The 52,810-nt window shown below is 30.9% G+C and overlaps 2 protein-coding genes and 1 long non-coding RNA gene across 4 annotated transcripts; 2 read left to right on the top strand and 1 right to left on the bottom strand.

Annotated features, from left to right (window-relative positions):
- Nucleotides 1–10,287: 10,287 nt before the first annotated feature.
- Nucleotides 10,288–12,778, bottom strand: LOC121131505 (intraflagellar transport protein 22 homolog). Of its 2 annotated transcripts, none has more exons than XM_040726932.2 (4): nt 12,660–12,778; nt 11,142–11,348; nt 10,694–11,093; nt 10,288–10,607 (listed from the first exon to the last, which is right to left on the bottom strand). In XM_040726932.2, the coding sequence occupies exons 2-4, from the start codon at nt 11,178–11,180 to the stop codon at nt 10,450–10,452; spliced, it is 597 nt and encodes a 198-aa protein (XP_040582866.1). In that variant the 5' UTR covers nt 11,181–11,348; nt 12,660–12,778; the 3' UTR covers nt 10,288–10,449. The 2 variants fall into 2 exon arrangements, with proteins under 2 accessions (XP_040582866.1, XP_040582865.1); XM_040726931.2 differs by lacking the exon at nt 12,660–12,778 and adding an exon at nt 11,493–12,442.
- Nucleotides 12,779–14,590: 1,812 nt separating this feature from the next.
- Nucleotides 14,591–15,322, top strand: LOC139907550 (uncharacterized). The gene is made up of 3 exons (XR_011784234.1): nt 14,591–14,784; nt 14,857–14,910; nt 14,970–15,322. It is a non-coding gene; the product is annotated as an uncharacterized lncRNA (long non-coding RNA).
- Nucleotides 15,323–19,670: 4,348 nt separating this feature from the next.
- LOC121131503 (72 kDa type IV collagenase) lies at nt 19,671–22,565 on the top strand. Its single transcript, XM_040726929.2, has 6 exons — nt 19,671–19,861; nt 19,935–20,105; nt 20,166–20,207; nt 22,191–22,361; nt 22,423–22,452; nt 22,511–22,565. The coding sequence occupies exons 1-6, from the start codon at nt 19,792–19,794 to the stop codon at nt 22,534–22,536; spliced, it is 510 nt and encodes a 169-aa protein (XP_040582863.1). The 5' UTR covers nt 19,671–19,791; the 3' UTR covers nt 22,537–22,565.
- Nucleotides 22,566–52,810: the final 30,245 nt, after the last annotated feature.

Raw genomic sequence — 52,810 nt, 5'->3', positions numbered from 1 at the left:
AATTATCATATATGTGTGACTCTTTCTATGTGATGTATCACATACGTTATTTTGACCCTAAAGTGGAATATATTTAACAATACTATTCAATTTATTCTAGATTTTGGCTCGAAAGGACGTACTATGGGAAGTTTATTTAAAAATCAAGAATAATAAATCAGATGAAATGGATGATGATGACTCTGATGACAATTAGAACTAATGAAAAACTGCTAAAAAATTACTTGTATATAGAAAATTTAATATTTGTACTCTCTTATAAATATATATATAATTATAAACATTGGATATTTCAGTTTATAGTATTGTTATCACGATACCAATACTTTCGTACCGGTTTTGATGTCATTTAAGTATCTGTATTTATTTACTTTCTAGTAGAGTTGTACCAGTCCTTATTTATTTGGCTCGATCCAGTCTTAGGACTGATTCTATGAGTCCTGGGGGTTGTTCACTACTTGAACTAATTTAAAATATTGAGAAATAAGGTTGAAGGGTACTATCAAGAACAACACTTTATAAGTTTTTAGGAGTGATATGCAAGAATTAACTGAACCTCAGCGAGACTGAATTGGACAGGACTGTAGTTTTTAGTCTTGATTGGCACAACACTACTTTTCGACACTTTTTTGACTAAAAATATATTACAAAATTGTTGTCAATAGCAATTGACAATGCCCTAACAAAAGGTTTCCAGTTTGCTCAGAAATTAGATGACTTTTTTTTTAAAGAAAAACTATTTTTATTGTACAATGGACAATTTTGTTTGGTGTGGAGTGTCTGAAACTTATGGAGAAACTTTATCGACCGATCAAATTTTAAATGAAGTTGTGTAGCAGCAATTACAAGTTATAATATCAATTTAGAATAGTACTGTGTTAAACGCGTCAGCGCTGCAGTATTACTATAGAAGTGGAATACCGGAAAAAAATAGTTTACAGAAATGAAAATAAATGAATATCTCTCGAACTCGACTTCACAACAACCAACAATTTTCACAAAAATGGTTGAACTCGATCTAAATATTTTAGGAAAAAATTAAGGATTGGGATATTTCTTTATTTTAACGAAAAAAAAAAAATTTACTTCTTTTTAAATCACCATTAATTTATTTTGGCATTCAAATAATATCAATATACCTTATATGTTATAATGGCTGGTGAGTAATATTTATAAGCCAATATGAAGTGCATTGTTTTTTTGTCATATAGATGTCCAAATTACATTTAAAAAATGTAGGCACAGATTTGTGCTGGAGACATATTTGTCGACATAGCCAAGATCTTTGGAATTTATGTGAACACTATCACCAACATTAAAAATAAATTTCAAGCTACTGGAACCTTTGAAATAGGCAGGCTCAATGGAAAATTCCTCATAGTCTAGGCCAGGATCAAGGAGATACACTTTATTATGACTCTGATTGAAAAGTTTTCCCTCACATATTTATTGGAGACGCAGTAAATACATTTACATTCAAAAATCTCTTCATCCAAAATATGATCCAACTCCTTTAGGCTTCCTATGGTGTAGGCCACTTTGTTCGGAAGCAAGATGCTGCTACTATAAAAACCAGCAACATAGTTGTTGCAACTTGATGAAGAGACTGAAGTCAATTGGATTTTGGTCGAAAGAGTTTTAGCCATCATCAAGCCAAAATCTGAATTCATTGACTTCAGTAAATAACAGAATATGGAGGCTAGCGCCTATCGAACTTATCATCATAAAGTCAACAGCCTACTATTCTGATATACTGAACAATATGTAAAAAGAGTACATCCAAAAAGTGTGCAAGTTCTTTAAGCTTTAATTGAATGCTTCTATTGCTGGAAAAGGATAACTTTTTTATAAATAATTTTAGATGTCAAACAAATAAATAAAAACGTTAAAAAAGCACTGAATTAATTAGTCAAATCTTTTTGCAAGAACTTTGAATTTGAATTCTATATATCATTCACAAGACATTATGAACCATTTATAAAGAATATAAAATGATTATAAAACTAAATTTTCTAGCTTATTAAAATTCATCAAATTTTGTAATTAATTTATGTATTGATAAAATAAATGCACCGATTTCCACTTTCTGGATTGTATTGAAACAATATCTGTAATTTTACAACCACAACAATCGAAACTTGAACAATACTGAGTACAAGTTTAATAGATTTTGTGATCGTGTCGAGTCACAGATCTTCAAAGGATGGCAAGGAATACATCAGCTTAAGCCTGATCCAAGTCTAACTTCTGGGTAGATATGGTGGAGATAAAACGACCCAAAACTGAAACTTTTTCTGCTTCTTTGTAGGAGGTGGATTCCCAGAAGAAACATTTAGAGGAACTATTTGTTCCTTATCAACAGAAGCAGCTGTTGAACCTGGTTCCTACATATCTACTTTTGGTACCGGCCTATTTTGAGGATCTACAGACAAATTACCACAACACCTCACTCGGTGAGCTGTATGGCGCTCCACTATGGTAAAGTAATTTTCTTGAGAAACTGAAGCTTAGCTTCATATGCTTCACTACAACGTTAAAGATCGTCAATGGATTTAAATCCCTTTAATAGAACAAAAATCTTGTTAAATTATAGTATCGAGAACGTAAATTACTATTTATGTAGAGTAGTTTTTTGACATATTATTTCATTGTGACAAATAAATGATAAGTTGAACATCTGTATTAAAATACATATACTGTAATTATTTACCACTTTTTGAAAATAAAATGATTTTCGTAATTGACAAAAATAGGACATGAATTGTGATGTTATTTGTTCTTTAATGCGTTGATTAACTATTTACGTTTCATCAGGTCAAAGTTTTCCATAGCAAACAAAAACGAATTAAACTGCTTTTTACATTAAGAAAATCATTTGTAGCTTGATTATAATGTTTCCTCAGTAAGATTAAAGTGGTTTGAATCTATGACTTTATATTCATAATATTAATTTCTTCTTGAACTATCTTGTCGGTTATGTTGTTTAAAAGTTTTAAAAGATAAAAATGAATTGAATTCAGTTCTGAACTTGATCCCTTCTTCATGTAAATCGAGATCAATTTGAGAAATTTGATTAAATTGTGATGCTAACAGGGAAGAAAATACGAACGTAATTAACTATTCAAATACATTATTGAAAAGTAAACTTTTAAGTGACTTACTACGCCTGAAACCCCAATTTTGTATAGATAAATTATCATTTTTGTTAAAGAAAGTGGGAACTAAACATTGTAAATCCGTTTGAATAATTTTAAACTGTTTGTGAAACAGCTCCAACATCTTTATTTTGTTGCTTTCTTTATTTGGATAATAAACAAATACAATGCCATGGACGTCTTGTCATAGGGCAGTCCAAGATGACTCATAGTCAGCATTTCTGGAAATATCCCAGAGTTCGATATCCGTTTTGACAAACCTTCCAGTGTTGGGATTATTATTGTTGAGGATTTGCAATTTTTTACATTCAAATTCCAAGACAACTTGTGTTCGTCGAAATTCACCCTGGTATGATTTAGTTGTATCAGATATAAAAATTGCAATCAACGACTTCCCACTCTGTTTAATTTTAAGAATGAATTAGGTGTTTAGAACATTTTATTAGACCAATTTTGGTCCGACGAATATCATATTCAACTTTTATATAGCTTCTAAAATATAGACAGAATTGAGAGTTGATGATACTCAATTACTTTTTTACAGAGTAATATATAATAAATAACTTATAGAGCATTTTCATGTGACGTTAGCATTGTTAATGTTGGCCATTTGTGTGGTCTAAAATTACAAGTTATTTAAGTAATTTTTTTAATTACTTTTTTGGGAATTTTGAATCTCTGTAATTTCCCTAAAATGTCATTTTTGTAATGGAAAAAAAACCACTAGGAGAAAGCAGGGGCGATTTTTAAAGTATTTCTGAATTAAACCCCTTCTTACTATCAGTCAGCTAATATATGCTATAAAGAAGAGAAACTTCTACATATTAAATAGCATTAGTGCATGTAAAATATAATCATTATATTTATTTTATTATATATTTTTAAAACAATTTAAAGCAAAGATAAGTAAGATTGCTTACTTCAGAGGGAGAAGTTAACATTAAGACGACTTATTCGCTATTAAATTAAATAAAAGATCGAACACACCCAACAATTGTTTTTCCTTCTTTTTAATTCCAAAACTTAGTTTTGTTCATTACAAAAATGACATCCTTAACTATAATTATCTACCATTTGATGAATACAGTAGGATAAATCATTAAAATAGAGTAGCAAACCACGCTTGATAGCTTGAGGTGATAAATAGTTGTAAATATATCTTTTTCCAACGAAAGATGTCGCGTTTGATCATATCACATATGTCGAAATCACTACATAATTTTTTGCTCATTTTCCTTCTACCAAATGCTACACTTTATTTTCGTGGCAGAATTTACCTTATTATTTTAGGTGAGTTCATAGAGGTTGCGTCGTTAGTTATAGAATTCAATCCCTTTACTTTAGAAAAAGAATTGTCATCACGATCATTACATTGTCCAAATATTAATCACGTGGTGCTTCGTTTCGCAACTTTGTTTAGTACCTTAATGTTTTAAGTTATTCTGTGGTTAATGAAATGGTAAATTGAGGAGTCGATTTGTAGTTTTGTTATACATATATAAGAGATGTGTACGTGTGACAACTAATTCATAATATATTTGCGTGTAATAGAAACAATAATAAATAGAAGGCCCCATCTATTCCCAGGGCGTTACCTTGCTAAAATAAAAATAGCCTATTTATTTTGTTGTTAACAGTCAATTCCCTACTCCGCCTTGATATGTCATGGCTATTTCAAAATTTATTATATTTCATAAATACACAAAATAATAAATTATTCTATGCTTATGTCTGTTTAACCTTCGTCGGACGGTATGGGTACAATTGTACCCATTCTAATACTAAAGTATTTTAACTTTTTTCTAGACATCTGAGAGCTCTTAGATTTCTTAACATCTATATATTTTTTTTACTAAATTATCTAGACTAATTTCCGGGCGGAAATATTTGCAGATATCAAGACAGGGTAGAAAAGTTTTTTTCTCACCCTTAAGAGGCAGCATGTGTACAATTGCACCCTTGTGTTTATTAGCTGAATAGCTTCTGAATAAACCCAATGATTTTTTTAATATCTAGTAAAGTGTTTTATGAAAATAAAATTTTATTACGGAAAAAAAGTATATTATAGCATTTTCGACGTAAATTTAGACACTTTTACAATTCACACATAGTTTTTTCTTACGGCGATTTTGTTTATGGTCTCAGCAAGTATAACAAGTGCCAAAAATTGGGGTAGCTCTACGACTTCCATCTAGTACTTTTAGATCATATGCTACCCTAAGACCATTTCCACTTCAGCTTGAAGATAACGATGTCTCATAACCATCCTTTTACTAGAACGAGATTCAATTGCATGCACTTATAGTTGTCTTGCAAGATCTTTTACTAACTTTCTCCTGTGCTCTTTTTTCCTTAGCCCTGGGTTGTTTTCCCTGTAGATGATATACGACGCTAAAGCAGTGACACCGATTATGTTATAGAAAAATGCCAAAGGTCAGTGCATTCTTCTTCGTTTTACGGGGTACTCGCCCAGCATTTTGTCCAATGTGTCTACACCACCGCCTTTGGTTTTGTTATAATATATGATAATCTCTGGTTTGTTGGATTGTATGGCATCAACTTCTCCCATATGCATCGATGACAGATGTTCAACTGTTTTGTTTTTCTTTGGTACATATGAACAAACATGTGACCTTAATGTAAGGCAAAATTGGTCGATTAAACTGCCCTTTCCTTTCTTGATTGTGTATTACTGGGCAGGAATCTTTTGTTTTTCTGACTGTTCCAACTAATGTCATATCCCAACTGTTCAATACTTTATCCACCTCCATTGTTGTAAAGAAATTGTCGATGGTGATGTTTCTTCCGGAGCCTTTACACATATATACTAGATCTGAAACAGTTTTTTATTAACATTCACCTGTCGGGCCCATCTACTGGTTTTCCAGTATAGAGTTTACCATGTAGAGGGTAAACGTTGGATTCATCACAAGCCCCAAAAATCTTAATGCCCTATCTAGATGGTTTAGATTGTATATATTGAGTTAATTTTGTATACCCTCGAAATGGAAATAATTGTTCATCAATGGTGATACATTCATGTAGTTTGTAGGTTCTCTGCAAATTATTATTTAGTATAAGCCAAAGATGTCGTATTGGTGCAGCTTTATCCGTTTGAGCACGTTTTGCACGTGTGTTTTCGTAGTCAAATCTAATAAATCGGAGCATCATCTTGAAGCATTTACGAGGTATAGCTGCACGTATAAAAGGTAGAGTATCCCTTTTCCACATATCTTCAAGATTTTCTGTATTATTTCGATGTACACTAGCAGCAATAAGAATTCTAAAAAATATATGGAGCTCAATATTAGTAAAGGGCTAGATTGATATATAAGTGTTGGCCGATCAGTAATATTTATATATCTTAGGATGAGGCTATTCTTAAAAGCTTCACCAACTCTTCTAACTTTTAGATTTGTTTCTCTCAATATGATGTTACACATCTCTGGACTGATGATATACATGAATAGCTCTTTTTCTGTAAATATGTTGGTGTTAACTGCAGGTTCACTTCTTTGTCGAAGAATGTTACGCAATCTTGTTTACACCTTAGGGACTGGATTTTTATGACATTCAGTTTCATCCTTCGCGATTCAAATTGTACTTGAGATACAACTCTGCCAAGTACAACGCTTTCGTCCGAGTCATATTCTTGTTCATGCTTATCACAATTTCTTCTTCAATGTCAGAAGCTTCTTGAATGACACCTTCAACTTCTGGTATATAGTTGTCAACGTCAGATGTAACGTATATGTCATCCTCATCTTCAGAATCAAATTCGTCCATAACATGTTTCATTTTATAGGACACATATCTGGGAGTCAGCAATGAAAAATCAAATAGATATGTACATTGTACAATAGAACAAAAATAGAGACTGGACACAAAATGATACTTACCTCAATCGTTGGGGTCTTTTGCTATTATTAATAGATTTTGCATAACTGTCACTAATATTTGATCCACTTTTATTCTACAGCACACCTTATTTTCAATTCAAAACTTAAAAAAGACAATATAATGAAATAAGAAACAAATACATTTGAAAATTAAACAACCTTTGTGAACAAACATCCTTGTTTGTTAAGGAGATTATAAATGATGAATTTTTTTATTTACAAATTCAATAATTCATAATTGTCTCGGGCCAATTACTGAGGCCGTTAGCACTTCAGAAGGGTAACTGCCTTTACTTGTAAGCTTGACTATTGTTAAAAATCTAAGCCTAGCTAATGTTTTTTATTTTCAATTGCAAATCAAATATAGTTTTAAATAAAAATCTATGTTCAAATATGTTGGGAAAATATCAAGTATTGAATTCTTATGAGTAATACATATTTTCTAAACCCAAATGTAATTATGTAAACTTCAAATCTGAAGTCAAAAATACAAAAAAAAAAAAAAAATGGTTTTTAGATATACTCATTTTTGTAAAAGTATGTCTAATTTGAAGGAAATAAAAATATCTCTTCAGCATTTTCCAATTCTACAAATGAACCAATTAGTCAAATGTCTGTGGTTTGTAGTTGTTCTGTGACAAATTGTACCTTGGTTAATATAATATAATAATTGGTCAATATCAAATAGCTTCTGGTCATATGATTGCGCAATATTTTGCGTCTCGGAATATGGATATTTTGGTCAAAAATCGAGTTTCCGTTATTTTATAAAATAAAAATTCCAGAAGTATTAAGTAGTTTGACTCAAATTGGGTATTATTTTCATAAAGATGTTGGTTATAATCTATTAAATTTTCACGAACATTGCTCATTCTGTATTTTGGTTGAGGCCCCTTGTAATGCAAAATTTTGCATTAAATTTTTAAATGCGTAAATCATAAAAAAAATCCGAAAAATTATAGCTGATAGGATAAAAATAAACTCATCAGCCTAAAATATACTATTTCAGGTACAAACAATCAAATTTTCAAGTATCTAGCTCCAAACGTTTTTATGTACCATCTACTTTAATCACTGATGGTATTTTTTTTCACATGTCAATAAAATTAGGGAGTAGGCGTAGTATTTTTTTTCTTCTAATTTTCCTATACTAGAAATAGTATAAATTAGGTATCAATTAAAGCTTATTAAATTTTTAATAAAATTATATATAAATCAAGCCTATAGTCCTGTCACGCAAAAACTGTCATTTTTAAGGAAAATTGGTCACAAATTCAAATTTTTTATATAAACAACACAAAATACTGTATTGAAACTTAAAAAATCATAATCTAAAGACATTTCTACCGTAGAAAAGACTAAATTAACGATTCTCAATGTTTATTTTCTACCCTAAATTTTTTTCTCACTTTTGGGAGTGAAACCGGTGTCAAATCTTCAACCATGACATATGTATAATTTTTTGTTGAATCCATATAATATAATAAATATTAATAACTTTTTTATCGTCCCATTTGTCGTTATTTCTTTGTTTGATCTTCTGTATATAACCTATATTATGAGTATTTTTAAGGAATATTTTAAAAGATCACTTAAGGTTTGTTTTCCTTAAATTATACATATTTACTTAACCTACTGTGTTTTGGTGTATCATTATATTATATACCATATTTGCGAATTTAAATGAAGAAATTTATAAGAGATCTAAATGTAAATAGAAATATGGATGTTGCTTAATGAGTTTCACGAATTAAATGAAGTAAATTACAAGAATATAGCACCCCAGTTTGTAACGAGGGATCTGATATTGTATAATTAATAATTAATCATAAAAAAAATCAAAAAGACCTATAAAGAAAATATCAAGGGTTGCGTGATTATAAGCTAGACATTTTTGCGTTATATAAAATAATATAATTACATTGAAGTATAATCTCTTTTAGATCCATGGACTTTTTAATATTTGCAAGTCTATCAATTGTTAAATAGTTTAATTGTTATTATTTCATTTCACATTCATTATACAGCAAAATACTTGTTGGTTATTTTTTTGATGATTTTTATTTACCCGTCTCTGGCCTAAATAATAGGCCTCACACCTTTTCAAATTAGGCATGTCCCTGACCATGGATTTCTTAAAGCACATGTAGTTGAAAAATTCATGCCCCGACATACAGTATAACCACACATTTTTATAACCTAGTTTAGGAAAAATTAAGGGATTTTTTTTCTTTTTGTATTTTTCGTTTCCAGCTTGTAGGTTGCAATAGGTGTGACTAATTTAAAGCTTAAAGTGCAATGTTAGAAAACACATGATACATCTAGCGTACTTCATTAAGCTATCGCTCCAGGGTATATTTATTATTATACTGTGTACATATAATGAAATAAGATTGCGTGGAAAATATCGAATAATATTTATTAAATTATAAAAAGATACGAGTTTCATTTTTCATTTTTATTGCTCTATTAAGTAAGATTAAATTGTTTTATTGTTAGTGCAAATACATAATCACAGGATTTTCGTTCATGAGACATTAAAAAAATATATTTAGCATAAATTTATCTCTCAATAAATTTTCTGTGTCATGTAAAATGGAAATTCCCAAGGTAATAATTTTATATAAAAGATATCAGCATAGCATGACGAACTTTCAAAAGTATTCATATAGATAATACCATGGTTAAAACATATGTATTTTTTTTGCATTCTTATTTGGGCCATCCTTTGCCTTGTCAATAGCTCTAAAGTCGAGGTAAGTATCATCTAAACTAGGTTTATATACATAATAATCATACATTATTTAACGATCACATTTCTTACTCAGATTAAAAGACAACAATAATCTTCAAATCTAGGGCAACGGTATTTAACAAATTATATATATTATTTCAATCCTTATTAATAAGATCATACTTTTCAGACTGGAATCATAACGAAAGAAATTAATAGCAAAAGGCTAAAATGCGAAAAATTTAAATACATTAGACTTATTAGAAAACATACTTGCGTGAATTATAGCTCTAATTAAGAAAAGCACAAGACCGATATCAATGCTAGACTGAAACCACTGCATCGTTTGTTGGTTTATTTTTCTTTTTTACATGTTTGTTTATTGTGACAAATGAATGATAAGTTGAATTTATGTATTCCAATAAATACATTTATGTACTGTAATTATATACCAAATAATAATATAAAATGATTTTTCGTATTTGATAAAAAAAAGTCACAAATTTTGATATTGTTTATTCTTCAATGATTTACTATTTACATTTCACAAGGTCAAAATTTCCATAACAGTTAATTAAGTAAAATGTTTTTTACATTAGGAAAATCATCTATAGCTTGATTATAATTTTTTATCAAGCATAGATTAAACTATGTTTTGAATCTATGACTTTATATTCATGATATTAATTTCTTCTTGATCTCTCTTGTCGGTGATGTTATTTAAAAGCTCAGATAAAAATGAATTGAATTCAGTTCTGAACTTGTTCCCTTCTTCATTTAAATTGACATCAATTTGTGTAATTCGATTAAATTGTGAGGCTAACAGGGAAGAAAATACGAAAGTAAATTAGTTAAGTATTTAAATATAATATGGAAACAAAAAAATAAACTTTTAAGTCACTTACGAAGCTTGAAACCTCGATTCTTCATCGATAAATTATCATTTTTGTTAGATAAAGTGAGAACTAAACATTGTGAATCCGTTTGAATAGTTTTAAACTGTTTGTGAAACAGCTCCAACATCTTTATTTGGTTGCTTCCTTTATTTGGATTATAAACAAATACAATACCATGGACGTCTTGACATAGGGCAGGCCATGATGACTCATAGTCTGTATTTCCAGAAATATCCCAGAGTTCGATATCCGTTTTGACAAACCTTCCAGAGTTGGCATTGTTATTGTTGAGGATTTGCAATTTTTGACATTCAAATTCCAAGATTCTTACAACTTTTGTTGGTCGATATTCACCTTGGGAAGATTCAGTCGTATCGGATAAAAAATTGGCAATGACAGACTTCCCACCCTGTTGAATTTTAAGAAGGAATTAAGTGATTAGAATGTTTTATTTTACCTCTTCCGGTCCGACGAATATGATTTTCAACTTGTACATAGCTTGTAGAATGTAGACAGAGTTAAAAGTTGATAATAATCAAAACATAATAAAGGTAAAATATATTTAGCTACTGGTAGAAAGCAGGTAATTCCAATTACTTCCAAAATAAAACATTCTCCTATGTTTATTTGTTCTTATAAAGGACTTATCATATATGTATTTTTGCTAAAAAAAGAAATAAATATCATTAGATGAAAAGTTCAGGATGTTTATTAATAATTTAAACGATTTTGAATATTAGTTTCTTTCAATTAATAATATTAGTAGACTGTTTTTTTACTACTTTTTGACTCTCTTTCTTTGGTTTACCGTCAATGTTTTATGGAAATCATCTCGCGACCCCTATATTGTGTTCCGTGACCCCACAGTGGTCGCAACCATCACTTTGGGAACCACTGCACTAGGGAACTTGGCTAAAAGCAGTTGATTACTTTGAAGTAATCATGTAATATTTAAACTGCCTTTCTTTTTTTCTTTTTACTTATTTCATATACATACATTTACATTAAACATATCTAATTGTGATATTTTGTAATAAAAAAGAGGTCCTGGCGAAACCTTCTTTTTCGAGGAAAACCCCGAATCCTCAAAGTTTTTTAGTACGTCTATCTGCTGGGACACGAGAGCCTCTAGTCAAGATGGAATTCTTCTTTCACCAACTTTCACTGCCTATATAATTCCTTGGACTTTTGCAATTATAAACTCAATTTCAAAAGCCTTGTGGTGTTCGGGGGAGGCTGCAATACGCCAGTCAGAAGGACTCGGGACCACATTATAAGCTCCAAGAATTATACACTCTGCCTTACGGATAAGAGGGAGTATTTATTGGCAGGAAAAGAGAAGATAGAAAAACGACTCTAGCTCCGATTTACACCTATGACACTAACATTTAATTTGTTTGCATATAAACAGGACGTGGTAATTCTATACCGCAACTATTTTTTGTATTTAAATAGCCTTTATGAACTAAAGTCCTTGTTTTTTTAGGAGATTATAAATGATAAAAAAATCAATGGTTCATAACAATTTCAGCCCAATTGTCAGGCCATTATCGTTTTAGAAGGGTAACTGATTTTACTTGTAATCTTGACCATGGTTAAAAATCTACGCCCAGTTAAAGTAATTCAAACCCAAATTGAATATACTATTCTATTAGATAAAACAACTGCATTAAATGAATTACTGGGCTGAGCAAATTATGAGGGTACAATTTAAAGGAACACAGCTGTTGTAAATTGTGACACAAAGAGGATTTTCAGGATGCTAAGAAGTATGTGTAAAGAAAGAAAGTCATATTTGGCGGTAACTAGTGTGAAGGAGATGCTAATAATAAAATGCAATACTGAAATAACTGATTTTTAAGAGTAAGTATTTATCAAACAACATTGTTCCCACCCAAAAATTGCAATTATTATTAAATTAGGTTTAAGTATCAAAAAGTTTTAAATTTAAAAATAGTTTTTTTATCATCATTACCTTCGTGTAATGACTTGGGTTGGTAATTGATATATCTAAATATTAATAAAATTAGCTTTACAAATACTTTTCAAATTTAGATTAGAGTAATGTTAATTGTTATACGAAAAATGTTGTTCGAAAAATACATCAAATAGACAAGAAAAACTGTTTTAATGGTTTTAAAGGGGATTTAGCTTGAAATGCTGCATAAGTAGTTTGTTTAAAATCAGTTTAGTTATGTAAAATAGAAAAACTTGGGTATTTTTCATGGATTCAAACATTTTGTTTTGCAATCTATTTAAAATATGTTTTTGTAATTTTAAATATTGAATATTAATTTACTAATTTCATTAATTAATTTACCGATTTAAAAACTATATATGTTTTTGAACATCTGTATTGTGTTCATGAAAAAATTTAATTATATAAACAGCTGAATAAATAAAAAATCCATAATTATTTATTTATATTTTTGTGCAGTTAATAATTATTTCATGAGTTTTTACTTACAAACCGACTTCATAATAAAGTCAAAAAAATTACAAACAAGTTCAAAAAATTTATAAAATGAGTTTTTCTTTTTGTTATGCCTTAACTGTAATAAGATTTTTTTTTTAATTTGATCTCATTTGGAAGTACTTCCGGAACGCTGGAACTTTGACCGGAAGGAGGGTAACGGTTTTTCGTGGCACAGAAAATAAAAAAATAGGAAGTCATTACCAACACCTAAACACATCTCATGATCCATGATAATTTTGAAATATCAAGGGTTGCGTGATAATAAGCTATAAATGTTGCGAAATGCAAAGTATCATGCTTTAAATTATAATTACATAATAATGTAATCTCTTATATCCATGAAATTTTTTACATTCGCAAATTTATTACTTTTTAATTAGTTTAATTGTTATTATATCATTTTATATTTATTATACAGTAAAATACATACTGTAAATAACAATAAAAAGTCAAGTTTAGTGCATAGGTACTTGTGCTTTGTTCGTGTTAACTTATTTGGTATAATCAACAACATATTTGGATTTCATACTCATCGAGCAGGAATGAACTAAAGCATTTAAATTGGAAAAAGGTGGGGATTGCTTTAAAATATAATAATATTTGCCCCAAACCTTAAGATCTAAATATATTCGAAGATAACAGAAGGGGGCTTTACTGCACAAATTGAGGTTTTGATATGGCCAACCTAGGTAAATCGGGTGTGAATCTGCTTTACATCCTTATAAGTTATAAGTAACTTAGTCCCATTCCAGCTTTTCCATTTTCAGACTCAGTTTTTTTCTGAATAATAATAAATATTTTTTAAGGTTTATTATTTCAAATGCCTCATTCATAATACAGTTTTCTAACCCCATCTTGTCAACATTTAATATTTTACTTAAACGGTCAGTGGGCATTATATATAATACCTAAGTATAACATAGAATACCTAGGAAGAGTATGAAAAAAATATTTTATTATATAGTTTGCCTGAGACCATCAGGCATTATATACATTACCTAGGTATTTTATATAATTCCTAAATATACATACTGCCTGTAATATAACCACACATTTTTATAACTTAGTGTAGGGTAAATTACGGGATTTTTTCTCTTTTGATTTTTTTCGTTTCCAGCTAGTAAGTCGCAATATGTATAATAACTTAAAGCTTTAAATGCAAATTTAGAAAACGCATGACGCATCCAGTATATATTTTATTAAGCTATTGCTGCTAGGTACATAAATAATTATAGAAATGATGAAATAAGATTGCGGTGCCAATATGGAATAATATATTTTAAATCATAAAAGGTTACGAGCATATTGAGAATAATTAATACATGTGTATAGCTTCATTACGTAAAATTGAATTATTTTATTGTTAATGCTAATACATAGTATTGGGGTTTTCTTGCATGAGGCTCTAAAACAAAATATTTACTATGAATTTACCTCTGAAATAAATTTTCGGTTTCTTGGAAAATGGAAATCCCCAAGGTAATACTTTTCTATAAAAGATATCAGCTTAGCATGACACACATTTAAAGGTATTCATATAGATACTGTCATGGTTAAAGCATATATATTTTTTGTCATCCTTATTTGTGCCATCCTTAGCCTTGTCATCAGCTCTCCCATTGATGTAAGTATCAATTTAACTAGATTTACATACGTTATAATCATGCATTATTTAACGATCACATTTCTTAACCAGTTTGACGTCACAGGACAAGCTAATGGACAAATAACACTAGGTTCAAGTCCAACGGTATTTAAAAAATTATTTAACGTTATTTCAATCCCTATAAATAAGTTCCTACTTTTCAGACTGGGATCATAAAGAAAGAAATTAATACCGGAAAACCAAAATGCGAAAAATTTAAATACATCAGATTTATTAGAAGACATATTTGTGTGAAATATAGCACTAGTGAAGAAAAACCCAAGACCAATACCAGTGCTAGACTGAAACCACTGCAAAGTTTATTAGCCTAGTTTTTTTACATGTTTGTTCGTTATGAAAAATTGATGATAAGTTGAATGTATGTATTCAAATATTTACATTTTTGTACCAACCTTAATTATTTACCACATGACGAAAAAAAAAAATGATTTTTCGTATTTAACAAAAATAGAACATTAACTCTGATAAAAATAAATCATCATTTTAATCCCCACTATTCCATTTTTGAATCCTTTTTTACTTTTTAGTTTTCATATAATACAAGTTATTTTGATATATTTTTGAATATTATCATTTACTTCGGAAACTAATTCTTTTGCCATGCACTTGAAAATTTGACCGAAATATAAAACGATCCAAATGATGCTCTTCATCACATTCAACGTCAAGATTTTCGAGGGAGTATAGGTCTTTTGCTATTAATTTAAATTATTATAATGAGTGAAAATGGATTTTTTTTGTAGAAGATACAATTTTCTCGAATATATGTAGGTCTGTTGTTTTTATTTTATGAAAATATTGAGTAACAAAACGTACAAACTAAGAAAAGTAAGCACTACTGCAACTTTTTATCAAGGTGGTGGATGATAAATAAGTGACACTCACGACTTTTATAAGTTGACAAAAGTAAGAAGGCCCATTTAATGACGTAACAAGTATATTAAAATGCTGGCCCGTACTTGTATTTTACTCTAAGATTACAAGGAACCTAAGTCAAAATCTAAGATTTGCTACATGTAAACTAGGCATAAATAATTTGTATGAAGACAACTTTATAATTTAAAATGTTCATATCTCTAATAATATATCTAGGACATCATTTTATACAAGGGTCAAGTTCGGTAGAAGTAGGAGTTTAAAATCATATCTAATAACAAATTCAAATAAATAATGGTACAACAGGTTTGTGTGAGAAATATTTTAGCATATATTTTTGACATACTGCAACGACATATAGACACATTTGACGTATAAGTACTTTATGTTTTCTTAAGGTTTTTTATCGGAGTTTTTAATTAATTTGATCAATGTCCAAGCTATTTTAATAATAATAACAGTTTTGTATAATATAAAAATAAAGCGTAGATTACCAACTTAGAAAAAAATCTCTCACACGTTTAGGGTATATTTTATCCAACCCTACTCAAAATGTGTCTAATGACTATTGGCGTAAGGGAATTGGATTTTTAGGGGGAAACATTTAATTTTTGGCAGAATATTTGATATTAGTATTTTTTTCCATCATTTTCTTGATATTTAAAAAAAAAACATTACTTGATCCTGTTCTTTTTACAAAAATATATTTTTTGGATCGCCTTTTTTTAATAATATTTTTTAAATAATACTAAACGAACGATGTTTGTCTTTTTAAATAAAAGAATGGTTCTTCATATTTTTAAATTGCATTTTTTTGATGAAAAATGTTAAGCATTTGTTACTTTTACATGGACTTTTGATAAGATTTTTATGTTACTACAGCGATTCATATCTTGACGAAGATTTTCAGAATAGTAGTTTATCTCATGGGTACTCTCCTAGGAAAGTCTTAAGGCGCACTATCTAAAGGATTTTGCGAAAACTCTCATTGAAGATTTGATTATAGTTAATATTATAGTAATTTTTTGATTCATTCTTAAAATGGAAATAGGTCATATGCAGTGTTCTGGAATCCCCATATCCAGAGACTTGGCCTTAAACAGTTTCGCCTTGAACGTGTCCGCCTTGTACGTATTCGCCTTGTTACCCTTTTGTCTTGTGATATTTTCGCCTTTTCCCGTTTTTGACTTGTATTCTTTTACCTTGCTTATTGACATAAATCAAACTTTCTTTTTCATATGTTGCTTTCAATATTTCACTCTCTTTCCCTTTCTTCTACCTTCATTCTTTGTTTATATTTCACTCTATTCATTCCTGCAACGTGGGTACCCTCTGCTAGGACTATATAATAGAAACCTATCTATATAAGTAATTATATAACGGTCCCGATAATTTTTGTGGTTAGCTCCTCCAAATGAAGAAAGATGGCAACGCCCCAGGTTCTTCATGTTGAACTTAAATCGGTCCTGTCATCCCCCGTTCTACCTGTTCTTTGTTAATCATCTGTTTTGTGTCCTATACAATTAATCATTTTTACTATTAATATAGTCAGAGTCTTTAATGAACGTGAATATTTTGAAATTATTCTTAATTTAAATTTACATAATATGAATTTTTGATGACGTTTCTGGCAGGTGTCTATGATAACAATATCCTTTAAAGATTGTTTAATCTGTTCTGATTTAAACTTAGCCGGTAATGTCTATAGCAAATTTATTAACTGGAGTGTTACTTGGAGAATGCCCATAAATGTTAAATATCTGTGCTGCTTCCTTTCTCTCAAAAAGGGTTCATCTTCCCAAGTTTTAAAGTAGTAGATGATTACTTAGACTTAGGAATTTACATCTCTCGTAATCTAAGATTTAAGGGGCATATACACTACATTATAAGGACGGGCAATATAAACTTGGGAATAAGTAAAAAAGGTTTCAAAACTTGTGACCCTTTGTTCATTGTAAAACTTTTTAAATTTTATGTCCTTCAGATTTTAATGTTGCAAATGAATGATTGAGTTCAATAATTTTCGTTTTTATAGTTCTACTATTAAATTGAATAATAGATAAACCTTGCTGGCCAAGAGAAAAAAATAAAATTGACGAATCTGAGATCTGGAATCCTTCAAGAAACTACCTTATTATGTCCTTAGAAAAGATGCAGGCTAGTTTTGTGGCATCTTTCCCTTCATTGGTAGGTAACGACAACTGTCAATGCAAAATCAAAAGAATTAGCCTCATCACTTTGTATCATAGACGTGTTATTAAGGATATAATTACTCTCCACTGAATTTTAAACAAAAATATAAGCCTGGATACTAAATAAAGACTACCTCTTCCTCGAAATGAGACTCTCTCCTTACAACACAAGCTACCTTCCCAAACCAAATATTGATATTTTAAGCATAGCTTTTATTACAAATCGACTATTGTATTGAATTCAATATCTTTATCTTTCCACCAGAGAAGCGATTTTTAGTTAATTTTTTTTTTTTTGTGTGACACATATACAAGTATTTTATTTACAATTGGGGTTTATTTAATTATGTTAATGTTGTCTTTGCAATTAAAAACATTAAAAAAAAATTAATATTCGTATCTTGAATACATCACTTTTACTTTGAATTATAATTTTTATATTCTATAACCACTAAATAGTCGACTTTTATAGGCTTTCACTATCCCCGCTGGTCAAAATAAATAAATTATGGCTTCTTTTGTGACCGATTGGGCCTTTAGTGTACATAAAAGCTTATATTTCATAAGGGTCAATCAAGTTTGAAGGACACTCTAATTTAGAAGATAATGGATAGTAAGTTATTAATACTATATTTATTAAACAGAGAGCTTAAAATACTGTCAACAAGTATCAAAGCTATAATTACACATATATCATAATTAAGTATTATTTATCGTAATGACTCACAATAACAGGACAGCGAATCTCACATTTTATATGGATTGACGAAGGAATATAATTAAGAATGTGAAAATTGTTTCAAATCGTTCTGAATGTAAATCAAAAAGAAAATGATATGTTGTTGACTTTGACAAAGGACTTATCTGCTGATAGAGATGGATATAAAAACTTCAAGGCTCCTTGTTTGCTATTACGTTAGAATTTTCATAATAAGGAGAAATAATTAGTAAGAGGACTAGTATTTTACAGGTTACTAACTTATACTTTTTTAATAATGTATTTTTGCGAATGTTCTGACAATTTTCAGATCTATAATTATACTCTATGTAGAGATCAAAAAAGCTGAAAATCCTGATATACATCAAAAACACACCTGAAAAGAATCTTATATAAAATATAGTAAGTTAAATATACGATATATTTGCTGAATGACATCTCTATCATTTATAAATAGTCCTCTTTGTCCACTTATACGCTTGAATGTTCAAAATAGAGATAAATGATTATTAAAAGCATAAATGTTTTGCAGGTTATCAATATACGCTTGCCGGCAATTCGTTCTTTTTCACATCTATAATATATATAGCGACAAAGAGAGAGAATACATGCGTATGCGTGGTTTTGTTTATCATCAAGGATTAAAAAAAATACGAAATTTAGAGATCGCGCTCTTTTTGTAATTGCTACCTCAGAATAATTTATTATTTTCTAAAGCTGTCATCATTATTCTATTATTTTTGATCGGTGAACAAAGCGTATAAAATAAATACTAGTGCGTGAAAGACGAACGATGAGTAAGTCTTAGGATTTGTTATGGAGTGTTAGAGCCGGAGTCAAATTGATGATCAACAATGGTTTAATTCTTGCCTATATAATTACTTGGTACAGAATGTTGTCTGTGTTAACTTTCTTTGTTTCATAGCTGCTCGCAGCTAATTTAATAAAACATCATGACAGCTAAGCTGCTCTTCTCCCAAACATTCTTCAAATTGTAAGAGCGACCACGTTAATAGTTAGTTTTTTTAAAACATACCGGCGTTTATTATAATTTGAATCTCTGCACATCAGTGAGCCCAGCTTTAAAGTAACGAAGGAGATACCTACGTAAAAATCCAACACTATAAAACACTTGGGAATAATCAATATCTAACAGTATCAAATATTGAAAACAGAATAATGGGATATCCTCTTCATCACATTTTTTTATTATCTGCGTTATTGTTTCTAAATTTGAGTGGTCTAAACGGTGACATTTTCATTCTATTAAAAAATAATTTATGTATTCATTTCTACAAACTTATCTTTGTTTTTTATGTTAGGCCAATGTACCACAACGAACGGTGATAACTGCATATTTCCATTCAATTACAATGGGGTTAGATATGTAAAGTGCACAAATGTTGACTATGGGAATACATTGTGGTGTGCAACATCCTTATTTTCGAATGGTGATGCCCAAGGCTATGGAACTTGCGCCAATAACTGTGAAGGTAAAAGGGAATTGAATTAAATTTCATAAACTAATTCATTGCAAAATGTGTTATTTATAGATTCTGCCATTAAAACAACAGTTAAAAGTTCTTCAAAAAAAGGTAATACATTTTTTTAATAATCACAAATAGAGGTATTTTGCTTGTATAAAATATAAATCTCCCACCTTTAAAAGTTTATGAAATAACTAGTGTGATGTTTGTCTGTATTTATTCGGTCCAGTTCAGCCCAGTCTTAGGACTGGTCCTTGGGACTGTCAGTTCTTAAAAATAAAGTGGAATGAAGTAATCAAGGACCGCAGTTTATTAGTTTTTAGCATTGAAATGCTTGATTGAAGTGGTCCAGACGGAAACTGAACTCGAAGAGACTTCAGTAATTAGTCCTAACGAGGAAACACACAACACTAGTTATAACAACTCGATAAATGATTTGTCAGATGAGAGATTACTATATAGATAAAAGACACACTAATTATTAGAGTAATAAAAAAACTGTATAGACATATTGTCCAAAATAAGCTGTACATAAATAAATGAAATGGAATGAAAACTCAATTTTTAAAATTTGACCAGATAGGACATTTTTATTCTAAAGGCGTCATTTTATCATTTGTTCTATGCAAAGTAATATGTCTAAAGAGATCCGAACAAAATAGACAATCAAAAAAGAGAAATGAATGATTAAACAATTGTACATGTTCCTTAATTCACGGATGGATAGGGATGTTAATTGTTTGTATTTTTTAGCTACACCGTTTTTTTGTTTGTTTTTTAAATTGGTAGTCTGAAAAATGATTTTTCTTTTTTTTCACTGTTGTTCGTTATTTTTTAAATTATGTATAGCGATCTTCCTTTCCCACTACATTCAATTATATTTAAAACCTGATTGAACATTCGTATGTGTTCATAAAAGACGGAGAGTAACCTTGACGCTTTGTTGCAGACCTGTAATCCATCCAAAATATTATTCCAATGGTCTGGGTTACCATATCAATTTTCGTTTCTTATTTTAAACATGCCAAAATACGCACATTTTTCATAATTGTACATGGGACTCTAGATAGATATCCAAAATATAGGCTGTCTTTTTTATTTTCTCTAAGAGTAATTTTTTCTTTTATTATATATTAATACATATATCAGTTTAAAAAAGGGTATTTACTGTATTTCCTATATTTATAATATAAAACTAGAGATTTCAAGAAAAGATTAGTATTTCTCACATTTTTTAATATAACTTTTTTCTTAACAATTGTTATGGACCAAAATGTTTAATAAAAACTATATTACTTTCCGGGGATATCGTTAAATATCCTTATTTCCAGGAAAATAACATCTAAAAATGTAGTTTAATAAAATTAATGGACTAAGAACTGAAAGTATGGAAATTAGAAGAATGATCTATGACTCAAGAAGGAAAAAAAAATGACGTCGATATACTTTTATTATATATTAGAGCGTTGGGATAATAAAACAGTAATTTTTCTATTCAAAAATACCACTTTAAAAATTAAACAAAAAAAAAAGTGAACATAGCACTGTAAATTTTTTACAATCAATTCGAATATTATTTTTTTCTGTTTTTATTTTTGTGTTTCTTTATTTGACATATTTTTAGTTACTTTTTAGACACTTTTTGACTTTGGATTTTTGGTTGTTCTACGAACTAGTGTGATCCAACTTGCCCTTCATCCAATTACTTTTGATTACTTAAATGATTATTTGACAGGCTATTTACAAAAAAACCAAAAAACAACAACTTTTAAGTATTATTAATTACACAGAATCACATGAAGATAGTGTTGTATCTAGTGATGTAAATGCTGTGAATTTTGTAGCTGGAAAACGAATTCACTTTTCTTGATAAAACAAACAACACGTAAAGTGTAAATTACCATTTACCATGTAGTAGGATAAGCCTTGCTTATCCTCCTACTTGGTTCTTTGTTTACCATACTAAAGATATCTGCACACCTTCTTACACCTATTAATGTTAAATTAGTCTGCCCATGCCCTTTCATTTTTCAAATAATCATCATATACTTTGATTAACACTATATATCCTTTAATCATTACAATTTTCAGCTTGTAATACCGTAAACGGGGCTTCCTGTATATTTCCCTTCAAATATCTTGGTAAGACATACGAAGAATGTACCAATGTGGACTATGGAAGTACCATGTGGTGTGCCACTTCATTATATTCTAATGGAGAATACAACGGTTATGGAATATGCGATCTTAATAGTTGCAAAGGTAGAGTATTAAATATCAATAAGATAACTTTTAATAGTAAGTTTAATTTTTAAAACGACAGACGTGGGCACTGGAACTGGCGTAACTACTGGTAATATCATATTCAAATAAAATAATTTAATGATTAACTATATTAATTATTTTTTTAGCTTATATCGTAATATCACCCCTCTAATCCATTTGGCATATCTGGAGGAACAAATATTTTGTCAACATATAAATTTCATAATATTTTATTGTATGATTACTTTTGGAAAGTATTTTTAACAATATTTAAAATTATAAATAAACTATTATGCTACAAACTATTTGACAATAAATGGGAAAAAAAAATCGTAATTTTTTAATTTATGATAAATGTTTCCTTAACTTTTCTACTTCCGATTTAAAACTTATTTATTTTACGTTTTTGAATATTATTTTTTTATAGTATGTTTTTACAGTCTAGTTTGTTGCTTAAATCAGAAGATACGTAGAGTCATAGCTTCCTTGGATATATAACATTGAATTTCAGTTAATGTTGCTCTTTTATAAATGTCAATTTAATACTTAGTTTTCTTTTCATGATTATCTAGTGGACTTATTTTGTAGAAACTTTCTACCTACATATACTGACAAATACTAAGAGGTGAGTAAAAAGTCGTTAGACTGAAAGTCCAAGTGGAGTCTCATGTCTTTGTTCACATTTACAAATTTAGTCCTAGCCTTGAAATATTTTAATCTTTGAATTTCGAGTACCTGTCGATTCGTGTGTCTTAGCTATCGAACTCAAGTCAAATTGCGAGTCTTTGATTCTGAGATCAAGTCTTCAAAATATGGACTTAAGTAAAGGTCAATTCGCCAGTCTCTGCAAGGACTCAACCCTGCAATACCATTCGAAGTTTTGTTGGATTATGTTTCATATCAGTATTTAAGTTGGTCCTGCTGAAAAGGGAAATAATAGCAATGATTAATGCTGTGTTAGTCCTTATTTATTTTGTCCAGTCCCCTCTAGTCTTAGAATCGATTCTATAAGAATTCTGGAATTATTATTAAAAATATCGATCCTTGAGACTGTCAGTAATAGAACTGATTATAAAAAGAAGAATCAAGGAATTACCTTTATATTTTTTAAGGACTGATATGCAGGAGATAACTTGGCTGGATCAGGACTGAAATGGATGGGATTACAGTCTTAAGTCCTAAATAAGAACTAACACAACACAAGCGATGATGAATATTGAACGAAAGGGTGTATATTATAATATTGCAGCCTCTTCCAGTAGGGAGCTAGCTTGAATCGAATAAATTTATCTGTAAATAATGCATTATCAGAATGTGAGAAGCCATATTTCCATTTTTTTTATTGGGCATGTACTAGAAATCCTTTTGATCAATGCAAAAATCATAATTTGTAATTTAGAACAAATTGTTAGACGCTTTGTCTTAAGTGCATCTTTAAAAGATATTAATTACAGGAAGCTTATATTATAAAACATTTAATTAGATGCAAAATTTCTTGTAGGAGTAAAATCCTAGACAAATCCTGAGGCAAAGGGATTCGGAGATAAGGGAAGATATATTCAAGAATCCACTTTTTAATGCAAGGTCTTTTCGTCGCTTTTAAAAGTGGGATTTGGGAAACTAACTTGTATATGTTTTTAGATTCTACTATATGACATTTGGAGATTTTCAGAAGGTGGAAGGCCCTCTGCGCTTTGTTAAGTCTGAGACTAAGTAGAGCTATTCTAGAGAAATAATTTATAGGTTTCTATATATTTTTATCTACAAAATATGACATACCTTTTTTATAAAATAATATAACGCTCAGTGATAACGTCAAATTATTTATCATCAAAAATTTGCAACAAATGTGGAAGCACGTCAGTCAAAAAGCTCTCTAGGTAAAGAGAGGGAGTTGGGAAAATCTAATACAAGGTAACGACTCTATATCATAATTGAAAAGTATCAACGGATAAACGGTTTGTAATGACGGTCAAATGGTTTCCCAACAGTCAAGAATGGTTATTTGTAAATCTGAGCAAAAAGTAAATAACAGTTTAGAGGTTAGAAAACAACATTTATATTGCGCGTGTGCGGTTTTTTTTTTTGTTCATTCTTTGATAACATCTCCCTCTAATATATAACCTATAGTTTGTACCCTACTTTTGTACAATACAATTAATATAACAGAATTATTTCGTCAAATTCGTCAAAAAATCTAGTGATATTTGAAATATAGAAAATTCTCATTTCTAGAGCAGAACACACATTATATTTTATCCTTTAAAATCAAAACATACATGGCCGCTTATTTTGAATAATAAACTTGAAGAACACATTTTTTGTCAAAAAATGAATATATATTATGAAATTTAAAAAAAAAAAATTATGATTAGTTTTTTTGAAAATGTTATTCATGTCTTTAAAAAAGAAAACAAATTCTAGTACAGCTGGTGTACGAGTGTATAATTTAGGATCAATATTTTATTAGAAGTTGCTGCTTCCACATTAGCGATGGACTGAAGCTAGAAAGAGAAAGAAAGGGAGACAAAGAGACGTTTAATTAACAAACATCTGTATCTCTCTGATTCCCAAACTATTTTTAACTTTATCCACGTTAGGATAATAGACAAAAACATCTACCATCTCAATAACATAGATTATAAGTGATATAAATAGGCATTTTCAACATTTTATAAGTAAATTTAAAAATAATTATATTATTACTAAGGATTACCAGGTGTTGATCGGGCCAAGGAGTGAGCGAGAAATCATATTGATTTTGGTTATTCCTTCGAAATGTTTAGAGCCCTTTAGTGGGGGCGAGCATTTCAATATACAGGATGCATGGGCAAAATCTGCCGCTTAAAAAAACAACAACTACAAGCTTATTTTATAATATTTATTGATAAATTAAAGATGAATATCTTTATTAGGATATAAAGCAGCTATTTATTCGTTGTAGCCGCCGTCTGCGGCCAAAACCCGCTCAATGCGGCTACAAAAGCGAGAACAGGCATTTTGGACCTGCGCTGCTTCTATCTCACTGAATTTTTCCTTGATGCAGGTGTTGAGAGACTGCTTGGTGTTCTAGGAGGAGCGGTTGGTGATGTTCTACACGTAGGACAAGACCAAGTAGTCCAACGGGTTAAAATCCGGTGATGAGGGAGGCCAAGAGGAGAAGGGTACGAACGCAAAAGCATTGCTTTTCAGTCATTCTTGCATCCGCTTAGCATTGTGGGCCGGAGTTGAGTCCTGCTGTCACATCCACGGCCTGTCGCTGACAACATACTTGATCCACGGCCACACAACGTCCTCCTGGGCCTGCAGGTAGATGTCCGTGTTCACCCTGAGGCCTTTCTCGAAGATGTGGGACGGTATGACATGACCCTCACTTGACACGACCACAAACCCCATGACAGTGGCCGGAAACTTAGTGTTCATGACCCTGAGGACGTCTCTGTTGTTCACGGCAATCCAACGATGGTTTTGGGAGTTGTGGATTTGATCCTGAACAAAATTCTTCATATCAGAGAAGAACCAGAGCATGTTCGGCGACTTTGGGTTCTTCAAGATATTTAGCAGCCTAAAGCTTTTGAGCAGCCTAAAGCTTTTGAGCAGCCGCAACCCTTGAGTCTTTTCAGTCGGAAGTTGGGCTGTCTGACGCCTATAGGACTTGCAGCGGAAGTCTCACCTCGCCATGGCTCTCATGGAACGCTGGGGGTCGTTGTCGATGATGTCCCTGACCTTGTTGAGGAAGGTGGCGTCCCGGACAATCCTGGTGCTCTTCTCCTCCTTCTTCTTCCTGTCAACAACGTCCATCGGGTCCGATGACTCCTCCAGCTGCTTCCTGAGACTTCTGACCGTTCTAACTGGCATTGACAGAAGGCCAAAGATGTCAGCATTGCTTAATTTCATGTGATCACTAAGCATAATCTGAATAGCAGCGCACCTACGATCTCTCTCATTGAACATAATGACTTTTTTTTGGCACTTAAAATGATGCTACTGCTAAAAGTGGTAAAAAATAACTGAAGCCTTTGACCCGGGAAAAATTTATGGATGTATTATTATGAATTTAAAAAGTATATATACATATATTAAGGTTAATAGAAAAACAAGGTTATACTATAATTATTTTCTTACAAATGTTTGAATTCCCCCCTAGTTCTGTCACTCGTAAGGAATTTAATCTGTAGAAGGGATTAGTTATATTATTGAAGGCAAATAATTCCATACGCTCATCCCTACGTAGGGATATTTTATCTTTACTTTTTCTTTATATACTATGAATGTTTACACCACGGAGCCTCGACTTCATAAATCCTAACATTACTAGTCTTCTCAGTTTAATATCTTAGGAATAAGCTTAGCTGTTCAGGGATCTCGACTCTTTGGAGCAAGATGTTTGTCTCCCTCATTGGCTCTCATCTCCTTTAACGAGTTGATCATTCATTGTGGAGATACATTTTTACATAAATTCCCGATAAAATGACTTCCAATCTCGTAGATCATCACTTCAAAAATACATCAGTCACTCAAAGTTTTTTAACAAAATTCCATAATTATGGAATAGTCTTATACTGATGAATTTATATATAGTGCAAGAATAGTCAAATAATAGACGCGATAAGGAACCCAGGGTGTTCTCTTCCTTTATTGTAAGCTACTTTATTGAAAATCTTGAATATATTAGCATAAATTCACTCTATTTCGTATTCTACACTTTTGAAGGGGCCCTGGTGTGTCCTTAACATGGCCGTACGTCAGTATTGCGCTTAGTTGCTTCAGCAGACCAAAAAAAAACAACCTTACTCAACCGTCCACCAATTATATAGGTATGTAAATATAGATGAATTAAGTCATAATTAATTATTAAAATCTTTTATATATATGTAACTTATGACCAACTCATAATAGTACTGAGTCATTATAATAAAATTACATATTTATAGCACGTCCACCCAAAAGGAAGCTAGATAATTTTTCTCAAAATTGAACATGGAATAACATTTTCCAACAAATTATAATTCATTTAAATGAAAAAATGATTCTGATTAATCCTTTGGAGGCACCACAAATTATACTTAAAGTACCCCAAATTCACCGGCACATTTATAGAATTAGTAAATTAATAAATTATATCTCTAAGACAATATTGGGGCCAAATTAAGTCAGATAGATAAAACGGAGGTTTTAAACGTCAGTTAACACTCTTGGGTATCTCAATTCATTGCAGAAATTTGAATTCAAATCCTGTAATTTACCGTAATATCTCATTTAAATATTGCCTGTCATTTTATAAATATAAATGATTGAACCTTTGAATATAAAACGAGTTTTCCGCTTCCCGTGATACATTTCTGATAATTAATAAATTACTGCAATTATTTCAAGAGTACTTTACAGCCAAAAATAAAAAACAAAGACGCACACAACATTTTTCGTATGGATTTAAAATACTTCACATTGAGTGGATATTTGAGTTAGATATTATGTTTAACGTTACTGGTTGCAAATGTGAAGTACTTTACAGCAAAAAAAAAAAAAAAAAAAAAGACGCACACAACATTTTTTGTATGGAGTACTCTTGAAATATTTAAGAGCGTGAGAATTTGTTTCATTGAATACAAGATAAATTAAATTATTACTGCTTAAAAGGGACATAAATAATAGTTATGCACTTTTTAGAGTGGATTGTTGCAGTAATTTATTAATTATCAGAAATGTATCACGGGAAGCGGAAAACGCATTTTAACAGAGAGTTGGTGATTTGTTCTATCTGTCAGAAGGAAATACAGAAGGACAACTTTAATGATCACAAAGTTAAACTCCATAAGAATGACCCCAGCTGCAAGTATCAAGTGAAAATTGATCATAAGAAGCAGAAAACATTGAACTTTGCTGTTAAGAAAACTTCCTCTGCTACATCCTCATCCTCAGTCACTGCCTCCTCCTGTCCCGTTGACCCTGCCCAGTTGAGGCCTTACTGCCTGAACCAAAATCTGAAAAGTCCGTTTCTGCTGAAGAGAAAGTTACTGCAGACACAGAAAATAATGGCAACTCATCAAATTACCCCAGCGGACGGATTTCTCATCTCGATATCGGACCAATCTTCTCTCCCGAGCAGCTCTCTGTAGTCAACAACAATAATATTCCCTCTGCAGAGGACTCTGAGACTAGCGACAATGTCCAGGGAGGTGAGAAGAGCAAGACTGAGGAAATGGAGTTTGTGGACGGAGACCCAGAGTACCCTGTCGTCGTCACGAGCCAGCTGGGTGACCCGATACTTACCGGGAGGGAGCCAAAGCGGAAGGACATCCAGACCAGAACCAGAGTAGAGACTGAGGGGGAAACTGTGCCTAAAGTCGAGATAGATCATTCTCTACAGCCCAAGTTACAAACATACAGTCCTCAGATAGATGACAAATACTCCAGAGACTTTCAATATGATTGGTTCCGTAAGTTCCCGTGGCTAGAATATGACAAGGTTGAAAAGTCAGCCAAGTGTTTCGCCTGTTCCAAATTTTCCATTTCCAACCTATGGGAAATTTGAGTTCAAAACATGGAAAAACAGTTCCTCGTTGAAAGTTCATTCTAACAACAAAAAACCCAAACTGTCGATAGAAAAGTGGATCAATTTCCTCACATCAAAGAGAAAGAATACCTCGGTTCTCGGCCATGTTCAGTCTCAACATACTGAGGAAGTCGTGAAGTGGCGAAATTATTTGAGGTATCTTTTCCAAACTGTTGGGTTCCTCACAAAGCAAGGATTGGCTTTTAGGAGCGATTCCGAAACAAGAGAAAAGTTTACGGAATCTAATGAAAACAATCGAGGAAACTTCTTGGAGCTTTTGTTCCAGCATTTACACGACAATCCTATTCTCAAAGATAAACTGGAGGCCGAAGTTAAAAAATTTTGTTCAGCTGGGGTAGGTTTTGCCAAATGGACTTCACCTAACATCCAAAATGAGCTGATAGAGATTATAGCATCAAAAGTGACGGAAAATATAATTGAAGATGTCAAGACTTGTGCCGGCGATGATGACTACTGGTTCCCTGTGATTGTTGATGAGACATCAGATATGTCAAACACGGAGCAGTTCAGTCTGTCACTGGGAAATCTGACGAGTGAAGGCATCAAGAAAGAGAGCTTCCTCAAGTTTGTAAAAGTTACCCAGACTGACAGCAAATATTTGTTTGAGAAGCTTCACGAGGCTGTCAAGGATCTCGGCCTTTGCCCCGCCCGCACTGTCTCCCTGGCCGCGGACGGTGCCTCCCACATATCTGGCATCAAAAAGGGTCTTGCCGCCAGGTGGAAGGAAGCAGCCCCACTGTGTGTCTACATCCACTGCTACGCCCATGTCCTCAATCTTGTAGTCAAGGATCTTCTCTCAGATATAACCCTGTTCAGAAATACAATGGGGACAGTACAAATTTTGTGCAACTTCATTGAAGGGTCACCAAAGAGGTCAGCAATCTACAAGTCGGTGAAGATAACAAGTAAAGATGAGGAGCATGCCAAGGTGATGACCCTGAAGAACCAGTGTGCTACCCGCTGGAGTCTCCGCTACGATGCTGTACACGCTGTATCTCTAGGGATGGTCAGAATCATGAAGACCCTCATAATAATGAGAAAAGATAAAGATACATTGTCGAGTTCAACAGCAACTTCTCTGCTCAACAGCATCTTTAGTCACGAATTTGTTTTCGGGATTGAACTGTTGAAGACACTCCTCAGACACACATCTAGCTTGTCAGATGAACTTCAAGGCAGAAAGGTTGACCTAACAAAGGCCCGAAAACACGTCAACCTAGTGATTAGGACTCTTGAAGATCTTAAGAATGAGAAAATCTTTGAATAAATCTGGAAACTTGCTGAGTTGAAGTCGTCTGAGATGAAATCAGTATTTGACCAGGAGGACTCAATTGATTTGGAATTCAAGGAGGCGAAGATTCCAAGGAGTAGAAAGTGGAAAGGAACAACTGAATCCTACTTCTGTGAAACACATTTCGATGTTGCAATCAATAAGATTGTATTAGAGCTTGAGAGCAGATTTGCCACCGACGATACAAACATCACAATGGATCTCATTGCAATCGTGAATGACAGTGAAGTGGAGACCTGTGTCATTGAGCGTGTCGCCAAGCACTGCAGACTTGAACTCGAGGAGCTCCAGTCATACCATACAATCTTCCAGCAATTCAAGGTTAATATTATAATGTTTCATTTTGCATTATATGATTAAAATTTATGTTTCTCTAGGCAGATATTGACACAGAAGGCATGGTTTCGCCGCAAATTGCTGTGGAGTTAATAAGTTCGGGAGTGTTCCGCCTGATGCCGGAGCTATACAAGGTGATCGTTATCCTGGCCTCAATGCCCATCTTCAGCTGTGAGGCGGAGCGGTCATTCTCCTGTCTCAGAAGGCTCAAGAACAACATGAGGACCACCATCGACCAGGAGAGGCTCTCCTCCCTCACCCTCTTGAATAAGGACAGGGTGATGGTGGACAAGGTGCTCCATGGAGACATTTGAAGAAGTTTGATTGACACCTTTGCGTCAAGGAAAGAGAGGAAAAACTTCTTCTTCTAATCATGATAAAGAACACATGCATTTTTTTCTTCATTTTTTTCAAACACATCACCACGTATACATGCGAGTTAAGAACATCAAGACTTGTGAACATAATTTATTTTCTGTCGATGTAACCGTTTCATGGTATATTATAATCTCGTTCATTATCTTCATACGTTATTATTTTAAAAATATTAAAGGAGGTTTAAATTGTTTGACTTAATTGTATAATTCAAAAAATTTCTCTCATTCTTGCACCGTGCATTATATACTCCATTATACTCCTTCCTTTATGAATAGGTCGGCATTGACTTTCCGTTTAAAGTTTTTCCTTTGCATTTTATTTTTCCCAATGTTTGCCTGAAGAAAATAATGGTCAGATAGTCCATTGGACGATATTGTTGCAAGATTTAATCTATGCTGTAGCATTTGCCCTGTTTAAATATCCCACGTTCACCACTGAAAATCAACCGTTCACCCTTGTAAAGCGGACCGAAAAATCTTCCTGACATACGGCACTGGTCCTTAATATACATAACAAACAAATTACACATCTCCAACACACTGATAAGTGGTATCAATTTCATATAGATAGATGAACGTTTAATGTAAATATAAGTCATTTTAGAGGGAAGAGTTTGAATTGAGTTACTCGGTAGTTCTAGTTTATCCCTGATGTAGATGGATTTTTTCTTCGGTAAATTAGAATATAAGTATCTACATCTACTCATTGTTCTAATGAATTCATTACTTTTCAATTGTATATTCTAGACACTCGTCTCCTACCTTAAATATGATGTACAGGGATCTTACCCTTTTGGAGGAAGATATCATAGTTCAAACTTTGGATATCATCTTCTTTAATAGAAGCATCAATCATTATTTATGAAGATACAAATCAAGGATCGTGATTGTGACTTCTAACCTGTCTCAAGAATGAATACATCCGTCATTCCGGAGCAATTAGGATTTTCAATGTAGGAACTATCTCCTACCTCTGCTATTTTTATTAATAATAATTAAAGTAATTATATGACAACCACCTCTTAGATTGGAAAAACTACCCCAACACTCTATTCCCAAAACATCTATCCTCCGTCCTATTGACTCTTGAGACATTAATCCTTAAAGTTCACCTTAACAACTAACCCCCCCACCCTCTCCATTGCTTTTGATTTGTTCTTTCTAATTAATTAAAGTATCTGTTTATAATAAAATGATCTGTAATTCTTAATCTTGAAATTTAAATAATTCACACAGCGTACTTATAATATTCATCTTAGGTATATTACAAGGGTAAATACTCTTGATTCCTTCATATCTTCTATCTCTTCTAGTATAAACTATAAATGTACTTTAAAATAATTATTTTTTTAAATCTCAATTTCCTTATTTTGTGTTTCAAAATTTCTTTATTTTGTTATTGAAATTTCTTTATTTTATTATTGAAATTTCTTTATTTTGTTATTGAAATTTCTTTATTTTGTTATTGAAGTTTCTTTATTTTGTTATTGAAATTTCTTTATATTGTTATTGAAATTTCTTTATTTTGTTATTGAAATTTCTTTATCATATTTGAATGGTTATATAAATAAAATATATGTATTTTTATATTATATTGTTTAAATCAAATTAGCAAAATATTTAATTAAGATACCTCTGAATTCTTTAAATCAATATATTGATGAATTTACTTTCAAATTCACCTTCGTCTTTTAAACATGACTACTTGGTGACTTGTGGAGATAGACCACAAATTATAAAGAAATAATTTTATAGCCTTATTTTGAGGTTTTAAATAATGCATATGCACACGACTTTATAAAAAGTAGAGTAAATTACTCCAAATAACGCTACCATTAATTATGTCATGTAGTTAAGTTTTGGATTATTTTTTTTTTTGACTAGTTGAGTTGAAATTTTTTGAAGCACCAAGCAGTATTTATCGGAAGTGACATTTTAGTCTAGAGAACTGCAATTTGGCTAGATAGCTAGAAACGACAAACACAAAGGAAATTTCAGCAAAAGTAACTTCTTCATGGTGCACTTCCTCTTCCATGATATATATAATTTTTATTAGCAGTGAAAATATCTTCGCAGTAAATTCTCGAATTTTGTTTTCTATTATAGTGTGTGTTGATTTGAAGCTTTTATGATACAAAGAACAGATCTTTTTTAACATTGACAAAAAAAGAATAAGACTGGAATGAATTGTAGAGATAATTCTTAGAGGTAGTAAAATGAAAGTAAGTTATTATTTTTGAATGGATGTTACTTGGAATTGCTTAATTGACAATTTGAGCAACAGTTATTGTAACCAATGGCACAGTCCACAAGGACAAAAGCTTGCTCTATTTGAATGATGGCTTCATTTTCACTTGATTTTCTAGCACATGTAGTTGCTTTTGACGTTTTCGTACCTGAATGGAGATATATTTTGGAAGATTGAAGATTTGCTATGAAGAGCAACAGGCACCAAATAATGTTTTTGAAGTATGTTACCATCCCCTGTGGCTCTATCTTGTATTTTCGAAATCTCTTCATTTGTCAATACTCTCACAGACAAAATCACCATACTGAAATAGGAGCGAGGAACCCCATAAATAATCATAAGGTATTTCGTCGTCTAAGAATAAATCTTTGACAGGAACTTTTGGAATATTCGTCCTAGAGGGAAGAATGAAGTGATCTGAAGAGATTTGTGGAATCAGTTACATAGGACTCACCCTCATTAAATACTTTATTTTTTATTTTTTCTGGAAAAGAAGCCTCTCGTCTTCCATTTACTCAGAATTCCGTGGTATTTAACAATGCAATTGAAATATTCGGAATAGTGGGAGCCCTGCTTCCACACGCATTTAAATAGTGACGCCAAAGAGTATAACTATCATCATGAGTAGCTATATATCACTTTTAATGTTTGAGTACCACTGTTATACTCTATGACGTCATATGTATCTGTCTTGCTCAGCAGTCCGTACCGTACATCAAATTGAAAATTTTAGCAAACCCGATTATATGATGGCATAAGTTTGTATTTCTAATAACCTAGCCATATAAATGGATCAAAAGATTTTCGAAATATTTACTTATTTTTGTCCAAAATTAAAGCTCTTGAATCATGCAGTTTATTTTTACTACAAAAATCCAAAATTCCATTTTTACAACAGTTGATATAGTTTTAGTAAGAGTGTAGGGTAATACTGGACACCTTGTATTTTGAGAAATCATTAAAATGAGGAATGATACGAAAGTTGGACTAATTCTGATTAGAGGTTGCGTATATAAAGAGGATTTTGTTCAACCCTTTTCTCATTATTGTGGTGATTTTACGACACTAGCTGAAGTAAAAGAGCATTGCTCAGATATATAAGGCGTCGACAAACAGAAATAATCTTTGCTTTACTAGATGGATTCACTGTCATCATAGACTGTAATATAATTAAAGAATATGCCATTTTGAGGGCCATTGTTGATATTTTTACGGCATAAAATGGTCAAATTTCCAATAAAATTGGATGAAACTTCATCCAATGGAGTTAAATAAAAAGTAGCATTAGCATTCAATACAAACTTTATTCTCATAATGAACAATGAATTAAATCAAATTACTCAAGATCCCAATGTAATGGCTGATTTTAAAATAGTACTACCTATGATATATTACCTTTATCATTTTCACTAATAGTGCACAGGTTGTTGCTTTCGAGCCGTGGGTACTGATTTTTTAAATTCTTTAACCTGATTTAACCTATAAAAAACAGTAGATGATAAAAAAGCTAAATTCTGATGGATTATATTCAATTAAGTTATACATATATCATGGAATAGTTAAATGTGGTAATTCTTGTAATTTTAAGAAGGTATAAAACCCCAAGAAATATCCAGATAACGGGATCCTCAGACTCAAAAGCTGGACCATGCTTAAAAAATCGTCGAATATCTTAACTATTTAAATAAATTAATATTTACGGCCACATCTGTAAAGGATTCATTATATTTTCCTTGTGACAACTTAAAAAATAAAATTATCTTTGAAATATGATTCAATGTTGATTAATAAAATTGATACATTTTTAACATAATCAATATATTTGAGCATATTTTTAATAGTTTTACACTACACTTCTTTGACTGATAAGTACATACATATGTATGTAATTAATATTAGAACAATTGTTAGTTCATTTGCTCGTCACATTGTTGAATGTAAAGAAACTTTTAACAACTAACATTGATTATAAACGACAAAAAGTTAGTTCTCTCTTTAATCAAAAAGTTTTATAACGAATCATTATCACCATTTATTTACGTTCTATTTATATTTAATATTTATCTGCAATTTACTAAAACATAGGAATTGATTGAGATAGAGTTTAAAAAATATGACTGTAACTATAAATAATTTATGTAATCATTATTCTTTAGGAAGGAACATTTAACTATAAAATTTATATACTCATGAATGACGAAGAGTTTAACATATGATTTGGTAGAGAGTTAAGAGTTAAATTCTGTATTGTACTCAGGGTAGAATTGATGACCAACATCGGAGTAATTCCTGCCTATCTTCTTGCTAGATATGCTGTAGAATTTGTGTTGATTTCCTTAATCTCCTAGCTGCGGAAAATTTAATATAATTAAACAGCTAAGCAGTTTGCATTTCAAACATTCTTCAAATTGTCAGGGTAACCGCGTTAATTTTGGGTTTCTTTTTGTATACATCTCGGCAGGTCATATATATTCTTTACAACTCTAGATAAAGACGATAATTGCCTGTTTGTGATGTACTGGAACGGATTATGGGAACCGAATCAAGACTAAGCATATCCAGTCCTTATGCTGCTCAAGGTATATAGAGACACAAGTTATGTTCATAATCATTTGGGACAGCATTATTGTTTCAAATACTTGTACTGTACCGCCAGGTGGTCAAGCTAAGCCATGGATGACGTCAGAGAGACGATATACTAGTGATGGGTAGAGTTTTTGAAAATTCTAGACCGGTCTGAAATCGATATTATTTTGTTTGGGCCGGTTCAAATCTACAGTCTGGAGCTTATCAATATCGGTATACTGTCTGGATCAAAAAATATAAAAGATATGTCAAAAAGATATTAAATAGGGATTACTACAGTAAGTTATAAAATTTATTTATTATTATTTTTAAGAATTCAAGTTTTTTTGAATTTATGGAATCAGAAAATAAAAGGCTGTCTGTGCTGTTGCTTTTTGTAATTCACCCTGTAACATCGTGAAATATCATTATAATGACGTCATTTTGGACGTTCGTGTAAAAAGAAAAAGAAAGGCTTGGTGGATCCAAACATCTGGCAAAACAACGTTATGAAAATACCTCAAGACCTTGGAACTTCTTATTTTTTTCTCCATGCTTTAGGTCATTTTTTGAAAAGTTTTTGTGCGTTGTTCTTTGAAAGTTCATTAATGTAGTCGTCACACAAACTTGGACCCAAAAAAGATTGTTATTCCTGGAAGAAGTATATAAATAAAGGAGTTACACTTAAACCATGACTCAATAGAAAAAAGCTTGAACTGATGGTACGATAATGCTTATAAATAGTGATGTAAATTGTGTGTATTTTAAGCTTGCCTTCTTTTTGGGAATAGGTAATCTGAAGATGGAATTTTCTTTTCCTCAGATGTTGTCATTATTATTTAGCTCCTAAGTAATACACTTTCTTTCCTAATATATTCGAATTTATTAAAAGCGGGATTTATGATTCTTACGTGCTCATAAAAGATGGAGAGTTAACTTATGATTTATTGCAGAGTTATAATTTTAAGTCCTTGTTGAACTTAGATTAGAATTGAAGATTGACATTGGAACAGTTCTTGCCAATCTCCTAGTGTATTTCTCTCTCCCTCTCCTCCATGGCACAACTGATCTTGTGAAATATCATACTGAGCTGTTCTCCTTTAAAACATTCTTCTAATTATCAGGGTTATCATTTTGAATTTCAATCTATTTTTACATGTCCAAAATACAAAAAAAAATCATCAATAATTATAAATGAATTATGTGTCATAATCATATAAAAAGGTGAATATACCAAAATGTAGTTATTTATGCCAGAAAAGAAAGGTGGATATAGTTGATTGACACTTAGCAGTCAGAACACGTAATGTCTCAATATTATTATTATATATATTCATCAATACCATATGTATTTAACTCTTTTATGTTCGATTGTATATATTTAATTACATCATTGACTATAGTGAATTGATGTATACAAAACTGTCTGCCATTGCAGATGCATAAAAAATATGCTTACTATATTATCAAAATAATTTAAGACATCGAACTTTAGTTGTATATTTGTCCAATTTACATGAAAAAATGATGAAACGTTAGTATTTTTGTTTAACACCTTTTTCTTGTATATATTTATTTAGAAAGCTGCATTTGATTTAAAATTTTATATCTATAATAATTAGAGATATACAGATACCAAAAATTTATCCGATTCCAATACTATCTTTATGAACGATTCCGATACCGATTTCTTATTATCTATAAAGGAATTACCAAAACAATTATAAAAATGTTTTTTCCTCTCTTTGCTCAGGAGTCAATTAATTTCTTGATCTCTTTTATATTTTGCCAGGGAAAAATAAATAATAATGGACGAAGTTGGTCATGATAAGTATTTACAAACAGCTTCCTAGCATCTCTTTGTTTTGGTGACAACCTACTGAGAACACTACTACATTATTTTATATTTATTATAACAAATGCATACATATATAAACTATAAATATCGGATTCACCATTAGAATCAACAAATACGTATATGATTATATTACAACTGGTATGATATTACTAAATAACTTGGATAAAAGGACAAGAACATTATTATATACAAATATGAAAATGATGTATGATATTACTAAATAACTTGGATAAAAGGACAAGAACATTATTATATACTATGTTAATATGAAAATTCTACTACTTTTAATGATGTATTCCCATAATTTTTGAGGGTATAACCAATAGTTTGTGCAAAACATGCCACCATGCACAGGAATATATTAGTTCCTCTACTAAAAAATAAACCATTAAACTTTTCTTCATTTCCTCAATATTGAAATAATAGATTGATCCTTTTTCTACTACTCCTTTTTCTTCAATCCGCTTTCATCTGTTACAGGTTGACCATTTGAAATAATAATATTAATTTTTGTTTTGCTAAATAATATATACAAATAAAAAGATTTTTCCCCGAGAGGGGATATACACAATTGAAATAATGTTTCCCTCGTTGTTGTGACCACCACAGCATGAAGATGGCAGCACTCTCAAATCAAAACTAGCTAGTCACATAAAACTGAGTGACTCTATTAAGTGAAAATGACTAAACAATTCAATCAAAAGACAAGATGGTTCCTCGGGAAGACTATGTTCCTAACAACGACCTATAATATTATTCTTGTGACAAAGTCACTGACTTATTCTTCTCTTTTCCCTAGGGAGAGACGGCCTGTTCAAACTGGCTGAACATGTAGCATCTTCTAATTTTAAGCTAATCATAATTGAGAACTATTAAATCTTAACTTTCTTGCCTTGAGTCTTTTAGTTACATATATCTAACATTTGCTGACAGTAACTCACCAAAGCTTCAGCTACTTTAGATGTGACTTGGTTATGTAACAGTAGTTTGAGTTAGTTGATGTGAGTATTTTCTGTGATAATGGACAAAATATAGTATTGAGCTGTCATTAAAAATTTATTTTTTAAATTATCACCTTAAATAGATTGAAACATTAGCAGACATGTAAAGGCCTGTTTTTTTAAAATTTGACGCTTCTAAGTCTATCCAACTTAGAATAATTGAGCTTCAAACAAAAAGTGTATCGTGGCAATTATTTTGCAGAGAAAAACGCCGAGTAACATGTGGACAGATTAGGTAGACGAGAGCATCGCTGGGAAAAAGGTGTAGAGTAACAATGAGACTGACAAAAAAAAATGAAAAGAAGTTTTGTATCTTTGTTTAGTCGGAAACTATTCAGAGCCACATTAGAAGTATGTACAAGTATCAGTGAAATCGGCGTTATGGACCCAATGCAAATAACGGATTCTAATACTTACAAAATGACCAATTTTTGCCGATTCTGTTACCGATTTCAATCTTCTGTTTCCCAACCATATTTTTAATGTATAATTTTACCTTCAAGTTGTATTTACCATAAGTACTATTTTCAAAAGACTAGTGTTTTTTTTTGATGATAACAATTGGAAACCAATACCGATCTATTCTATATCTCTTTTCTATTCTATATACCTATGTATGCGTATGACAAAAAGTATTCAATTATACATATTCGTGTTGAAAAGAGATATGATCCTTACTAACAAACAATACATATCTAAGGATGCCATTTTTGTAATGAAAACAACTAAGTTTAAAATTAAAAAAAGGAAAAACAATTGTTGCGTGTGCTCTTTCTTCTTTTTTGCTTATTATATTATATAACAGCATTTTGGCTTGCAGGCTGAAACCCACTTTTATTCTTGTTATTTAAGCCCTAAAACACGAAAATGACCTTTAATGTTTTTAATCGCAGTAGATCTTAACACGTTTTTAGAGTAAAATTTCGATTTAGAGCCATATTTTGAAATAAAATTAAATAAATGACAACTGAATGCAATAAAAAAAATATACCAGTTTTTGTTAAGAGTGACCCCTGGAGATCCATTTAATATTTCTAATTCAAAAATGAGGAGCTAAGGATAATTTTGTGGAAGCAGCAATGTTCTTCACTACATATAGTCCGTCTGGGATTCTATTCTTTGTCCTATTTTTAAATAAGGGAACACTTTCTATTGGACCAGAATGCAGAAAAACAAAACCAATTCCACACGTATTCTAAGACTGTAAGCTGTTGCATAAAATCATGGAAAATCGTTGGTAACGGGATAAAGGAGAGGATTAGAAGGAGTCCCTCATCACATGAACTTCTATACTGTTTTAAGGGAACCAGCAAAACACTTCGTGTGGCCTCTAAATTAATTGTTCGACTCCAAGCAATTATCTCCAGGGCACGATATAAAAATGTTTACCCTGCTTCTAAAGTAGCAAAGGTAGCTCATAGTGAGTTTGAATAATATAATATATGCAATAGGACATCCTATTTTTATGACCTCTCACTATTACGCTGTGATATCATTTCCTTGTGTTTGATTTATTTGTTTTCTTCATTTTTGTATCTGTATCTTCTTTCTTTTTAAAAGGGTGTATTTTAATCATTCTTCTTTTATGTTTTTATGTTCATTAAATACTCTTTTTTTTTAAATGACTCATGTTCTCTTTCAAATCTCATCTCTTGTTTCAAAGTAGAGATGAATAATCTTTCTTTCTTTAACGGTTATAATTGCAAGTACGTGGTTCGTATTTGTACTGAAAAGTTTATGCACTTTACCAAATATTATTTTGTTATAATACAGTTTAAGGCTCCCCCCCCCATTTCTCTACTGTTTTTATAAAGTTTATAAATGATTATAAATAATGATTACATTTATATTAGTAAGTAATAAGCGGTGTAATTGTAGTCGTTCAAAGTTACAAGGTAACTGACAATCTACGGTATTCATTAGCTTAATTATAGAGTTTGTAGATAAATCTGCTATTATTTTTCTTATTTATACCTATACACGAAAAGTATGAAAAAGATATGTCAAACCTGATTCATACACATATGAACAGTCTAAACATATAGAATTTGATATTTAATGATAATGATTTTTTATTTCTTGATCACTGCTAAATAACCATTTAAAATTAATAAATTTACTTATGAAATAAACCAAATATATGTTATCAGAATTTATATGATATAGAACTACGGCTTCCACTCTTTTAACTGTCCATCCCGTGCAGAAAGTATAAATCAATTACAATATTTCCAATTTAATTGTTTAATATTTATAAAAATTTTAAAATTACAGAAATGATTTCTGGTAAAATATCCTAGTTTTCGAATAATATTTATCATTTATTTTCATACTATTTCCTTGCAATACGATTAACTCTGGTATATCATAATATTATCTAATATTTAATTTTAAAACAAATAAATTGATCAACAGCGGTTGTAGAATATAATTGAAAATTCTATATGAACTGAATCAATGAATTGATTGAACACACTATAATTAAATTGAAATAAACGGAAGTATATTGTTAAAAGAATAACCACGCAACCTATATATATTTTTTATACTGTTTAAAATATTTTTATATCATTTGATTTGTAATTATAATATAATTTAGCTTGCAAGATTTATTCAGTTAGCAATAGGAAGTGTTAATTTAATTTTTTCCTTTGTTTGCATCACTATTATTTAATTCTTGAGGAGTTAATTTACTTTTCTATTCCATACAATTATATACAAAACCGGATTTATCATTTGTGTGAGTTCGGAGAGTAACCTTAAGGAATTGTTGAGGAGTTTTAATTGTAAGTCCTTGTTTGACTCAGAGTATAATTAAGGATCGACGTCAGAGTCATTATTGCCAATGTTCTTGTTATTTCCTTCGTTCTCTCGTCACAGCTGCTTGTAGCTGATCTAATGTAACGTTATTATAGCTAAGCTACTTTCTTCCGAAACATTATTAAAATTGCGAGGGCTACCATGTTGATTTTTGGTAATTCTTTTTTTCAAACATACGCAAAAATGATACCTATTATCTTCATTTATCATAAACTCATTACTTATTATAATACTAGTGGAAATAATTAGTGAATCTATTAGGCATAGATGAACAGACAAAAATAGGTAAAGCTTACTTAAATAATATACAAATGTACTATGTAAGATTGTAAATCTAAAGTACTTTGGTATTTATATTGAAAACCTCCAAAAAATAAAATGATAACCCTGACATTTTGAAGAATGTTTTGGAAGAGAGCAGCTTACCTGTTTTGGTTTTGTATTCAATTAACTGCGAGAAACTTTAAGTGAAAAGGAATACACACAAATACCATGCTGTATATAACAAGGACATCAGCAGGAACGACTCATGGAAGAGTGACAAATTGAAAAAAATGGGAAAATTATTTTAAGCTGATATGAAAAATGAAATGAAAAATAACCATATACAACAGTTATTCGAATTGGATAAGTGCTGATCACTTAATTATCTATTATGAAATATAATATCATTAGATATGATGGATTATTCATATGGGACAACACTCGTGGATGAACGAACAAGCATTAACATAAATTCTGACAAGAGCAGTGATTTTCGCTTTGTTATGATCCAGGATGTGTCAAAAGAAGAGGTGGTTGACTGTGGGAAGACAAACCAGAGAAGTCAAATTATGTGGAGTCGTTGGAAAACGTGAGGAATATTTTAAAGCATAGTAAAGTTGGAACAATTTGAAATTGCAATAAAAACGATGGTCTTCGTCTCTTCATTACTTTTTTTTCTGGTACAAAGAGAACGAAACAGGCTGCATGATTTAGTTACTCAAATCACTGGAATCTAGTAGTTGTGACAGTAAATTCATAGATCCAATGTATATCAAGTCAAGTCATAAAAACCATAAAAAGTGACTTATAGGCACTTTCAACGAACTTTTATGGGTATTTTTCTAGTATTATACAATTACATTTGAATCTCTAACTACGTTAGTAATACTGTTCTTCAGTGATATTTATCGAAGAATATAATTATTACAACTCTATATGTTCATTCAATCCAATTAAGAATCTCACTCAAACTTCATAAACTTTTTTACAACAAATATAAAATGAAAATTCCTTTGTCAATATTTAATGCCATCAATATATTTTTATTTATTGAATTAATGTAATATATATTTAATGACGACAGAAAGAAGGTCTCTAAAGATATTTCTTCGACACTTATGTCATTATTTAATTAGCTTAATTGTGGTACGTATGGTTAGGCCCAAATCTATCAGAAGGTTTCAGGTCCTTAAAGTTTTTACGTCCCTTATATTTCGCAATAAATTAAATTAATACTTGGTCGCCAATCCATGAGTCTTATCCAATATAAATAATCTACTCTCGAGTTTGTTTATTTTTATTTTATCTTATAAATGTATATTGTATTGGTGATAGGTATTATACCAGCTTAAAATAATTTAGCCATATTTTCCATTTTCTCACTTTAGTTTTTTGTCCCTTGCCATTTTTTCTTCTGCCATTTTTTCCTAACCCCCTCCTCAACATATCCTATGAATGAACAGACATACATCTTGGTACCTGGTTAAGAACCAATAATGTTTGATTCTTAAATTGAATAAGATTTGTGGGTATTCTCTGAACTTTGGTCCTTGAATTATCTCACTTTCACGTTTTCCCAAATGATATAATTTAATGCCTGCATACCATTTCGAAATTGATTGAATTAGTGTTAATATATAGTTTGATTAAGAAGATTAATCAAAGACATTATTATTAATAGATTGAATGGCCTAATTATTTTTCTTTAAATCTATTTTTTTTATAACGGCTATACTAATAAATTCTATAAAATGGTTGGAGCATGTAGCAGGAAATATTATGTTTTCAATTGATTTGGTCATGTGTATTTTTACTTTCGTCTGCTATCGTTATGTCAAATAATTTCCCTTTCTATTCCTTAGTATTCTCACTTTATGGTTGCTATATTGTTATTTCTTAGATATTAGGCGTTAAACCAAAAATGAGAGAAAAAAAGAGACTAACAGAAAAAAAATTGCTTTATTATTATAGATTATTAACACACTATTTGCAAGCAAAAGTGAGGCATAGCCTGGTTATTAATTTAAAATATCCTTTTGAATTTTGTAATATAGATTTGAAAAATTAATTTAATATTCAACATATAATATTCTGGAGACGGTTGTAAGTAATGCAATCTTTTTGTTCTCCATCATCAAAACAACTACAGCCAGATAATTTGGATTTTCATAATAACAATAATTATAATAATATTAACATTAATATGAGCTACATATTTCACTTTTGACAGAAAAGGACTTTAATTTAACAAATCATACCAATATTTTTATATCATTATTATTTCAATCTGTTTAGAAATTGTACAAGTAAGTAGTTTTTCTACAAATTGAATAAATAACATTCTGATATTTGAAACTGGGTTAAATATTTGTGTATACTCATAAAAGATTGAGAGTGAGTGACCATGTGGATTGGTTTTGCAGAGTTATAATTGTAAGTCTATGTTGAACTCAGAGTAGGATTGAGGATCAACATCGGAGTTATTTCTTGTTTATTTTCTTCTTCTCCTCCCCCCTTATTACAGATTATTGTAGCCACCGACCTATATAATAACTTATTAAACTGGATGCTTAACTTATATACTAAAAAGGAGATATGCCCTTCAGCTGTCGGCAGCCATTTTGTGTATACACCTATATCTATGTATATTAATACATCTATCTAGAAAAAGATTCTATATAAACTTCCTTTTGATCATAAGTATTTTTATTCAATAAAATAATAATTTTGTTTTAATGACTTTTATAGAGGATAAGATCTGTTTTGAATTGTTCCGAGATGCAATCGAATTTTAGAGTAAATAAATATAATTTGTTTTTGTAATTTAGAACGTGGCTATTTAAAGGTGAACATTCGAAAGTGTGCGGTTTAAAATCTTAAATATCTATGACTTATCATTACATTTTTACAATACGAAGCTGATAATAGCGTCTTGAATTAATGTTCCTTGGTTTTTAGAATCCTTTCATTTTTAGTCTCAAACGGCATTTCTCTGTTTCTTTGCATATTTCTATTACGTCTTTTGATGGAAACAAAAGATCACCATTAGATTTTTTTGCTATCAACGAATAATTATGGGTGACCGTTACATAGCTGTAAAGAGATTCAAAGCACTGAGGACATACTAAATGCTTGGAAACTGAGTCATCTAGGCCTGACTTTTGATCAATGAAAAATTTTCATCATTAAGGAATCGGAAAACTTTTGATGGTTTTCTCTTGTTCTTTGAGGTAGTGATGAGCGTCACTGTATCCTCCAGCCTTGTGCCGCTGTTAGAAATATGATGCCTAACTAATAGGTGCTTCTAAATTGAGGAAAACATAGAACAGGTTGGATTATTATTGCTGCCCAAATGATACCTTATGGCACAAAAGAATAACTCTATATGATCCTGAAAAAGAATTAAAAATTGGAACAATATTAAAGTAGAATTCACATACACTAGGTAATATGTATAAATATCTACCTGAGATAGTTTGTAAGTTAGAAGATAATTTATCCTTTTATATTTAACTAAAGAGTCAAATATGCCACAAATTGAAGTAATTGATGCAAACAAATTTTTATACGTTTTGACCAAAGATTTACAAAATTTATCCTTCAATTAAGAAATATATAAAATATATCTTGAATGATTGGTATCCAATAGTCTTCATTTCCAATTCTCAGATGAGATTTGAACCCTTTTGCCAATGAATTTCTGCTGTTGGGAGAAATCAAAAAGTCTATCAAATCTTCTAAGAAACTCGACTGTTCCTTTAAAGTTTCTAAGCTCCAGTAATTGAAGATCCATATTACTCGATCCCATCTGCTAGAAATGAACTAATGAGTTGAGTAGCCAAGTTTACTTGTTGGAATAAACATATTAATTCATAACCATTTTTTTGTTTTAACGGGTGTTTGAAATGGAAACACATATATTTTGTCTGCTTATGTTACTGTTTAATGATCCCAATCCAAGAGCCGCAGCATAAGGATGAAAGAGTTGCATGCGGCTGTAGATCCACGGTTAACCGATCCATGTTCTAGACATAAACATCATGATAACCAGGAAAATGCATATAAATCAAAACTTTTCTCATCATATATGTGAAAATATGGAGTTCAAGATATATAGTTATTCTCTTCAAATTAAGTGGTTTTTTATAATGACAAAGGAATAGAAAATTACTTTTTTTTAATTACTTATTTTTCATCAGTTAAAAGTACAAAAACTTTTAAAATTTGCATTACAATGAATTAAATTGCAATAATTATATTATAATTAAAATTAAATATATACAGATAAAAAATGAATTTTTTATATGCAGCTCGAGTAATTGAAGCTCAAAAATAAATAAAAGTAATATTTTTTTGTATCTTGACAAGTACCCTGTTACATACAAATACTCTTGTGAAAATGAAACACAAATTAGAGCAATTAGAGACACAGGATAATAACAGAATATTCAAAAAAATTACAAAATCTATATTCAGGTCATAGAAGTACAATATTTTTAACAAAATTTCAACATCACCTTGTTTTTAAGTAATTACACTAAACTATTATGTCTTGTCTGAAAAAAGAAAAAATACTTCCTTCCTAGATGAATCATAAAACATGTTATCAACTACTATATTTGACAATTTTGATACTTTGGTTGAACTGTTTATTTCGATACCATACATATTAACTAGGTCCTTTGTTTCGCTTGTACATTACTGTAAGAGTTCTCTCTATTAGAAAGATTTGACTTTCATCAGAAGACGAGAAGTGGAATACTAAATTGATGATGCACTATTTATTATGATTGAGGCTGTTATTTTAAAAAAAAATCAGAATTTGTTGTTCCTCTCGCTATGGAACGGGATTTGGATGTTAAATGCCCTTTCTGACCATCTACATAAATCGAAGAAATATGACCTATTCTTGAATATTTTGTGCAGGTACTACTTCGGAATTTGGACTCGGAGCGACAGTGATTGCCTCTGCTGCAACTAAAACATCGACCATGTAAGTCCTGCATTGTTCCATGAAATGTCTTTTTATTTCCCTTGAACTTTTTGTCCTTCTTGTAGACTTACAATGAGTTAATTGAATACTTCTTGCCATCTAACGTTTCTTGAAGAGCTTATGTTGACCCCCATGTAGTGACTGCATTGCCAAGGTCGTCTCGAGTTTGATTTTGACGTCTCATAAATTTCTCTATGAGTCTCTCGTCGGATGCTCCTGTGACCATCTGCAGAATTTATGTATAAATTACGTTAAACTTTCCCAATTCTGCTTCTTGGCCCTCCGACCCTAAACACAAATACTAATCACTAAACGACTCCCCAGGTTCCTGGTCGCATTTAAAAAATATATATATTTGCTTCAAAATTGGAATCTCCTGGAGAAACATCTTCCTTTGTTGTTGCAGGTATCCGTTCTTCCCTTGAATAAGGATGGAATCTTCGATCTTTTGGACATAAGTTTTTTGCAATTTAGATCTAAACAAGTGTTTAAATATCCTCACTGTTCACCAAGACCAATATCTCACATACTTTTAGTTGAATAATAACAGTAATATCCCCACTCCCAGGATCTAAAACCCGCTAACAAAGCATCCCCTAGAAGATGTTGAGGCTTTAATGAATCTTCAATCCTGGCTTGACGTATGGGACATATACTATGTCAAAATGGTGTTGGAAAATATTTCTTTTTTTAATTTACCATGGCTTGAATAAAACTCTTTGACTGTATCAATGGATTTTTGTATCTGGATCTCCTCCTTCTGTTGATCCTTCGCCCATTCACACATCATACATTAACTGATCTGAGTTTTCTAGACTATTTTTGATTTTTACATTTTAGAAATTGATTTATCTGTATGTTCCAGGTCAAAAGTGCATACTTTGGAGGTTTTATAGCTCTCCAGTTGTCCTAGGCAGTATTGGCTATTGATTATCTTTTTTGTTAAGGTTGCTTTGTAACAACCCAATGATTTTTTGTTGCCACGGATATTTTGTAGAATGGAATGCAATAGAATTAAGTCGGACCGAATTGAATTCAATAGCAGTTGAAAAACTATGAAAATGTGGTTGTTTTATTAAACTCAAACTTCCAACTGCACCAGGTTTAGTTCTCTTATGTACTTTGTATGTACGACTGAATACATTATATATGTGCATACAAAAGGGTTTCATAACAATATCAAGACCAGAACAAAAGAAGGTCTATTATACATTTAATGCTAGGTATTGATGACCACACAAATAATGATGATAACAGTTTTGGAAAAGAAATAAAACTGTTCAGTTGCAACTACATAAATTCTTGGACTCGTTTAAACTCATATACTTTACAACTTTAGAAATATATCTGCTTACAACCACTAATTTATACTATGTGGAACAAAAAACTCATTCTGTAGTTTTAAGAACTGTAAATGTAATAATGATAAAAATAACTATTTATCCTTATCTTTATGGTTGTTTGTAAGATAAATGTTGCATATAATCCATGTAGAGCATACTAAGTAAACCTATAACCCATAGATTATCTTAAAAATGTATACAGACAGGTACTATGGGCTCTCTTTCAAGATTCCGTTTTTTCCCGGGATGTTTCGGTGTTTCTCCCACCAACAGGAAAATTTCGAGAAATATTTATTTTCCCAATTCATTATTCCATGTTTAGAGCTTTATTTAATAGAATAAAGTTTTTTTGCGTCTCTTTGTATCAGAACAGTCTCCGGGTGCACTAGAAATAGTGCTCCCTGATGTATATCATGAACATACTTTTATCTAATATTTTTATCTTTGATCTACATATTTAGTCGTATTAATGAAATATTGCAGGCGTGTGCATTGTGCCTGTTTGTTTTTGTTATTGCTCTCTTATATATATCATAGTTCATGCATGGTCAGTATATGTTAAGCTTTGAATAAAATCGCATAAAACTTATTTTTTCTCGAACTCTTAATATTATTCTTTTATTTTGCTTTTAACTATTTTTATTCATTATTTGTACACATTTATATACTGTACACTAGTTTTTGCTATCGATAGAGAGGGAGTCGAAGATTATTATTGCCTTAGAGACGTCCTCATGGTGCTATGATGGGATACTTTGCAAATGATCCACTCAATCTTCCATTTACCCATATATCGTGTGGGCGTTATAATAAGGACTCAGTCTCGTTTCATAGGTCATTCAGATCTCTTCTTCGACCATCTTAAGGATTTTGTAATTTTTCACATTTGTAGAATAGATTAAACGAGGTCTCCATTTTCTTATGGCAAAAAAAAGTAATTGAACAATCATTCTCTAATTTCAGTTCTTTTTTTTTCATAATGAAAGAGAACCAAAGCTTTTAAATTATTTATATTCAAGTACTCAAAAATTAAATTATTAATATATGGGTCATCCATGGAATATTCAATTATTCCATTATCCTTATTGCAGTAATACTTATTTAGTAAAGGGATCCCAAAATTTGAAAAAAACAAACAAACTGTTTTGTGTGATTTTGCTCACAGATAATTTCCCGGGTTATGAGAAACTCTAGTTAGTAAATCAAAAAGTAAAGTACATAGTTAAATTTTCTTTTCTTTTGATTTATGTGAGTTGAAGTTTTGTTTTTCCTACGGATGTAACTAGGGGTGTTGCTAGCTTTCATCATTTGGACGGGGGGGATATTATCCACAAAAATAATCAACACCGTTATATAATTAAATAAATAGTTTTATATGTATACTAGCAGAGAGATCCCGCGCTATAGGACTGAATAGAAACAAAGAATGAAGTTACAAAATTTATACGTTTACTTGCTAAATTTTAAAGTGTTCTGTTCAACCATTTTGTGTTCCATCTGATGAAACATCAAAAAAAAAAAAAAAATGGGAGGGGGGGGCTTCAAAAGCTTTAAGGCAGCCCAAGCCCCTCCCCTTAAAAGGGTATTAGTGACGTCACTGAATGTAACATTATAATTTATTCAAATTGAACATTGGTATTTATTTTTTAAATGTGTGTCCCTCACAATATGGCGGCCCAAAGAGCTCTTTTTAGTGAACGAAGGCTTCTGAATGTAAGTTAATTACGGATAGGTTTCAGGTAATTTTTTTAAGTAGGCTCGAAACGGATAACTTTAACTTTGGAATCGGGTGGAACCGAATATTTCAATATCCACGAGTAATTTGAAGCTATAGTCAAATTAAAAAGAACCTTCAACAGTGTAGAATAATTCACTTTATTAATGCACCTAAGCTATTAATGAAGGATGGGTCAAAACAGGGGGGTCAAGGGTCCGTTGACTACAACTTTTTGAAATATAATAGTTATTAATAAAAATAACAGGTTCAGTCTGTTGTGTATAAGTTTAGAGTGTTTTCACAGACATCATAAATTGCAACATCATTGACCGCTACCTCCCGCCTTCATCTTGTGTATCAAAATATATGTATTGTAATAGCATAAAATGCAAAAATTTCCAACAAACTTTGATGAAACTTCATCAAATGGCCTTAAGAATAAAAAAATTGAATATAAATTGATGCCAATTATATATTTGAAAAAAATCAAAATAATGTGTTATAGAACTCCTATACGATGGCCATATTTGTACAATATTTTTTTTGAACGGATCGATTAGGGACATAAAATTAGGATCATTAAAGAGAAACATTTCATTTTCCTCATTTTAATTTATTGTCTACACTATGAAAAAAAAAATCATTTTATAACGATACAATAACATATTTTTAATACTGATATAAAATAAAACCAGACATTATAACGATAGATTTTTGATCGATAGTAAAATATAAGTAATTTTATTTGTTGGTACCGTTTAGTCTTTCAATAATTCACATTTTTTCTCCAGTATTCAACTAGGATAAATTAAACCCCCAGATTTATACAAATTGCCTTATTCCCTTGTATCTACATTGTATTATCAATACTTTTCAGCATACTCCTGAAACAATCAATCTAATGTTATGTAATTCTTTACTTAGGTTAGAATTTATTTGTATAATATATTTGGCAAGTTTTAGTGGAGGCTTAGAGAATTTAAGTAACTGTTTTGCTTAAAAGTCGTTCCTTTGTCTTTCCTTTGATTTCGTAGATTCTTCTTTTCTTCAACGTGAGGATTGAGGTGTACTATAGTAGCTACAAAATGATAATAGTTAAGATATTAGAGATTATTATTCATTATCAAAACATAAGGGCACTAATTTCATTCCCAAAATCGTAAACAGTAATGAATATTTTCTTAAACGGAAAGCTTACCGAACTCATTTCAACCCTGGAAAGTTTGCTGCTCTCTTTTTAACAAAAAGATAAGTTCATCCCAATGCAAGTTCGTCATGAGGAAAGTTCATCCCAAAGTAAGTTAATAGCGAGGAAAGTTAATCAAAGACAGGTTGAACCCGAGGAAAATGTATGGGTGACAAAACATATATTTTGAATATATCTCGATGATAAAAATCAACAATGATGACATTTTTCTCCAAGAGGCCCCAAACTTCGAAGTCCAGGGGGGTTGAGGTCAGGGCTGGAGGAGAGCCACATGGAGAGCCAGAAGTGAGACATATTACTTCTCCAGAAGTTTTGGTTACTTTTGGCTGTATGTGACTGTTATAGACTTATGGTGTTTTAGGTAGTCTGGATGGAGATGCCAACTGTCTCTGTAGTCTTCTCGGCACTGGCACCAACGTGGAGGATAATACTTCCTCGTTGTATTTTTTGTTGTAATTCCGACATTTTTAAACTTAGAACAATAAGATAAAAATAAAACTTGTTTATTTTGCTTCAGCTGTCGTTTGGTTGCGTAAAATAACCTGGCAGTTAAAAATAACGGTGGTTAAATCGTAATTAAATGTTACTGCAAGTTTTGGGTCCAACTCTGTTGATAAAAACAGACTAAACTATGAGTTTGTTTCAAGAACAGGTTTGCTAAAAATGTATCAAATAAAAATGGTTGTCATTTTATATAGTTTTATATTTATTCTCAAAATATTGCTTTTGAAAGTGGAGAGGCCACTTATCATTAAATACTTCCAAAATAGACTCATGATCCCGGATCAATGACTACTACCTTCTTCGTCCTTGTAAATTTTATTCCTTCTTTCTTTTAATCCTTGAAATTGAATAAATATGCTCGATGGAAAATAAATAAAAATAAAACGAATATAATCTGGAAGAAATTACGTAGAATACAGAACGGTAGTATGCAAATAATTTATTTGTTTACTATTACTACAGTATATATTGATTAAAGACAGTTGGTATTATTGTAGTATAATTTTAAATGACAATAAAGTATTAATTAACAAATTATTTTAAAGAAGAATAGTCATTAGTAAAAACTTATTTAATGATTAAAAGTTCATTTACAAAAAAAGAAGTGTGGTACATATGGTAAATCATAAAAAGATCAATGCATTTTATTCCTCATATATATAAAATATTCTATTGGATGAAAAACAACTCTTTGATACAAAATCAAGAGTGTAAGGTTGAAATAATTTTCGTTTGAATTTTGAGAAATGAAGGCCTCAGTAGAAACTCAGTTTGTATCTATTCACGTTTTTATACTCTTTGGCCAATACGTCGTCCTTCATTTGATTATAATGACTCGAATAAAAATAACTACGCCTATTATAATTAAATGTTGAGATGAAGGATAATCAAAAATTATTTCCAAAAAATACATTCAAATTAAAAAAATATAACTGTCCCTTTCTTATTTTATGGAACTCGAGATATTTGGAATAAAAATGGCAATTTTTTCCATATGAGTTAATTTTTCATTTATTATATGCATTCTATGTTAATAAAGCAAAGTTTACATGTCTGTATACATGAAAAAAAAACCTGGATGCTCGCCAGAACAAATATCTAATTTTCCAGCTATATAATATGTATGTTTAGTTTGTTTGTAAGAGGCATAACGGTTAGAAAGATTTTGGGTGATCGGCGATTTTGGCTATTCAAAAAACATAGATCAAAGAATTTGGATCACATTTTGTATTAAAAAAAAATTAGATCAAGTGCTTCAGAACGTTTGAAATGTTGACAAAAGATATTTGGGGAAACTGTTTTGAGTAAGGAAAATGTTTACAAGTGGTACGAACTGTTCCAAAAT

This window comes from Lepeophtheirus salmonis, unplaced genomic scaffold (genome assembly GCF_016086655.4).
Source record: "Lepeophtheirus salmonis unplaced genomic scaffold, UVic_Lsal_1.4 unplaced_contig_7570_pilon, whole genome shotgun sequence".
Taxonomy (NCBI): domain Eukaryota; kingdom Metazoa; phylum Arthropoda; class Copepoda; order Siphonostomatoida; family Caligidae; genus Lepeophtheirus; species Lepeophtheirus salmonis.
The sequence above is the reverse complement of the archived record's forward strand: the minus strand, read 5'-3'. Positions and strand labels throughout refer to the sequence as shown.

What these genes read in the sequence shown, in the direction of transcription:
- LOC121131503 (XM_040726929.2), top strand. Translation starts at nt 19,792, where the DNA reads ATGGGATATCCTCTTCATCACATTTTTTTATTATCTGCGTTATTGTTT. An exon ending in AAATTTGAGTGGTCTAAACG is followed by an intron (nt 19,862 to 19,934) that starts GTGACATTTTCA and finishes TTTTTATGTTAG; the next exon opens with GCCAATGTACCACAACGAAC. An exon ending in TTGCGCCAATAACTGTGAAG is followed by an intron (nt 20,106 to 20,165) that starts GTAAAAGGGAAT and finishes TGTTATTTATAG; the next exon opens with ATTCTGCCATTAAAACAACA.
- LOC121131505 (XM_040726932.2), bottom strand. Translation starts at nt 11,180, where the DNA reads ATGTACAAGTTGAAAATCATATTCGTCGGACCGGAAGAG. An exon ending in TATTCGTCGGACCGGAAGAG is followed by an intron (nt 11,094 to 11,141) that starts GTAAAATAAAAC and finishes AAAATTCAACAG; the next exon opens with GGTGGGAAGTCTGTCATTGC. An exon ending in GAATCGAGGTTTCAAGCTTC is followed by an intron (nt 10,608 to 10,693) that starts GTAAGTGACTTA and finishes CTTCCCTGTTAG; the next exon opens with CCTCACAATTTAATCGAATT.